The sequence below is a fragment of the Acomys minous genome (assembly GCF_964271855.1).
Source record: "Acomys minous genome assembly, chromosome: 1".
NCBI classification, from domain to species: Eukaryota; Metazoa; Chordata; class Mammalia; order Rodentia; family Muridae; genus Acomys; species Acomys minous.
The window spans coordinates 38,610,213-38,662,623 of record NC_140483.1 but is presented as its reverse complement, the minus strand read 5'-3'; the positions used below and the strand labels follow the sequence as shown (position 1 = coordinate 38,662,623).

General features: G+C 45.3%; 1 long non-coding RNA gene across 3 annotated transcripts; it reads left to right on the top strand.

The window, feature by feature from the left end:
- The first annotated feature begins 14,207 nt into the window (after positions 1-14,207).
- On the top strand, positions 14,208-41,471 carry LOC311593859. Of its 3 annotated transcripts, none has more exons than XR_014777843.1 (4): positions 14,208-14,394; positions 33,662-33,786; positions 35,663-35,757; positions 41,352-41,471. It is a non-coding gene; the product is annotated as an uncharacterized lncRNA (long non-coding RNA). The 3 variants fall into 3 exon arrangements; XR_014777844.1 differs by lacking the exon at positions 14,208-14,394 and adding an exon at positions 32,753-32,953; XR_014777845.1 differs by lacking the exon at positions 14,208-14,394 and adding an exon at positions 33,338-33,412.
- The last annotated feature ends 10,940 nt before the right edge of the window (positions 41,472-52,411 follow it).

Below are 52,411 nucleotides of genomic sequence, written 5' to 3'. Positions count from 1 at the left end.
TTGCTTCTCTCCCTTTATAAACAAATGTGCATCTGTGTTCAGGTGATCTCAAAGGCCAAATGCTCAGACCTTCCTGCGCCTGGAGTTATATGCGGTTGTAAACCATCTGATGTGGGTGCTGGGAACTGAACTATCGTCCTCTGCAAGAGGAGCATGTGTTCCTAATTGATGAGCCAGACCTCTAGCTCTCTGCCTTTGTTTTAATAGCAAAGCCAACTCTCCAGTTCCCGCTTTCCTGTTTTTAATGACATATTAAAGGAGATACAAGCCAGCAGATTAAAAAAAAAAATAATGATTTTAACTGTCATAATGTGGGATAAGTACTTAGCAAGGATGAGGAAGGATGAATTTATATAGGAATGTATACAGGGGTGGGGTGGGGTGGGGTCGGGTGGGGTGGGGTGGGGAACAGTACAGTAAGACTTGTCACTGCCTGGAATTTAGGATCCATTGAGGGCTTGGTACATAACCTGTGGATAAAGGAGAATTCTTGTATCTGTCTTGCAGTAAATAATGGAGGGAATTGATGAGGCTAGTTCTGATGCCATTTTTTTTTTTTTTTTTTTTGGTAAAGATTTTGTAGTTGTTTGTTTGTTTTAAAAGGTGGATAAATGTAAAACACTTTCTTGGGATGGTCAGGTGATAAAATTCATGTACACAGATTTTTTTTAGTAGTCTGGCCTGGCAATAAAAAAAAAATGGGTATTTAGAGCTATCATGTCTCTTAGACTTTTAACTAAACACAGAACACAATAACTCTCTATTGCATTGGTTTTTTGTTATCTGGTGTTCTCTCCACCCCCACCCCCACCCCCGTTGAGACAGTGTTTCTCTGTATAGCTCTGGCTGTCCTGGAACTCACTCTGTAGAAAAGGGCTAGTCTGGAACTCACAGAGATCCACCCTGCTTCTGCCTCCTAAGTGCTGGGATTAAAGGCATGTGCCACCACGCCTGGATTTCTATTGTGTTTTTTTTAAGGAAGTTGCTGGATGATGCTAGACTCTTTTGCTAAGACAGATAGATGCACGCGGCTTGTGAATGAGAAGCTCAAGGTTTCCTATAGCAACCAAGGAGCCTCTGGCTAATGACATCACAGGGAGGAGAGCATGCCTCTCTCTAGGATAGGCAGTCCACTAGAATTTGTGTCTAATGGAGGCTGCAAATTTCACCCCAGAGAGACCAATATGGATATTTCAGTATTCCTGCCTGAGAGAAACCTCCACAGAATGTGGGTGTACAGTCTAGTTCTAAGAAGCCTGGCTTCTTCCTAGGCCCCAGCCACAAATAAACGCCCCGGAAGCTGGAAGCATCAGCCCCTATAAAGAGTTCTGTATGTTGACCAACAGATCTTAGATCTATGTCAGTTACCTTAGTTTTGCCGAGTCAATATCAGGTTCTTTTCCTGGTTAGTGCTGTGTGCATGCGCACTTGGACTGACTGCTTAAAGCTGTGACCTGGTATTTGTAGAAACTGTCCCTCCCTGCTGATTTTAGCAGGGAAGACAGAATGCAGATTTTGCAGTTCCACCCAGGGGGCCTGCCTGAAATTCTTCTACAGCTCAGTTCACATACCCAACGAATGGGAAGGATTTATTCTCCCCATTAGCTAGACTCAAAAAAGAGATTTTTTAAAGGATATTCTTGATTGACCGATTGCCTGATTGTGTTAATTAGAGGGTTCAGATTCAGAGACCGTTGTTCTTATGGGATGCACTGGGTACTTTCTCACTGCTGGGACTGAACATCTGACGTAAGCAACTTGAAGGGGGAGGAGTTTCTTTTGGTTCAGTCCATCTTGCTGGGGAAGCATCGGGTGGATGCAGCTCCTGGCCATGGTGGTCATGGCATGCTGCTTGCTCCTAACTTAGTAGATGAGGAAACACAGGAAGGGGAATATTAGCTGGACTTCTCCTCTTTCCAATTGTTTATTTAGACTGTGACTCCAATCTATGAGATGGAGACCTTCACGTTATGTATGGGTTTTCCCCACTTGGTTAATCACCGTGGATGTACCCAAAGGCAAACTTCAGGAATAGCCCAGATGTTTCTTTTTTTTCTTATTTTATTTATTATTATGTATACAGCGCTCTGCCTGAATATACACCTGCCGGCCAGAAGAAGGCATCAGATCACATTATAGATGGTTGTGAGCCACCATGTGGTTGCTGGGAATTGAACTCAGGACCTCTGGAGGAGTAGTCAGTGCCCTTAACCTCTGAGCCATCTCTCCAGCCCCTAGATGTTTCTTAATCCAATGACACTGACAATTGAAATTAACCGCTGTTGGGATCTTTTACAATATAAGTTACACCAGGCAGGTACTCAATTAAAAAAAAAAAACAAAAAAGTCTCCGGCCACCCCATCACTTTTTGATGAAACTAAAGTTTTTTGCTTAACCCTTTGCGCTTGTGCGCTCCGGCCATACCATGAATCTAGTCATTCTACCTGCTGTACTTGACTGTCACCATCTTTCCTACAAAAAGGCCTCAACCAGCGGCGATCCCTGCTGTTCAGAACGCCCCACACCTGGATAATCCTTGTCTTTGTGGTCAGCTTAGGTTAAGTCCCTTGCTAACCCTTTTCTACCCGTAGTTAGATTCTCTGTGTGCTCTCACACGCATTTCATTTTTCCCTTGCAGCCTTTATCACTGTGTCACTGGTTTTCATTGTGACACCTGCCTTGAGTAATTAGAGTTTACCAGTGGATGGCAAATTTCCGGAAGTCAGAGGCCTGCTGTGCTCAGAGCTCAGTGCCCATGTGGCAGGAATTCAGTAGAGTGACCGAGCAGAGCGAGGTTTATAGCCGCAGGTTATTAGTTCCTGTGATTGTGACTGTCCCACAAGGCACTGTGCTCAGAATGTTCATCACCTTCTTTGCACAGAGGGAAAGTCATAGCTGGCTTTCTTTCCTAACTAGCTTGCCTTCTATTACGCCATTCAGGCCGGGTGAGGAACCCACTTTTTACCATGGGAGGAAGGGGTGCTGACTCTCTGCAGAGATTGGACATGAGAGAGCCAGCATGAGGTCTGCGTCACCTCAGCTAGAGGATACCCTGGGGTGTTCTGGAAGGCTAGGGAGGGAAGCCAGGGCCTGTCAAGGACCTTCATCTCTCAGGAACTATCCAACCCATGAACAACTAACAGCAGCCTAGTGGCCACTCCTGTCTTTGGACAACTGCAGGCCGGTGGCTGAGTCCTGCTTAGACTCTCCAGGCCTGGAGACCTCCCTAGGGAGTAGAATTGTGAGAGGAAGAAGAAATCAAATGGTGCAGAAAGCTGGTAATGGAATTGCTTTTCACACCAGTGGGGGAATAAACAAAACAAAACAATTTAAAGCTATGATCTTCCTGTTTGTTTACAAGCTCTGAATTTCATAAAGAATAGATGCTATTTTACTTGTGCATCGACTGATCTAGAAGAAAAGAAACTGTGTGCTTGCAGGAAGATTCCAAGAAGGGTCTGGTCTGCTTTGAAAGCTCAGGACCAGAGTGTGAAGAGATGGGTTTGGGTCCAAGGCTTAGGTCTGCTGAATCCAGCTCCTTCCCGTTGCTGGAGTCTTCAGTTTCCTCACTGTGAAAGGCTGGATAGGATGACAACTCAGATGCCAGCTATTGAGTGCATTATTCTAAAGGAAACAAATTACAAAGTAGGAGGGGCAAGAAGGAAGGGATGCTGGCTGTTACTATCAGAAGGTGAAAGTACCAAGCAGGGTTAGTTATAAGTGATAGAAAACCCTGAAGGTGACAGACTTGTATTTTCCTCTCAAGTGAAGATGTAAAATTTGGCTGTCTATGACTCGAATGGAGTGCCAGGAGTAGGAACTCCTGTCTGAGTACTCTGCTTAGCATGGTGTCTTCCCCCCCCAACACCCCCAATCTGAAATGATGGGTCACTGCTTGACAGCGATAGCGAGAACTTAGCCTCATTGCCAGCCCATCTGGGGAAAGACATCTGTCACACACAGTTTTTAGATGGCTCCAAAGTTCTCTTTTTGCAGAGAAAGAGGAGGGCAGATGTTAGAGGATATATATATATATATATAGGCCCTGCGGGAGTGGGACTCCCAAGAAGTGCTGATTAGGGGGAGGCACCACATCGTAGCGCCGGCTCCCAGTCCTGAAGATAGAACGGTGGTCATTAAGTCTGCTTGTTCCAAAACTTAGCTCAAGTACAATAGAGCAATCAGCTTCCTCGGCATCTCAGGGAAAGAGAGGCTTTAGTTTGGTATGAAAAGGGAAAGGCTTGGTTACCAAGAAGAGAAAAGGCAAACTCTTAGGATTCCGTACAGATGTACGGGGGCAAGATGTGACAGAAGATGCTAGGAAGCAATGACGCCTCACAAATGAGCGGAGAGGACCCGGAACAAAGACCATCTAAGTAAGATGGAGAAGAAAGGAAGGAGATCAGAGCAGCACCTCAGTGACCTACATGACAACACTTTGCTTGCCTGTGTGTGGCCTCTGCCTTGATTCCTCACACCATCATTTCTAGGTGAGGGTTCTGGTCATCTATAGGAGACGAGAGAAGCAGAAGACACTAAAAGAACAAGGGGCGAAGGCCCAGGATTATAGTCCAAAAAAACCAAACTGAACCAGCCAACCAACAACCAACCAACCAAACAAACAAACAAAAACAGCTGGCATCCCGGCCCTCCTTCGCCACCTTCTGTCAGCTGTGAAGATGGCAGAAGAGCTGGTGTTCTGGGAAGGGTAAGAGGCTGCAAAGGAGGAATGTGGCAGGACAGTGCAGCTGCCCACTGTGGCAAAGCTTCATATCTGCCCGTTCTAAGACGGGCACCTAAAGCAGGAAGCCACCAAAGCCACTTGAGAGTTCTGCCTTTACCTAGGCAACTATTTCTCCAGACCATGTCACATCCTCTCTCTCTCTCTCTCTCTCTCTCTCTCTCTCTCTCTCTCTCTCTCTCTCTCTCACACACACACACACACACCTTTATCACTCCAGAGAACAAAAAGCAGAGGCAAAACAAACCAACCCCACCAAACCAACAGAGGAAGAAGGCATCAGCTGTGTGAGGTGCTCTAACAGCTCAATCCAATGAAGTTGGTTTCTGTCATTGCATCAAATGAGTCAAGGGATGGGGAGACTGGGGCGTGGTAGGCTTTGCCCTCTTCTATCTCATGGCTGCCATCGCTACCCTGATCCTCAGCCTTCAGCATGTGGGAGAAAGAGCATGGGAGAGGAGACCTTTTATCACAGGCCAGAAATGGCAGGAGTCATCTCTACTTATACTCCATTGATTTGAACTCATGTTCAATTTCAAAGAGGGCAAAGTGTGGACTGTCTGTTTGCTCAGGAAAGAGGAATGAAGCTTTGATCATCCTATGGTTTGTGGTCATAGTGGACACAGGAGGGCAGATGGAACATTCTTTAGTGATCTGTATCCAGTGACGGTGGCAGTACAAAATTAACTTTGCCCGAGAGTCTGGAGATGCAGCTCAGTGGGTAGAGAGCATGTTTGGCACACACAAGACCTCTGGTCAGATCACCAATGCCATGTAAATGGAGCGTGTGGTACATGCCTGTAACCCTGCTTGTAAAATGGCGCCTGGACAATCAGAACTTCGCATCATCCTTGACTGCATATTGAGTTCAAGGCCAACAACCTGGAATGGAGGCTCTGATAAAACCAAAAACACTCATCTTTCTCCAAGAAGATTTTCTGACTACAGATTAGAGGAGAAAACCAAGGTTTCCATGGTTACTTTCCCTACTGGGCAGCTCATTTCCCCTGTTCTTTTTCCGATCTGATGTGGAGATCAGATCCAGCTACGTCCCACAGCTAATGTGTTTAGTGCGCATGACACTAGGGTGCAGTAGCTGCTTTTCTGCTGCTGTGACAAAACAACGTGACATGAAGGAACTTACAGAAGGAAGGGTTGGTTTGGGCAGAAAGCTACGGCAGTAAGGGGTAGGTACGGAGCAGAGCCGGAAGTGGGGAGCTCATTTCTTGAACCTCCTATGTGAAGCGGGGAGAGTAAACCGGAAGTGGTTTGAGGCTTTTAATCTCCAAGTCCATCCCCTCCCCGTCACGTGTCATACTTCCTTTAGCAAGGCTACCTCACCTAAACCTTTCTTCAACGGTGCCAGCAAATGACTAGAACAAACTTAAGAAAATGTCTAAATAAATCATGTCCAAAGATACTTGAACAAATTTTACATGGTTCTGCCGAGGAGCTATTGCTCCAATATCTTCTGTGTTGAGTACTTTGCTTTCATCGTAGAAGGGAGACCAAGTTACCAATTTATTAATTAAATATATTTAATGCACTCTCTACATCAGTCACTAGAATACAATGTGACACAAATTTTGTCCTCTGCAAACGCTAAGAAAACAAACGACCCATTTAAAAATTGGGCAAAGAATTAAAGAGTATTCTGGAAAGAAAAAAAAATACAAATGTCTACAATGTATTTTTGTTATTGTTGTTGTTTAACACCCTTAGTCATCAGGAAAATGCAAATTAAAACTGCTCTGATATTTCCTTGTATTCCAGCCAGATTGACTAAGATTTTTAAAAATTACAACAAATGCTAGCATGGATGTGGGGAAATGGAAACACTTATTTACTGTTGCTAGGAATACAAACTGATGTGGCCACAATGGGGGAAAATGGGCCTGCTTTTTAAAAATATACAAATAGATCTACCATATGAACCAGCTATAGCAGTTCTGGGCATAGTCCCAACACACTGTATCCTAGTGCTAATGTATTTGCTCACCCATGATCATTGTTGCTGTATTCACAATAGCCAGGAAATGGAAATAACCTAGATGTCCATCAATGGCCTAGTGAGTAATGAAAATGTGGTACATATACATGATGGAATACTATTCAGCTGTAAAGAAAAATTAAATTATGAAATTTGCAGGTGGATGGATAAAGCTAGAAAGAATCATTCTGAGTGAGGTAACCCAGACCAAGAAAGACAACTGCCACAAGTGTTCTCTGATATGTGGGTGGTAGGTTTGAATCTTTTTGGTTTTTGAGACAGGGTTTCTCTATTTTGCATTGGCTGTCCTGGACTCGCTTTGTAGACCAGGCTGGCCTTGAACTCACAGAGATCTGCCTGCCTCTGTCTCCCCTAGTGCTGGGATTTCAGGCGTGCATCACTGTGCCCAGCTAATTTGAATCTTCATATTCTTTTGTTTAAATTGGAGTACCCATAGAAGGCAGGAAATTATTAGGGAGCCATGAGTGTGTGTGTGTGTGTGTGTGTGTGTGTGTGTGTGTGTGTGTTCAAGTTAAGGGGATAGAATGTAAATGACATGAAGAGGGGAGAGGAAGAGTTTAATGCGGTAGGGAACTGGAGAGCAGGGTAGAGGAGACTGTGTGTGTGTGTGTGTGTGTGTGTGTCTGTGTGTGTGTGTGTGTGTGTGTGTGTGTGTGTGTCTGTGTGTGTGTGTGTGTGTGTGTGTGTGTGTGTGGTAACTAACACTAAAGACCTTTGATGAAAACCTCCTATTGCAGAAGTTTCCTAAGATGTGTACAACACACACACACACACACACACACACACACACACACACATATATATATGGGACATTTGATTTAAAAAAAAAACCTCTATAATGGAAGGACAACATTTCCTCCAGACATCGTAAACTATCAAATAAAAATTCAGTGCCAGGTATAAGTTACCTTTTTTGACTTGTTTGTTAGAGGGGTACTATAGATTCCCCAAACATCACAGCTTGGTGACCCTTCAGAACTCGATGGTAAGACCCTATTGCCAAAGACACCACCTATTAGGACATGGATAAATCAAGGCGATGCTAATCTGGAATTTTCATCCTTGTCGACTTTCTTTAATAGTGCGAATGGTACTAAACATGCTACTAGTGGAGAGAAACGATCAGCAGTTTTATTCAGTGAATGACAACTGGCTCGGAAAGATAGGCACATGAGTGCAGTAATGGCATGAATGTTATGAGAACAAACAGCCACTTGTTGATTAGACTTAACGCCTGACCCACAAAATGGAACTCATGCCTCATACTGCTAACTGGTAAGACCAGTGACTAGCTAGGCCATAGCCTTAGGGAATAATCTAATATGCTTTCAATCTGTTATATAGACATAGTAACAAGTTGTTCCATATATATATATACTAGTATATAGTATATATAAGTATGCATCTGTGTGTCTGTGTATGCTTGTACACTTGAGTACTATGTGTCAGCTTACTGGTGATTCAGCTGGCCTGCCTTCAGGGGCCTTCAGGGTACCACCAACATCTTATGGCATCACCTGCTGCAGCCAAGTGTGCCTGCTGCTGCTGAATATAAGGACCACCAGTTATCTCCAGTTCCCTCTGTCCCTGTCTGTTCAGCTTCCCTCCGTTCCCACATTCTCTTTCTCTCTCTTCTCATTGTTTCTCTCTCCCTTTCTTTCTCTCTCCTCTCTCTGCCCTCATGCCTCACTCTCTGACCCTAACCTTTCTCTAGACCCACACCCCTCCCTTTGCACAATAAGTCTCTTTTATACCAGGTCTGTTGTATGGTGTGTAATTTCTCAGGGGGTGTACCTTGACACGGGCCACCATGGTAGCCCCGCTGGCTCGTTATACAACACCATGTCCAACAAGGCCCAGAGAGAGCATTAGATCCCCTGGAGCTGAAGTTACTGATGGTTTGGGGCCCCCTGACATGGGTGTTAGGAAACAAACTTGCATCCTCTGGAAAATCAACATATGCTCTTAACTGGGAGCCATCTTTCTAGTTCTTATCTTTTTACCCATAGAGAAGTATATCTTTCAATACTTATTAGAGAAGCTTTTTCCTTCAGTCGATGCAATTAATAAAGATACCTGCAGGGCTGGAGAGATGGCTCAGAGGTTAAAAGCACTGGCTGCTCTTCCAAAGGTCCTGAGTTCAATTCCCAGCAACCACATGGTAGCTCACAACCATCTATAATGAGATCTGGTGTCCTCTTCTGGGCATACATGCAGGCAAAACACTGTGTATATATGATAAGCAAATAAATCTTTATTTAAAAAAATAAAGATACCTGCATTTGGTCAATACGCAAAGAACAAGATTGTAGAGTTTTTACCTCTAAATAGGACAGCTGTATCACATCCCCTTTCCCCAAGGCTCAGAGGTCATCAAGGGAAGTGTGTGTAGAAAAGCTAAGAGCTGAATGTAGTGGCCATTTGTAGAGAGGCATGACACGGCGGCCTCTCTGCTGCTTTGACTGTGTGCACACGACCCACATGAGACCAAACCAGCCAAAATTCTAGTGTGGGGAGGGGAGGGGCCTATGACGTCCCACCCTTATGTGTGGAACCAACTGATGACAGCTAGGGACTGCAAAGTCTATTCTCCTCGGGGATTTAGCCTCTGACAGGCTAGCTTGCTCGAGCAGATGCTGCTACATCTCTTCATGTGTAGGCGGCACCAAGTGGGCTGGGTAGGAAGATGTGAGAGAAGCTCTGTGTTGGCGGGAAAGGGGAACGGACTTGATCGGAATGCATTACCTGTGTGTATAAAGTCTGTTTGGGTTTTGTTTTTGTTTTTGTTTGTTTTGGTTTTGCTTTTAGACAGGGCTTCTCTGTGGGGCTCCAGCTGTCCTGGAACTCAATCTATATGAACTGGGCTAGCATTTAACTCAGAGATCCACCTGCCTTTGCCTCCAGAATGCTGGGATTGAAAGTATGCAGCACCAAACCTGGCACACATTCTTAAACAATTAAAAACAAACCTCCAAACCAAAACCCCCAAAACTTGGCCTCAATCTTAAGAATCTTGTTGTGGGGGGGGCTGGAGAGATGGCTCAGAGGTTTAGAGCACTGTCTGTTCTCCCAAAGGTCCTGAGTTCAATTCCCAGCAACCCATATGATGGCTCACGACCATCTATAGTGAGATCTGGTGCCCTCTTCTGGCCTGCAGGCACACATGCAGGCAGAATACTCTGTAAATAAAAAAATATTTTAAAAAAGAATCTTGTTGTGTTTCAAAGTTTTCATTATATTATTTATTTGCGTGTGTGTGTGTGTGTGTGTGTGTGTGTGTGTGTGTGTGTGTGTGCAAGCACACCTGTGCCACAGTTTGCATGTGGTAATCAGAGGACAATTTTTGAGAAACAGTTCTCTATTTCCATCATGTGGTCCCTGTGGACCACATTCATGTTGTCAGGCTTGGTGGCAAGTGCCCTTATTGGCTGAGCCATCTTGCCTGGCCCGACTCACAGCACTGACTACATTTCTTAGTTGTGTTTGTTAAACAGGGCTGCATACTTTACTTCTCCTGATGGCGCCATGCTCTGTTGTACAGGTTGCCAATGGATCTGGAATAATAGCAAATGCAATCCTGTAGTCGTCCCCTTCCCCCCGCCCCCTTCTCCCAGGCTTGGCCACAGTGTGAATCCTCTCTAGATTTCCTGAGGTGAGAACAATCCCCAGTGTGCTAGTGTGGAGCACTGTATGACGCTGAGGTTACGGGAGCTATGGTCTCATAAAGGGACTGACGTCACTGTGAAAAGGGGTTTGTACAAGTGGGCTCTCTCTGCTTCTTTCCCTCCATGCAAAGAACAGTGCTCTTATCCTATGGACAGTATTGTATGCGAGTTTCCACACTGGCAGCAAAGACTGGATCTCTAGATACCAGACCTGCTAGTATCTTGAGCTTGTACTTCCAGATCTCCAGAATGATAAGCAATACTTTACCATTCCATATAAATTTAAAACAGACTACAACAAACCTCAGTCCACTAATTATGCCTAGAAGTCATCCCTAGTTCCCCTGGAGCATTTGCAAACTGCCCCACACAATGTTTTTCTAAGCCTGCTTCTCCCCAGGGAACATTCTGGACTCAGTTATTTGCTCGGTTGCAGAACTGTGTCTCCTCTGCCTTTCCATTTTAGGCCTCTAAATGCTGTGCCCGGGTTCATTTCGGAATCTGTAATTGGATCGTTCGGGGCTGAGCCTGCTGTGCGGTATCTCATCACTCTTGTCCATATTCATCTTCAAGGGGAAAAAAAACAAAAAAACCCAGAAGCTAGAACTCAGTGTTCATTGCAAAACTTGCCTGTGCTCCTTATTTCATAAACATTGCAGGGTTGCGCCTGAACACTGGCCATGCCCTCAAAGACACCTCCCACTTTGTGTAGCCAACTCAAGATATATTTGTGCCTAGAAATGAGGACGATTTTGAAATTGTTCTGGACTGTATTCTAAAAAGGTCACGTAAAGACCTTCAAGATCATCCTCCCTGACTCCTCCCACCCCACCCTCAATCACACATGGTCTGTCTCTCACTTACTAAGAACCGCATCCCAGCTCGATGCATCAAACTCTGTTGTAGTGCTGTCATTACGAGACTGGAAAGCAAAAGTCATCTTTGAAACGCCTTTATTTCAGCATGCAGGCAAAGCTCATTATATCTGTAAAAATCTGCTCATTTTTTTCCTACTGGTTTCCCCCTGTTTTAACCAGTCCTGGGGCATCTTAATGAGAGTATGAACCAGTGGGAACCCTAGCCAGTGACTGAGGCTCCCTTGGTACCTGATGTGTCTTATCCCACTAAGGATGCCACCTCACCCCACATGCGGTTCCTGTCTAACTAGCTCCCATTGTCTCTATGCTGTGTGTGAGGCACAGCTAGGTCAGTCATATGCCTAAAGCCCCCACAATGGCAAGTTGCACATGTCTGACTCAAAACCAAGGCTTTCTACTGCCCCATCCAACTAATTTTCTCATCTGACAGTTAGATTCAATAAAGCGTATGACTTTGGAGAAGCCAGCCAACCTTCTCTGAGCCCAGTTCCTTCCAAATTGAAGAAGCTGGGTTCGGTGGAGGCCTGAGAGTTTTACCTCCGACGTTCCTGTTAGTCCCCTTGTTCCAGGATTAGCTCTCTCCCAAGGAGAGGGCTGCATCAACCTCCAGCAACAGACCCAACCTCGACCACATACAGAGTTACCTGCTCTGAATGTGGAGGGCTATAATTTTGTTTTAATCCTTCTGACAAGAGGATAAGGTTCGGATAATTACATTGTTCTGTAGCTGAGAAGTTCAGAAGGCAAAGCCCGAGTCACACAGCAAATAAGAAACCACCAGGAAGGTTCTGCTTCTCAAGCCCATGTGTTTGGGAGGGAAGGGTGGAAGGCAGCTGCTGTCAGAAATGGTCAAAGCCGGTTATATGAAAACATGACGTCTCATCGGCACAATCAGCTTTCATGGTTTTATGCGTTAGCTTAAAATAAGTGCAATTAATAACAAAAATCAGAAACCAAGAGGGGAAAAAAATTAAGAGCCAGACAAATCTGTGGATGTGAAAAGGTGGTCAGAGGTGGTCAGCTGAGACGACAGCAGTTTGGAAGGCACAGGTGAGTAAGGCAAGCTGGCTTTGCAGAGGATCAGATAGACGTGGGTTTGGATAACACTTTGGCGTATTCCAGTCTAGCCTTGTATCCTCAGTAATAAAAAGGGTGACCAGAACCTTGTAGGGTGGCACCGAGTATCGTCAAATGTAGGCGTAGTTCTTCGAGCACACCAAAGAGACAGAAGGGAGTGGCGTGACGCTATTGCCGTGAAGACTCACGCAAACGTCATCCGTTTTCACGCTGTTCTGCTTGTCCAAAAACTAGGGTGTGACCATTTGGTGAGTCAAAGCTAACAATAATCACTGGACACTGAATCTCTGCAATAAAAAAACAGTCCCCAAGGCAGCCAGAACGCAGCATTCGGAGTCTAAGCGGAGGAGTCATATAGCTGTTTACGTACGGAAATCTGAAACCCGCCTTTTCCCTGCTCCAAAGTGAGATGTAGCTATTGCCTGAGTTTGGCTATTCTGTTGGGAAATGAAGGAATGAAAACTCGAGACCAGTAAAAAGGGAAGATAAATCAGCCCCAGCCAAGAATATCATCCGAGAAGCAGGGAAGGCTTTGAAAAGTGGGAGGGACATGCAGGATGATTGACAGGCCCATTGTCCAGCAGGTGGGTCCCATGCTCTGACTGAAGGCTTTGTGCAGGAATTGTTCCCAGTAGCACACTGTTTAGTGACCAGTCGTGCCGCACGAAGATGATAAAGTCTTGAGTCACTTAAAACACAGAATATAAAATACAGCTATACAGAATATCATGCTTAGATGGGAAAGAGAAGTTATGCGTGCTGTCTGAGCTACAAAGCCCTCAGTTATCCCAGGCAGGAGGACACTCTTGAGAAGAACCTTCCAGAGCTTTGCTCTGTGAGTCAGCACGCGCTTCCTCATACTTTGACTAAGCCCCTCTGATCATTACTTAGGCTCATCTGCTGCCTTCCGAAATGGAAGAGGAGAAAATGGGTAGGGGTGGAGCAGCAGCAAGGCAGGGAGGGGGACCTCAGGAATGCTAGCATCATTAGTCAGTGGCTTGATCCTGTGAAGTCAAATGGAGAAATGAACGGAAGGGCTCTGTCTGTCTGTGCAGCTCCGTCTGTCGTTTTAGGAGGCAGGAGCGGAGCTTAAAGAGTGGACAGCATTAGTCAAGGGCCTGGCTCAGCCTGAGTCAGCACCCCCTTGCCTCACCCTTTGCACGCCCATGTGATCTGGGGTTTTTGGGGAGGGTGCAAAGGGAGATGCTCTTCACTATCTGACCTTTGAACGGTTAGGGCATCTGAGTAATGGTGTTCAAGCCCCACTGGAAGTGGGTGTGTGTGTGTGTGTATCCAATGGGTGTTGTGAATCCACCCTGCTGATTCAGGATGTGCACAAAGGCTATCATTCCCAGCCTCCCCACCTCAGGCCTCCTGTGTCTATTTCAAAGCTCTTGAGGTAGCCTGATCTGATTTCTGTCCATCCTGTCCCCTCCTTGTTTACTGGAACATCGGGTCACTGCAGTACAGCTGGAATGTGAGCTTCGGGCGGGCAGTCCAGTGATGCCGAAGCGGGCCCTGCAAAGGCTTCATGTCATTGTGCTGTTTTCCCTTCCCTCACGCTGAGTTTTCTTGGAAGTTCCGAGCCAGGCTCAGCGTGTATCCCCCAGAGACGCATTCCACAGTCCCAGCTGCTTGCAACTCAGCAAGTCTCCTCTTTCAAAAGCCCCCGTGGGTGGCGCGTGGCTGCTGCAGCGTTAGTGACGAAAATGCCCGCAGCACAGAGGCAGAAAGGGAGTGAAACAAACGCTGGATGATTTCAAAAATAGGGACAGCCAACATTTTTGTTATGGCTTGTGACTGTTCGTTCTCACATACAGTGGTGCAGCTGAGGAGAACGAGGTGCCTTGAGCTGTTGCTCAGTAGAGGGGACCTGAGGTGGCTTTGCTGCTCCTTTCTTCCTGAGCACCAAGCTCATGAGATGCCCCACCACCGGAACCCTGGGCATCTATGACAGCCCGACTTCCCCTTTCCCCTCAGCCTCCCGGATCTCTTACTCTCCCCACCCACTCTTCTTTCAGGTACAATGACTTCATTCCTTCTATACTATAGGAGATAAACAGGGTGGGGTGGCAGGGGTGGGGGAGGGGGTGGAGGTAAGAGAGGAAGACCCAGACATCAACTACTTAAACATAATATTTAAGGACTGGGAGATGGCTCAGTTGATAAAGTGCTTGCTTATGGGTTCTCATGTAGCTCAGGCTGGACTCAGGCTTACCATGTAGCTGAGGATGACCCAGAACCTCTGATATTCCTTCATCTACATTTCTCTACCTTCCCATGCTGGGATTACAGTTTTACGCTCGCCTAGAGACTGAATCCCAGGGCTTTAGGCACGCTAGGTAGACACTACAAACTGGGCAAACCCCCACCCCAACCCCTGCCCCCCCCCCTCTCGCACCCCCACCACTGCTGTGATTTGTTCTTGCTACCGAATGCTATATGGATAATTTAAGTTTGAGCCCAGTTCTCAGAATGTGGCCCTCTGACCTGCAGTATCAGAACTCCCTCGGGCTTACTGAACGCAGAACTCTTGAAGCAAATCATAGAAATCTGAATTTTTAACAAGCCCACAAAAATCCGAGAAGCCTTGGACTAGAGGAATGTTCGTGGAGTTGGGGTTAGTGGGGCGAGTCTGCCTTCTCTGGTGTGTTCTTTCAGGTACGTGGTCTAGTTCACAGACCTTGCCTCTCAGTCTGGGGCAAGAGTGAGCCAGAGCATAGGAAGGACCAGGGGTGGCAGCAGCCATATCTGACGCGGGTGAGGTATCTCCCTCCTCCTGCCAGTCTCTGGCTAGGGCCGTACAACTGCCTGGCCTCCACATTGTGCCCAGCACCACTGCAAGAAGAGCACCCAGGCACATAACACCTGTTCTGACTCAGGCATTCTGTGGCTGGTCTGCCTTAGGCAATGGGGAATAGATTAAAAATGGAGCTTTCCTATCCTTTTAATCTTTTGCTCTTTTTGGGTTAGATACACCTCCTTGGCAACTCTTGCCGCTTTTTTGAGCCTTGCGAGACTTTTTTTTTCTTTTTTTTTCCTTTACATTAATTTATTCGTATTACATCCCAATTGTTATCCCATCTCTTGTATCCTCCCATTCCTCACTCCCTCCCGCTTTCCCCCTACTCCCCTCCCCTATGACTGTGACTGAGGAGGACCTCCTCACCCTGTATATGCTCATAGGGTATCAGATCTCTTCTTGGTAGCCTGCTATCCTTCCTCTGAGTGCAGCCAGGCCTCCCCATCCAGGGGGCGTGGTCAAATACGGGGCGAGACTCAAAATGAGCTCCCGAGATTATGGAGAGGGTGTGTGAATTTATACTTGCCAGAGTCCGTTTTTGTTTTTGACGGCAAGCCACACGTGGCTATCGAGCAATTGAAATGGCAGTTAGGACTCAAGTGCGAGGGACAGGTGCCCAGCAGAACACGAGCACTCAAGTGAGTAACTCACAGAGACAGGCAGCTGACTTAGCCTTTGGAACTAGAGCAACTAGGGTTGACGCTGCACCCTGCGAGTAACACCATTTCTGAACTTCTTCCCTCCTCTCCGCTCTTTCCTTTCCTTCCATCCCCTTCCATTTTCCTCCCTCCTTTCCTCATTTCCCCTTTTAGCGTCTTTCTTTCTTCCCCTTTCCTCCTTCCTCTCCCTCCCCTTCTCTTTCTTCTCCCCTCCCCCTTCCCTTTCTTTCTCCCTCTCTCCCCAATCCCTTCCTCTGTTTTTCCCCCCCCCCCTCTGTGCTGAGGATTGAACCTAGGGCCTTTACCGTATCAGCCAGCACCAATCACTGAGCTTCCATCACTAACTCATCTATAAAATGGGATTATCTCAGATTTTAACTCAAAGGGGTTTTGTCCATTAAGAAAATGATTGTAGAAAACTTAATTCAACTTCAGGCTGCTAATAACTATCCAATAAATTGTGTTTGTTTGTTTGTTTGTTTGTTCAGACAAGTTCTCGCTGTATAGTACTGTCTAGCCTGGAATTTATTATGTAGACCAGGCTGGCCTTGAACTCAGAGTGATCCACAGAGGGTTCTGGAGTTTTGAGTTTAAAGTTGTGCACCACACCAGGCCATTAAACCTTCTTAAGTAAAAGGAGATTTTTAAGGTGTTGGAAAAATGGTTCAGTGGTTAAGAGCACTTCTTGTTCTTTTAGAGGTCTCAGTTTCTGGGTTTGGTTCCCAGCACCCACGCAGGCAACGTATAGCTCCTTGGAACTACACTTACATGGGATACAGTGCCTTCTTCTGGCTTCCAAAGGAATCAGGCACATATGCAGTACACTTAACACACACACATGCAATGCACTCTTAACACACACACACACACATGCAAAACACTCATACACTCATACATAAAACGATAAGTCTTTGAAAAACAACAGCGCAGAGAGAAGAGGTTGTTGCTAGATGGTGTTAGGTCTGTGTGGGAAGTCTGATTCTGAGAGTCTGTAGTATTTAGATTAGCTTTTCATCTCTAAGGACTACCTACAAAAACTGAGTGCTCACACCTTCTCCCCCTTCTCCAACTGGAAGCCCATGGATGGCTCTAGGCTTTCTCCAGCACCATGTTGCTCCCAGTAAAAGACGAGGACGGCGACTGGACTGGCTTGTTAGACCTACAAAACTTGAACGCTTATGTGGCATAGACCATGCATAGAGTCTGGGAGTAAAAAAGGACAGCACACTTCCTGAGTGGCCAAACGGTCTCTTACTGTCATTCATGGAGGTGAGGGAAGTTGTGGGAGTTGCTAGCCATGGACTGAGACTATCCACATGCCTTTGAAGAGGAGTTGTAGTGATTACATTTAAGTGCCAGCACTAACATGATGTTAGATTTTTCTTGCTGTTGGTTTATTGAGACAGAGTCTCACTATGTAGCCCTGGCTTTCCTGGAGCTCACTCTATAGACCAGGCTGGCCTTGAACTCACAGAGATCCACCTGCCTCTGCCTCCCAGGTGCTGGGATGAAAGCTGTGTGCCATCATGCCTGGTGATGTTAGATTCTTATTCTTTTTCAGAGAAGGCAGGTCTCTAGAGAAGGCAGGTCACTCACTAAACTTATAAGAAAACAGGGTAAATTTGAAAATGTGGGCAATCCCAAACCTAGAGAAAAAGGAGGTGGTAGTGCTGGTGCTGGTGCTGATGGTTGTGGTACTAATGCTGGTGATGGTAGTGTTGGTGGTGATACTAGTGCTGCTGGTGCTGGTGCTGCTGGTAGTGATACTAGTGATGGTGGTGGCCCTGGTGCTGGTGATGATGGTGGTGGTACTCACGATGGTGGTGCTAGTGCTGCTGCTGGTGGTGGTGGAAGATACTGTCACATCCTAAAAGCATATCTACAGGTATGAATTATCTGAACTCCTGGAGTGCTGACACTGATTAAACCTGTAACAGCTTATTCAGTAACCCCAGCAGCAGGAGCAGTAACAACAAATCCTTGCTTCAATGGCTACTGTTCAAAACAGCTACAAGTGCAGCAACCTTTTGCTCAGAGGGCTGCCCCCTGGACTGGGTGTTCCAGGTACATGCTCTAGGTGGTTTCCAAGCTTGAGAAGAAAACCAAAAGGTAGAAGTGGCATCCTTGGGCGAGGACAGGTTTACACAGCCTTCCACCTCTCTCTTTGAGTGGTGCTACCTCATTCATCATCACCAATGTCGTCATCGCTCTTGTCGTCATCGTTGTCAAAACAGATGCCCTTTGTTCGACTCTTCCTGAATGCAGGAGCCTCTCCTTTTCATAGGTGAGCTCATTTGATTCTCTTGACAGGCACGAGGGAAGGACTATTATTAAACCATTTCTAAGGATGAGGAAGCTGAATCTCACAGATAACAAATCACTTGCTGAGAGGTAGCAGCCCTGGCTGATGGCCTTAGACAAAGCAGGAAGGGAGCCCTAGACACAAAAGTCTTGACCCTAGGTCAACTCCAAAGACTCTTTTTATAAGAGATATTTCATAATACCAGATGAAGGTCACAAATTATGTAACTCCTGAAATTACAGTGTTAGAAAAAGAATATTTTATCACAAAGAAACATGAAGTACATTTAAAAAAAATAAAGACTGTGTATTTTGTAAGTAAACACTCAAGCACATGAGGTTGTTTGATACAGAATTATCAATAAAGGACTAAAAAATGTCTGAGCAGGCACAGCACTTGTTGTACAAGTAACAAAGACCTGAATCTGCATCCTCAGAACTCATGTAAAAGCTGGGCAACATCACACATGTCTACCTACTGTGAGATGTGAGGCAGAGGCAGGAGAATCTTTAGACGCTCTCAGGCCAGCTAGGCTGCCAGCACAGTGGGGAACAACAAAGGAGAGACCCTGTCTCAAACCCACTGGAAAGTGAAGACCAACACCTGAGGTTGTGCTTTGACCTTCACATACTCTCTGTGGTATGCTTCCTGAACTCACACACATGCATGAATATCCATATATGTTTCATACACACACACACACACACACACACACACACACACACATGAACTACCAATAAAAGTTGTATTTGCCAATGTAATTTACTCAAATACTGCAAATGGAACTAACATCAGTGATGTGACTATCTAAACAGGTGGGCCACTCCCAAACAGAGCAAAACATGTGTGTTGTTTACAGTCTAAGAAAATTTAGTGTATATGGACTGACTCATATAACATGCTTTGTGTTTATGAGCAAGGTGGATTTAAGTCCTAACTCAAAATGAATTAATAGGCAAATGTGTTACTATCCGACTGGACATTCAAAGGGCAAGGTGCATTTTCATTGTGAGGGAACTGACTAATGCTGGAACAGCATTAAATCTAGACATACCCCATATCCCTGCCACAAAAAAGCAAGTGACACCTCTGCCTCAGTGACTGAACAGCAGAGATACTTTGTCCCTTAAGAAAGTCTCTTAATGTCAGGCATTATGGCTCACATCTGTAATCCCAGCACTCAGAGAGACAGAGACAGGTGAATCTCTGTGAGTTCGAGGCCAGCCTGGTCTACAAAGTGAGTCTAGGACAGCCAAGGGCTACACAGAGAAACCTTGTCTCGAAAAGAAAAACCAAAACAATAACAACAATAACAACACCAGAACCCCTGAAAAACTAATGTTTCTTAACTTAATCTTAGGACAGAGTTTCTCATTCTTGGCCCCACATTACAATAACATGAGGGACCTTATCTCTAATGCTAGTTTGATGCCATCTATGGAGACTCTGATGTGATTGGTTAGGGCCATAGCCTATTGCTAAGGTTTCATGTGGTTTTGTCTCCTCCTCCTTTTCCTCTTCTCAGACAGGATCTCATTTGGCCCAGGCTGATCTCCAACTTGTTTTATGGGTGGTGCTGGTCTTGCCCTCCCAATCCTCCTGCCTCTACCCTCTGAGTGCTGGAATTGCAGACATGCACCTGCTGCCAGGGCCAGCTCTGTGCTGCTAATCTTTATTGTGAACCTAAGATGTTTATATTCTTGTTTCAATCCACTATAATAGAGAATCCAATTAAGTGCCTGAACTAATATCAAGCTAGCAGGGAGTTGGCACATGCAGGGAAGTAAACATTTAGAATCTATCAACCAGTCAATGCCATTTTAAATAGAGTAACTTTGACTTTTGTTCACTTGTTTGCTTTTTTTTTTTTTTCTGAGGTGAGTCTATTTATACAGTACAGTTGTCTACAACTTTCTACGTTGTCTCAAACTTTCAATTCTCCTGCTTTAGCCTATTGAGTGTTGGAATTACAAGTGTTAGCCACCCTGGCGGGCTAGATTTTAATTTTGATGAAGTTCCTTCTATGGTTTATCTTTTCAGAAGCAGTTGTACAAGCCAGGCTCAGGAAGATTTCCTCCCATGCTTTTTTTGAGAAGTTTTGTTTTGTTTTGGTGTTTGTTTGTTTGTTTGGTTTTTTTGGTTTTTTGAGACAGGATTTCTCTGTGTAGCCTTGACTGTCCTGGACTCGCTTTGTAGACAGGCTGGACTCGAACTCATAGAGATCTGCCTACTTCTGCCTCCTGGGAGCTGGGATTACTGGCATGTATCACCATTTCCTGTTTTGTTTTGTTTTTTTTTTTAGAAGTTCTGATAGTGATAACTTTTACTTTTAGGTCTGTTTTTCATTTAATTGTCTTTTTAAGAATAGAATTAGTCAGGACGGCCACAGCTACATAGAGAAACCCTGTCTCGAAAAACAACAAACAAAAAAGCAGAATTATTATAATTTTTTTATTTTAAGTCACGTGTTGGGAGGGATGGGAGGATACACGCATGTTCAGGTGCCTGCAGTGGCCAGAAGAGAGCAACAGTGAAGCTCCTGACACGGTGCTAGGAGTCAAAGCGACGAGCACGCTCAACTACCGAGCCATAGCTCCAGCCTCAGTGTAAAGATTCTAAAAACATCACCACATGCTTTATAGATGCCCGTGGAACAGTAGAAGAATATGGCATGATGTCTTCTTCCTTGAAACATTCTCTCAAAGTTGTTCTCCCATCAAAACCTCTTACGACGTTGCCATCTTTCTCATTTGACTCATTCTCCTGAGAGCCGTCCCTCCAATTCCCCCAAGTCTACTTTTTCTAAGATAAGACAAAAAGAAACCCATAAAACCCCCAAACCACCCTGGCTGTGGAATGTCTTTGTTTCAGAATAACTGTCCAGAAAACAGGGTAATGCTCAACCCTTTCCAGTCTCTACCAGCCCTGACCAGATAAAGCCCTGACCACCATGCTCACAGACAATCCCTACATTGTTTACAAAATAATCTTCAACACAGGGACCCAGGGAACAGACCCCCAACAGGAAGGTGAGGCCCGAGCTGGATGCTGTAATTACAGAGGACATCTGGGCTAAAGTCTAGCCGCTCTGACCTCACACTGAATGTCCTATGGCCCCGACACTGGCTGTGGAGCTTCGGTAGGAGGCTAGAGGAGACAGATGCTAGGCAGAGGACCCTGTCCTCTGATTTCATGCAGCTCCAAAAGACTTGATTTCAGAGCAGAAACAGAAAAGAACTTTGTATGTACCCACAGGTTTAATTGCGAAGTTTATGGCATATTCCCACCCCCTTTGACATCCTGGGAAGGACAAGAGGAAGCAGAGAATGGACTTTGTTCAATCTTGATTAGATATGGGGAAGAATGCCTCTCACAGTTAGGCTCAGGCCCTTTACTGTTTGTGTCACAATTGTCCTGGCAGGAAAGTCTCTCCTGCTCCCTGCCTGACCCTTCTTAACTCAATCTTTTATACAAATCCAGTCTACCCAGGCATTTTCTGTGTGATTCTCTTTCTTGCCTTAAATTTCTGTCATTTTAACAGAGAGAGAGAGAGAGAGAGAGAGAGAGAGAGAGAGAGAGAGAGAGAAAGAGAGAACACAGAAGCAGAGAGAGAACCCATTAGCAAGTTCCATTTCAATGGGAAAAAATCAGAGACATATTGACTACATTTTTCTTTCTATGCTTTGCCACCATGGCCACTGCCGCCGCTGCTTCCTCCTCCTCTTCCTCCTTCTCCTCCTCCTCCTCCTCCTCCTCCACATTTTCCTCTTTTCAGACAGAATTTCAATTAGCCCAGGATGGTCTGCAACTTGTCTTATAGCCATTGCTAGCCTTGAATTCCTGATCCCTCTGCCTCGACCTCCTGAGTGCTGGGATTGCAGACATGAACTTATTACCAGGGGAACCAACTACAGTCATCTGAGATGAGGAAAACTCAACTTAGAACATCCATAAGGTTGGGCTATAAGCAAGCTTGTAGGGCATTTTCTTAATTAGTGATTGACAAGGGGAGATGTCAGTCCTGGGTTGTATAAGAAAACAGGTTGAGCAAGCAAATAAGCACCACTTTTCCATGGCCTCTGCATCAGCTCCTACCTCCAGGTTCCTGCCCTGACTGAGTTCCTGTTCTGACTTCTTTGTGATGAAGAGTAATGTGGAACTGTAGGCCAAATAAACCCTTTTCTCAAGTTTCTTTTGGTCATGGTGTTTTGTCGCAGCAACAGTAACCCTAATTAGGACACAGTGTATCAAATGAATGCACCTAAGATCCTCTCTGATTGAGTCCTGACAATGCTGTCCTCCATGTCTGGCTAGATTTCTAGCGATGTGCCTAAAATTGGCTCCCTGGAGGAATACTCTCAAGCTGTGGTTCAAACAGAATGTAACGGGGAGGTAGCAAGAAGTTTGGCAAACCTTTGAAAGCCAAAGTGCGAAGTGTGAGCTTGCATTTATGGGACTCCATACAATAGACTGAGCCACACAGGTGAAGCTTCACTTGTTCCTGATTGCTTTTAAGGTGCACACTGTTCTTTTCAATTGAGTTGTATGTGCTCTGGGAGCAGCTGAAATCCCACCTAGCATTGACTGTGTTTCTTCTCTACACCTGTTCCAGGATATAGGAAGTTACCAAAAACCCTATCAGTTGGTAGCTTTGAATGTCCTACTAAGGAAGAGGTACTGGCCTTTAGAAAGAGGCTTTGTGAAAAACCTTACAAAAGCAGAGAGATATGGGTTTTCATTTTAATATAGCGTCTGAGATTGCTTATACAAAATGGCTAGGTCTCTTGATTTTCCCCTTTACTCCACTAGGAGGCAGCATCATGCCTGTTGCGCTCAAGGACAGGGGTCCTTTAAATAAATACTTAATACACATGTAAGTAAGTATATGTCCCCACAGTGTGAACGCACACCTTAATCTCTGACCTTAATTGATTGGGAATATGTTGCTGGGGTCTTCTGGCCAAAAGCTCAAGGCAGAAGGTTCTGGAACACACCACTCTAACCTCTAATTATCCCCCAAGGAATTGCTTCATGTGCCAATGAAAACTGAAGCATCCTTGAGAACTGATTTCACAAGCAGCAATCGAAGAGTTCAAAGATCGTAAAACTCCACAGTAGAGGAGTGTGCAGAGGGTGGCGTGTTGTGTTTTTCATGGAATTTTATGCAACCTTGAGTCCCTAGGGAGTTTTTGCAAGCAGCTCAGGGTGTGCTGGGCCTCTTGTTGTGGCTTGTTTTTGACTTCAAGATTGTTGCAGCAGTGTGGTTCTTGTGCTCATGTCAATAGCTTAAAGACTCAGGACGACAGAAAGGCAATGCCCCAGAAAGCTGTCACAGCATGCCTTAGGCATGCTTTTCTAAAAGGCCCAGATTTTCTGCATCTGCTGGTCTCATCTGATTTTTGTCAATTTGCATATTGTACATTGTCTGGGCATTTTAGGTTGTCCTGGGAAGTATTTGTCCATTCAACAGAACTTCCAAAAGCTTGCTACATCAGAGAAATTCAGGTTATGGGTGAGTCACAAGAGGAACAGCCAAAGCCAAGGGCATGGGCAGCCTCCCTCAGAGACAGCTCCTGCCACGGCTAAGCTTGGCCTTCCAGTGTGCTTTGAGAGGTGACTAGTGTCAAGTTGAAGATTAGAAGATTGTGTGTATGTGTGTGTGCGCGTGCGCACGCGCAGACATAGAGGAAAGACTTAGAAGGGAATCCAGCTCTTTCCTCTGAGCTTTGCTCACTTTATTGCAATATCTGTTCTATTTCAGACACCTGGAGCTGAGCCCATGGTGCTTTGGGAGGTAGGCCTGTATACTGGTATGGGTCATTGTCCTACCATACTGCTTGATTTGTTGTTCAGTGGCACTTCTGGACAATAAAGTGAGTTACGTGACTTTTGTTCCCAGGGCATAAACAAAGTTCTGCTTACGTTATGCCATGTCTATGAAGTGTATGAAAGTATCCCATATAAGTGATATGCATCTTAATTTAGATCACTTTGCTATGGTCTGAATCTCTAATGTCGATTATAGGCTCAAGTGCTTCGCCACTTGAGCTCCAGTTCCGGGAGGCTATAGAGCCCTCGGCAGCTGTGGCCTCACCATCAGAAGTCAGTATATCCTTGTGACACTTACAGGTCTATCTATTTCTGGTTCCAGCCTGCACTCTTTGCTTCCTGGTGAGCCACCTCACCTTTCTGCTAACATGGACTAAGCCACACCCACCACTGCACCTTTCTACCACAATGGGCTGTCCCTTCTGAGACTTCTCTTCCTGTGAGCTGTTTCTATTAGGCATTTTTGTCACAGCCACAGGGAAAAATAACTAGTACATGCGTCATTTCACAAAGATGCATGCAATCATCTGAATCTTTGAAAAAACTATGCCAGTAGGGCTTGCTCCACACATTGTTGCCACAAACCTTAAGTTTATAAATAACACAGCATCTATAAAGCAAACTAAAGTAACGTAAAAGAAAACACAGGTGTGGGTATATATACTGAAGATGGCCTCCAAGCCAACAAGGGTCACAATTGTGCTGGACTGTGCTTTAGCCACTGGTTCTCAAAAAAGTAAAGAATAGTTTGACTGCTCTGGGGGCAGGTAACTGCCCTCTGATTGGACTAGATTGCAGATACAACTGGGTGTTTTTTTTTTCTCTTTTATTAATTAATTAATTTATGCACTTTACATTCCAGTCATGGCTCCCTCCTCCCTCTCCTCCCAGACTCACTCTCCTTGCCCCTTTCCCCCTCCCCTGGTTCTCAGAAAAGGGAGCCCCCTCCTACCCACCCACTCCAGCTCAAGTCACATCAAGACTGAGTTCATCTCCTTTCCATGTGGCCTGGCAAGTGGTGTCCTGTCAGGGAGAAATGATTGAAAAGCAGGCAACAGAATCCATGTTGGAGACAGCCCACGTTCCCTTTACTAAGAGACCCACATGAAGCCTGAGCTGCCGATCAGCTACACTCATCTAGAGGGCCTAAGTCCAGTCCATACAAAGTCCTTGGTTGGTGCTTCAGACCCCACAAACACCTCTGGGCCCTGGTGAGTTGGCTCTGTTGGTCTTCTTGGAGCTCTAGTCACTTCTGGGTCCTTTGATCCCCATCCCCCCACAGTTTTCTGCTAGACACCCTGTGCTCTGCCCAATGTTTGACTATGAGTCTCAGCACAGCGGGTGTTTCTTAATAGACCTCTAATCTAATGAGATAGATGTAGTTCTCATTTGTTCAATTATGTATTAAGGATTGTTGAATAATTCCCCCTGGAAAATCAACCAAGAGACTTTGACTCCAGATTTGGATAGAGACACAAACACCCTTGTGATGCAAAGATCTCAGCACCATACCTTTATTCTTCTGTTCAGAATGCTCTGGAAAGCCTCCTCTCCACCAAGCACTATTCTAAATGCAGCAATCTTAAGTTACCAAGGAGGACAGATGTGAGTCTCTCTGTGAAGTGTGCCCGTTCTCTGTGAGACCTCAGACAAGGCTCAGTTTTCCAGGACTTCTTCCTCTTCTCGCTTGTGCAGCCCTGCTCTGCTCACGGAAGGCCAGCCACTCACTGCTCATGTTTTGCTCACATTCCAGGACTTTAAGGAACAAGCTGTTCATGCTTCTTTGGCTCCAGTCTCTGTGTTCTGGTGCCATTAGTTACGATACAAACTCAGAGAGTCTATTTTATAGAACTGAATTCAATTCTGTTTTCAAATTATCTGAGATGCTGATGCTGCCCATCTCCTTTCCATCGGGAAAGCAAGCGGGGTGTGCAAGGACAGCTTGCTAAGGGTCCCTGGGGTAAGACCCAACCCATTATTTCACCATTTCCTCACAGCACACAGAGATGGGTGGAGGAGAACAGGAAAGGGGAGACTGGTTCTTTCCCGAATGATTGTTTAGACCCCCACACCCCACTTCAAGAGAACCACGCTCCACCCATTAAGGAAGCAGCTCTCAGAGGCATTCCAGGGACAGCGCCAACTGCTGACATAATGAATGGCCCATACCAGGAAGGACAGGGCCAGTTGCTACCGTAATGGATGGTCCACACACCAGGAAGTGGAATTTGCCAACAACCAGGATGTCCGTGATGGGAAGTGGTAATTATCAGAACTCAACACGGAGGAATAGGATCTGACCCATCCCAGCATGATGCTTTGTGCAGCATCTGCTCTGGGCTGCTTACATGAATGCCGAGGGACTGTGAGAACACATGAAGGAATGATCAACAAGTTCTTGCTTCCTCCTCCAAGAAACTCTTCGAGGCATCACCAATTCACGTTCCTGCTATACAGCAAGGATGAGGGATTTAGTGAGGCTTCCCTAGTCTGGAAACATTATGCTAGTCAAGAAGGCTGGGCTGTTTTTAGGTATAGGCCAGACAGGAGAGTGACTGTAAAGGATGTCTTCCCAAAGCCTGTCACATGGTCTCCAGTGCTGCTTCTCTGCACGGCTAGTCCTGAGCTTGTGGTCCTGCCCAAAACAGGGATTGGCAATATATGGATAAAGGATTAATGGCTGCCCAGTCCTACAACACTGAAGTCTGTGACAATGGGAAACCAGCCTGGCCCTTTTCAATTTGCCACCCACAGGATGGAGATGGAGTCATCAATAGCACCCTCTCAAAGGGTCACGATGACAATTAAGTTTCATTTACATATGCTGCACATAAAATGCCTCATGGGGAGTGAGTGCTGGATAAATGGCAGCTAGCAGTGTGAGCAGCTCAAGGCACAGCACTTACTTCATCGCACTCCTTAGCTGGTTCTGATTGACAGCAATGGGGTTGAGCTTGGAGAAAGTAGAGCAAAGAGTCAGGTTGTAGATTCCTTCTGAGCCTGTGGTCAGATTTCAGCTCAACCCCTTTTGTGGGCCTAGTCGAGTATCCAAGGGAAAGCAACGTAGGCTTCTTTTTCAGTGTAGAGAACAGACATGTACTTTGTAGAGATACCCCAAGGTTTGTGGAAAACCCTGCAGTGATGGTGCCAAGGGATGTACTTCTAGATGAACATCATAAAGAGCTCTAGGACTGTAGAAATATTAATTCCCTCCCCCAGCTTTTTAAAAGCAATAATTGCTTAATAAAGTTTATATGCCTATGATATATGGTGAGATATACATGATTAAATCAAGTCATATGACACATGCACATGTTACTTCATTGTGGAGAGAACATTCATGTTAGCAGTTCTCAAGTATCCTCTACTTTAGTTACTCGCCATGCTGCACACTAGATATCTAGGACTTAATCATTGTGCCAAGCTGAAACTTTGTGATCTTTGGCTAACATCCTTTGCCTGATTGATACCTTGTAGCCACCACTCTATTCCTGACTTCCGTGAGTTCAGCATTTTAGATTTTGTGTATGAGTAAGATCATGTGTGACGATTGTCTCCATGCTTGGCTTCTTTCACTCAGCACAGTGACATTTACATTTCAAATTGTAAAGTCTTACTCTTTCCTGCTGAATAGTATTACATTGTGGAAACTTATCTCATTTTTCTTACCCACTCATCTGTTAGTGAACACTTACATTACTTTTACATATTAGTTGTTGTGAATAATGCAGATTTCACCGGGCTGTTCTTTATCTTAAGTGAGAGGAAGGCAAGAGGAAATGTTGCCTAACAGCTACTAGAGTATGTCTTGTGAGAAAAGAACAAATTCTGGAAGCAAATTAGCCTCCCTCCAAGAAGGTAGGGAACATAATTGCCAGAAAAGAGTTAATTACCTTTGTTAAAATATAAACAAATATAAAATAAAATATTGAAGGGAATGCAGTAGTTTTGACAAATGATTGTGCTTAAAAACTACTACCATAATCAAGGTGTTACACATTTTATTACCCCCAAAAGTTTCCTGGTAGTTCTTTATTATAGGTAACCTCTCCCTATCTGTTTTCTGCCATGATAGGGTAATTTTTTTTCTATTGGAGAAATTATTAGAATGATATCACCTCCTATGTACTCTTCTAAATGGTATTTTTCCCATCCATGTTGTTCCATGTACCCATTGATTGCTTATTTTCATGGCTGAATAATATTCTATTGTCTATTTATAGTTTAAAGGTTTTTTATTTTATTCTGTTTTAAATTTTTTTATTGTATTTCTTTTTTATATATACATTTATATTATTACACATAAATAAAATAAGCTACATACAGCAAGAACAACCACAAAATAGGAATTACATAAACGTTACATTCATAGTGTTTTGGCTATTTGTATTTGGCAACCTTGAAGAAAACATCTTTCTTATCTTGGTGAGTCTAAAATTCTGAATGTAAATCAATATCTCTCATATCTCATCTCTATCGACTTAAAACATCTATCTAGACCTAAAAACATCTTTGTTTGTTTGTTTGTTTTTTGAGACAGAGTCTCTCTGTGTTAGCCTTGGCTGTCCTGGACTTGCTTTGTAGACCAGGCTGGCCTCAAACTCACAGCGATCCACCTACCTGCCTCTGCCTCCCGAGTACTAGGATTAAAGGTGTGTGCCACCACGCCTGGCTAGACCTAAAAACATCTAAGCTTAATTGTAAGACTATACTATCTGGTCTTCAACCCCATCAGAAATTTGAAAAGGAATAAAATTTAATTACCTGAATAAATCGGAAGTGCAGGCGAGCAGCTTCCAAAATGAAAAAATGACAGAGACAATTTGCTGCCTGCACAGTCACCCCAAACTCTCTATAGCATTGGAGCATCATCTTTGGCGTTCTGGCCCAAAATATGTGACAGACATATTTGTGAGGCAGGAACTGAGAACCTGCCTACCCTGTCTTGGCAGAGTTTGGCCATTGACTCTGCCTGCATCCAAGCTTGCCCATTTTTAAACAGAATTCTGTCTATGGTAGACATGAGGACATTTTGTCCAGTGGCTTGTTTGTCGCATTTGAAGTTTAACAGATAGATGAGACCTTATAGATATATAAGGTAAAATAGTTTGATAGGATCTTCAAAAGCCTTCAGAGACCTAAAGACTATGGCATTTAAAGATGGTTTTATTATTTTAAAGATTGATTAACTCCTCAGATAGGTTAACTCCTGGCAACACCCAGCCTACCTCAAAGAAGATGATGAGCATCAAAGAACCTCCTTATGGAGATGGCTTCTCCTTGATCGATCTGTTTTACAGACAAGGCAACTGAGGCCCACGAAGATTAATCCCTCACTGTAGTCACACAGGTGTCGTCAGTCCTGGGATGCTAACTTCCTGTGTCATGGTATGGTTTTGCTCTCTCTTCCAACATATTGCTTTTTTTTTTCCTCTGTGGGGAACATTTATTTTTCTAAAACTGAAGTATATTAACCATGCGAAATGAGTGCTCTTTCTCCTCAGGCTGCTGTCAAATTATGAACATAAGAACCCAGGGTTCTTTCAGTGCCAGAGGACTTGGGCACTACTTCTGTCTCCAGGATGTGGGAAGCAACTGATTGATCAGTATGTTGAGCGAGATGCCGAGAATGTGCGGTAACATCCTTGGAAGCTGTTAGCTTCAGAGTGAACTCCAGAGTAGCCTTGATAGGTTGTGAGAATCTACGCTCGTGCGCACGCACGCACGCACAGATGTACACATGCACACAAGTGTACTCAGACATGGAGAACAGTGAGTTACACACTGGCACTGGCAGCCACGCCACAGGAGAGACAAAGCTGCTGCAAATCAGGTTTCACATGTAAACCAGGACGCTACTTTTCAGAGTTTTACTCTGGAATAGACTATGAAAAAGAATGGGGGAAAAGTAATGTCTTCCCTCAAAAATGTGTTTCCATTTGCTTGCCCCTCAAATAGTTCCATCCAGTGCTGTGGGCCCCGAGGACCGTGTAATGCTTTTTAGCGTTCCTGGAACATCTGAATGCTGTAGGGGAAGCGGGGAGAGTGAGTCGCAGCTGGCAGGGCTGGGAGGTGTATTAGTCAGGGTTCTCTCTACAGGAACAGAACAGATAGAACGAGTCTATATTTATTAAGAGGGGATTTATTAGAGTGGCTTACAGGATGTGGTCCAGCTTGTCCAACAGTGGCTGTCTGCCAACAGAAAGGGCAAGAGTCAGGTAGTTGTTCAGACCATCCCTATTTTTTTAAAAAAAAAGTTGTCACCTGGCTTCTAAACAATGTGTTAGTTCTTCATTTTAGTATTTTATTTCGTCCACTGACTTCCACTAGCAGAAGCTCCAGACCTCCGATCTGGCTGTGTTTTGAGACAGTGCCTTTGAAATGGTAGTGAAGTTCATGTGAGGTCATGGGAGTGGGACCACCATCTGACAAAACCGGTAGGAAGAGGAAAAGGAGCCAGAGTTTCCCCTGAGCGGTGCTAAGGACAGGCTCCTTAGGACAGGCTCCTTAGCATATGACGAGAACCCTCCCAGACACCAAAGCAGCCACCAGGACCCCGAGCTGGAGTTCCTACCCTCCAGATCTCAGAGATAACAAAACTTTTGTTGTGAGGACATGCTGTGGGATTTTGTTATGGTGCTAATATGACTTTCCATTGTGAAAAGAACTTAGCTTCTTTCTACAACCTACACACACACACACACACACACACACACACACACACACACACACATACACACACACACACAACCCCTCAGCTCATCATTTTCTTCTGATTCTAATACTTCTTACCTAGTGACTCCTCCTGACTTGTTTTCTAGTTTGTTCTTAGAGACTTAGGTGTAAAGTGTTTAATTTAAAAAATAAAGCCAGGTGTTGGCGCTCATTACAATTGTCTTAGGGCTCAGTCTGCTGAGGCAGAAAGATCAAGTTTGAGGCCAGCCTGGGTTATGTAATGAGCACTAGGCTACCCTTGAGCTGCAGTGAGGCCTTTCCACAGAGTTCGGTAGCATTCTTCTGGTGCATCTCTGCCCTCACATCTGGCCTGTATGCTCCTGCTTTGCTCATTCACTGAGAGACAGCCATGGCGCAGCTCTCGTGCCATCTCCTTCCTGCCCTGGAAGGCTTCACAGGGATCGCTCCACTTCTTTACCTGTGATGTTTTTAGCGCCTGGACTTGGCTGATGGATGAACTGATCTGTTGGACTTTAGATTGCATTTCTAATGCCATGACTTTGGGCTAAGGCACAGCATCTTGGTCCAGGATATAGTGTATAGCAGGGTTCCCAGCAGCCCACCCTTTGCGTTCTGTAGTAGCCATAAGAATTCTAAATGCACTTAGGTATCTATCTATCTATCATCTAACTATCACCTACCTATCTATCTATTCTATCTGTCTGTCTGTCTGTCTGTCTGTCTATCTATCTGAATTATATTCCAGTGAGGATGCCAGTTATCTTCTCAAGAGAAAAAGTGAAATGTTCCACACTTTATTAATAACCTTAACTTTGGACAATCAGCAAGGAATAGTTTTACAGAATATTATTTTGCTTGTCCTTTTGTTACATGGATCCAAATAATTTTCTATTGAATGAGTTCAGGAAAAGTTTATTTAGTATATCTGACATTCCAGATGTTACTCAGTAGATGAAAGTGACAGCTGGCACTTATACTGTGCCTTCTGTACCCTGCATGCTTGTGTAAGCTAACTTTAATTCTGATAATAGTCATAGAGAGCACTCTTGCTATGACTCTCATTTTACAAATGACAGAAGAGACAGTAAGTGACCTGCTTAGTCTAGCTCAATGGGATGATTTTGCTCCTTTTCTTGGCGACTTTTGGCAATAGCTAGAGCCAGTTTTACTTCTGACCAGTCAAAGTCCTGGGTTATAAAGTAATGAGGATGGTGCCAAATGCCCTACAAATCACATCGCAAACAACCACCCAGCCCAAACTATCAGCAATGATGCTCCCAGTCAGTGTGTAGAATTCCTCTCTGACAACGCTTTTTTCTTTCTTTCTTTCTTTCTTTCTTTCTTTCTTTCTTTCTTTCTTTCTTTCTTTCGGGGGAAGGGGTTTCAAGACAGGGGTTTCAAGGCTCTATAGCCTTGGCTGTCCTGGACTTGCTTAGTAGACCAGGCTGACATCCAACTCACAGCAATCTGCCTACCTCTGCCTCCCAGAGTGCTGGGACTACAGGCATGTGCTACCACACCCAGCTTCTTCTGACAACTCTTATTGGATCACCCACAAACACCTGGTATACGCTGACCTAACCAGGGTAGAGACGAGGGCTGTGGAAACGGCTATTTTCACTCCTTACTTCCTGTTGGGGTAAACAGGACGTGTGTAGCCTGCTGTGGGTAGTATGAAAGTACACTGAAGAGAAGGAGCCTTCCCATGAAGCCGGGACTGGGGACGGCAGAAGGAAAGGCACAGAGACCTGTGTCCTTGGGAACATAACTGGGTTTCACTGAACCGTAACTTTCCCGGCATCTAACCTGTCCTTTGACTTGAGGTTACGTAAGGCAACACGCCCATGTTACTTAAGGCTGCTGGAGGAGCAGCTGTGGGTTCCGGGCAGCTGGAACTACCATCGCCAACTTGTGCTGCCAATCACAGGAGGTTTCTTGGAAAATTCAACCAAGCCTGGACCACGTGATAAGTTGGCTTTTCAGAACTTGACTTCACCACTCTGGCTAAACCTTGACTAGGGAGATTAGGAGATTCTGTCCTCAGCTTGGCTCTCCCGCTCTGATGAATGCTCACAAAGTGGAGACTGTGATCAGTGAGCTGGTAGTCAGAGGACGATCCTGTCTGCTAGTGAAGAAGAAGGGGAGGCTGGGGAGGCGATTTCAGTGCGCTTGGAAACATGGAATATTCCCTGAAAGGATCAGTGCCGGCTCAGGAACCTCATGACCAAGTTCTCAGCACAAAGATTTATTTGCCTGAGAGGGACAAAAAGGGAAGGGAATAAGAGACAAAGGCAGGAGATAGAGAATGGGGAGAAGGGGAAGGGAACGAGGGGTGGGGGAAAGGGTATTTGCCCCAGAGGGGGACAAAGGACTGCCTCTGGATAGAGAGGAGACAGACCTGGCCCATAGACAAATGGCAGTTTATAAAGGTACAAGGGCAAACCCATCTTAGGATGAGGTGCTTACTTTTAATTGAGCATCTTAACTATGTGAGCCAAAGGGGGCTTTTGACTGCTGGACTTCAATACTCTGCTAGTTGGACCTTGGTAGCCAGCCAAGGATAAGAAGCGGCCAAATAAAGGAATAGACCTTGGGGGCTAGCTTTGGGAATGTAATGTAACACTTTTGAGCAAGGCAAAGGGAATGGAGAGGAGGGCGAAGCCTGCCAGAGCCACGTTTTCAAGCTGGCTAAAGTCCCTTCCTTATATGCACATGGGCCAAACACAAACAAGCAAACTGTTGGCCTCCAGGTAAGGCTAGCCTGTCTGCAGGATGTAGGAAGTAGAGTGAAGGGAATGTCCCCCATGCGACTCAGACATTTGAATACTTGGTCCTGGGTTGGTAGTCTCCCCTGGGGAGGCTTTAGGAGATGTGGACTCCCTGGAGGAAGTGTCTATCACCCTGCCCCCACCCCCCCACCCCCGACCCCAGGGCCGACTTTGAGGATCCAAAAGCCATGTGATGTTGCCAGTGTACTCTCTCTGCTTTCTTGTTTGCAGTTCAGGATGTGAGCTCTCAGCTTCTGCCCCACCTGTCATGGCCGCCTGCTGCCAGGCTTCCCCACCACCACTGTGCTGCACTCTCACTTTCTGGACCTGTAAGCCCCAAATAAGTCCTGCCTTCTGTAAGTTGCCTTGGGTCATGGTGTTTGATCATAGCACTAGAAAAGTAACAAATATATAGAGTTATTTGAAGGAGATGATCTTGGAAATAGACTGTCCTCAGCTATGCCATGTGACTTGGGGTGTGTTGAGAGAATTGGAGGTGGGGGAGTGATATTTAAATTTTGCCCCAGCCAAAGTTGTCTTTTAGTGAAAAAAAAATGGTGGCATCCATACAGCACCCCATGGATCCCAGTGGTGGCCACTTCCATTTTTATTCTGGAAACAACAGTCTTGTTGTTACCCAAATAGCTGTATGAGGTAGAAGGCAGCCCACACCTTAGACTCATCTGTGAGAGATGAGGAGTGGAGGATGGGAAACCTTGCCCTAAAGGGTTGAGGATGCCTGAGGTAAGCCCGCTGAATGATTCTCTTCACAGCCACATCACATTAGGGAGTGTCCTGGAGTCTGCACGGACAGGCATTGTTTTGTTTTGAAAGTGAATTCTTAGTTTGGATTCTGAACCCTGGAAAATGTAATTATTTCAACATGAGCTACCGAGAGAAAGCGGTGTTTGGATGATGCGTGGGACTTGGCCACTGTAATGTGTGGGCTTCCCATTGTGACCTCAGCAGTTAGCAGTACCCTTCATCCTGGCTTTGACCACGAACAGCTGTAAGTCCAGGTTCCACGAGGGCACCGTCCTTCAGACCTCTGTGACATAGGCAAAGAAAACAACAAGCATGAAAGCAGATGGCTGGTCCCAACTATTTATTTCCCAGCTTCCTGGATAACAGATCAAGAAAAAAGTGAGTTAACTCTGAGACCACTAGAAGCCAGGCAGGCTCTGGAACGTACAAGTTAGGTCATGTGTGAGCACAAACATCTCCTGATGTTTCTCTCTTTAAAGTGGTCACAAATCCTCAGACCCCTCCCCTTGCAGAAATGTCTACCAGGGTCAGAGTTTCCTGTTTTTGCCTCTTCTCCTAATTGGCCAAATGAGGTTTGATTCGATGACTCCTTGCAGTGGCTTTCAAGAAGGGCAAGCTTTGCTGACTTCCAGGCTCATCCTTCTGTGAGGAGCAGCCACGTGATCTAAGCTTTGCCCACAGCTTGAGGCTCTTCCACTTGTGTTTCCCAATCCCTTACTGTGTTGTCACATTCAGGCCTTTCCCATCTGAGGCTGGGAGAAATAATTTTTTTTTTTTTAGATAAAAGATATATATTATTTGTTATAACTTATTCACATTACATTCTGGTAGTTATCCCCTCACTCTTACTTTCCTGTTTCTACCCTCTCTTCCTCTTTTGCCCTATTCCCCTCCCCTAGACCTCTGATGGGGGGCAGGGCTTCCAACCCCACTGTCTGGCCACAGCCTATCAGGTCTCATCAGGATAGCCTGCATCCCCTTCCTCTGTGTGTCTGCAAGGCCGTCCTGCTAAAGGGCAGTGATCAAATCGTGGGCACCAGAGTGCATGTCAGAGGTTCAGCTGCAGTGGCCCCTCCCCCCCACCAGGTGGATCATCAGTTGTCCATCGCCTACATCTGAACAGGAAAGTCTAGGTTCTCTGCATGCAATGTCCTCGGTTGGTGCATCAGTTTGTGCAGGCCCCACTGTGTCCAGATCTGCCGACCTTGATGGTCTTCCGTGGAGCTCCTGACCCCTCCTGGTTCGTCCTTCCCCCTACTCTTCCAGACAACTCTCAGTGCTTTGACCAGAGTCCAGCATAGAGTCCCAGTATCTGTCTCAATCACCCACTGGGTAGATAGTCTCTCTGAGGACATCTATGTTGGGCTAATATCTACTTATAAGTGAGTATATACCATGCATGTCTTTCTGGGTCTGGGTTACCTCACTCAGGATGATCTTTTCTACTTCTATCTACCTGCCTTGCAGGACTCTATATCTGAGGACAATCTCCTGGAATGAACTATTTGGGTTTTAACCAAGTGACTGGGCATCGGAAACAATACATCATTTAAAACTTCAAGGTAAGCCATATTAGGGGGTCTTGGAACACATTTAATGGACATTAAAAAAAAAAAGATAGTCTCACTGTATAGCTCTGGCTGACCTGGAGCTCACTACATAGGCCAGGTTGGCCTTGAACTCACAGAGGTCTAGAGACCCACCCATTTCTGCCTCTGTGGTGCTATGATAAAAGATGTACACCACCACACTCAACCTCTAACTACTATTTTAAGGGCTGAACTGGAGTGAGAAGAGAAGGTAAAATAGTAGAGGTGCATATATACATGATAGGGAAAAGCCTCTCTGAGTGAAATGTCAGCTGTTGCTTCAGGTCTATGCATTCATCAACATGAAGGCACATATGGTGTCACGGTCTAAATCCCTTTTTCTTTTTGTGAACCACACTTGGAATAATGTGAGAAGGGTGTGGTGGCACACATTTGTGATCCCAGCGCTTAGTAGGTCAAGGTGAGAAGATTCCAGGTTCCTCAGCAGGCTGTCTTAAATAAACAATAGCAAAAAGCTACTAAGATGTAAAATTGGAACTCCAAGAGTCATTATCTTTAAGACTATCTTTGAGAAATGGCAGGCATGTCGGTTTTTGAGATAAGCAGACAGAAATGCTTGTGCTGCAGCATAAACCTACGAGTCGGAAAGCTCCTCTGTCTCTTAGAAAGTAACTCTGAATGGTACCCAGGAAAAGGCACGGTTGTTTAGTCACCTCCCTTTCCTTTGGTTCTTCCCACATCTTCTGGGATTCTTCAAGGAGAGCTGTATTCCAAGAGTGTGAAATAAAGCCAACTGGAAAATCAAAGCAGATGCCCCAAAGCTCTGATGAAAAATATTTACCATAAAGTCTGTTTATATGGGTAGGAGGGCCAGCAGCCCTTGTGGCATCAGAGCAGAGCACCCAGTGCAGAGAGGAAGCAGAAACATCACCCAATCGCTTTGCATCCATTTCCTGGATATTTTAGATTTCTTTCTTTCTTTCTTTCTTTCTTTCTTTCTTTCTTTCTTTCTTTGCACAAAACATCAAGATTACCATTTGGACCATTTTACTAATTAAAAGCAGCCTAAGTGCAGAAAGCAGACGTGCAGTCTTCCCTGAACTTTTATACACGTCTTGGTTTATTTGAAGAGCATGAAGTTGATAGAGCCAGAGGCCTGCTAAGAAAAGAGTACGGCTTGGCTGGGACAGCTGCCAGGGATGGCAGAGCGTCAGGATGGGACACTAGTCTCTCAGGACGCCCCGAATAGAGCTGCCTGGCAGCCCCAGAGACTAGAAGAGGAAGTACTAGACTCAGACAAGCCCAATACTTTAGGAAAAGTGTAAGTGGTATCAGAGTTGTCTGGAGGTCCAGGAAACAAAGGAAGACTGTCTGGCCATTACCAAATCCAGGCAGCAGCAGTACCTGATTGTTCTTTGGCAGCTCTTACTGGGGTGTGCTTAAGAGTAAAACTTCAGTGGTGCCCTTCAAACACAAGCTGGAAATCTCCACTTCTGAAGGGACTCACTGGATAGAAGACACCAACAAATAAGTGTCTGACAAAGAGCAAGTGGCAGCTGCAATGGAGGACCCTAACCTACTGGGAAATGTCAATGGGTGTGCCCTTGAGCCTGGCTGATATGTGTCTTAAGAGCCATTGACCTATAATTGTTTGATGTTCTTAAATCTTTTGTCATTGATTAGAGTAACCAATATCAGATAAGGGTTGGGGTCAAAGGCTTTCACCCCACACAGAGATTGCCCCATTTCAACTAGTTCTCATGAGGGTGAGCGGGCAAGATCACCAAACATGACTTCATACCCAGTGTGGGAGGCATTAAGAGATGACAACAACCAATGACCCCACTGTGAGTCAAACATGATGTGTTCTCCATTGTTTGTTGTCAGCCTAGAAGAAGGAAGAGAGCTGGAACCTCCTCCTTATGAACATTGTGGTGCTAGTCAAGAGAAACTGAAGGATTTGAGATGTATATATCTTTGGGGATGGAAAAGACCCTTCCTCCAATAAGAGGGCAGTCCGGTGTGACTGCCACCCAGCTGGAGTCCTAGTCATGTCCTCTTAAAAGTCTGTTTATCCTGTAGTCTTGGCTGTATTCAAATCTAGGTAAGCCCTAATAACAGTGTTGTCCTACTGTTCATCATCTGCTGTATTTGAACAAGAAACATCCCCCATAAGCAAGTATGTTAAATACTGACCTCCAGCTGGTTTTGCTGTCTTGGAAGCTTCTGGAAAGTTTAGGAAATGGGGCCTATCTGTAGGACTGGCAATATCATTTCCCAGGCTCCTTACCCCCTTTATCTGTTTCCTGACTGTCTTGTTTTTTGTTTGTTTGTTTGTTTGTTTTTGTTTTTGTTTTCCTGTCGCTGTAATAAAATGTCCCAACAAAAGTAACTCAAGAGAGAAAAAGCTTATTTTAGTTCACAGTTCAAGTAGACTGTTACAAGAGGGAAGTTAAGGCAGTAGGAGCTTGAAGCAACTAGCTACGCCACGACCATAGTTGAAGAGAAGAGCGTGATGGATATCCACAGATGCTCAGTTCACTTTCCCCACTTCTGCAATTCAGGATTGCAGGGCACCACCACCACCACAGCCAGGGAGTGGTGCCACCTACAGTGGGCAGGCCCTCCCATTTCAGTCAATGCAATCAAGATAATCTTCCACATTCATGTGCTGAAGCCCTTCCCGTGAGATTCTGGATTCTGTCAGGTTGATAACTAACTATCACAGTCACCTTTGGGGCATGAGCACCCTGCCCCATCATACCCTCCTTGCTCTGGGGAATCAAACACTCTGAAACTGTGACCTCAGACAAGTCTTTCTCCCTTTAAGTTGTTTTCTTGGGTATTTTGGTCACCGGGGAAGAAGCAGATACAGCATCTGTCTGAACCTGTGTGAACTAGGGTGCTGCTGAAATAAGCAGATTTTATATATCCACTCAAGGCTTCAGGACAATGGATCTTGGCGATGGGGCCAGGAAACGGCAGGCATCCCCAGAACACTGGACCTTCTCTCTTGCACAGCCAGCCACTGAAAGGGTAGAGGGACTCAAGCCAGCTCATATCTGGGAGAAGGGCCATTAAGTGGCTTGGGAACAGTATGGAACAGGGTAGTATGCCTCCCAGACACGAAGAATGATGACTAGGGAAGGGCCAGGAAAGACAAGCGACCAGCAGTATTTGTCTCAGTCTAGGAGAGTCTTGGACAAATGTCAGGACTGGAAAGAGAGATAGACTCAAAAACCAAAACCCAAATCCTGTAGCCTAGTTATAGATTTTCCTGAGGCCCCACTGGCTTTCACTTCTCATACTCTATGAAAACCATGCTCCTTCTTCACGTTCCTGAATACTCTTTTCCATCTTCACCCCCATCCGAACACCTATTACCCAACCTACATTTCTTCCTAGTGTAGCCTGGACCCAAATGGAAAGTTTGTTAGAAGAAATAGAAGAGAATGCGGAGCTGCAGGGGAAACTGTTGGTTGCCACGGGAACCATCCTGCCTCTGGGTCTGAATGGCTCTCTGTTCGCTGACGTCCATTCTTCAGGGCAGGCCCTGGCACCAACAGAGACTGGGCACTGTATCCTCTGTGTCTCCCGTTTCCGGCATCCGGCCGGGTGGCATGCACCCCAACAGGTCTCCTGGTAGCAGGCAGGGCGTACAGGATTGAATGTTTCCTCCTGACCTCTTGTCCCGTTGCTGCTGCCCTGCCCAGCTGGGAAGCGAAGGGAAGCAGAGGGTGTTTCCCAGCTGTTTGAAGAGAGAGTTCTTGTTTTCCACTTGCATTTTTTTCTTTTTCTTCTCCTGTCATCCAAACATGAACCATTGGCTGCTTGCCTGTCTCCTGCTGGCCAGCAGTCCTTGCTGGTCTCAAGTCTTGAATTTCTATTTATACTCTAAGAACTGAAGAATTTGTTTTCACCCAGCTTGGTACCCTGGGTGAGCTGCTGTCTGCACTATATCCTCATAAATTTTGCTGCAGGGGCTGACTAGAATGCTTGAAATGACCGTGGCCTGAATGATTCAGGGACACATTAGACAGAGTTGGCCTAGACAGGCAGGGTTTATTAGACTAAGTTGGGAATGGCCAAGGCCTCCAGGTGGCCAGCTCACACTGGGTATGGACTATGTGTGGCCGTGTTGCAGGCCACCATTTCTCACACCAGTTCTCCCAACTGCCAAGTGACCTTACACACTGGATATCCCTTTATCTTCACACTTTTTACTCTGGCTTGGTGAGGCATGTATGTACTGGTCCTAGTTTTTCTTTCTAGAATCACATTATGCTGTCATTGTCATCTTTTCTCAATTACCTGACTCTGGAAACATCAGTCTGTTTTCTGCTTCAAGGTCTTTGCAGATCCAGGTTCCCCTCTCTGAAGCAGTCTTCCTGGTTTGAGTGTACCCCATTGGCTGTCATGTGCTAGGAGACTTAGTCCTCAGAGTGGCATTGTTAGAGGGTGTAGCTTCCAGAGGCAAAGCCTACTTGAAGGTCTTCTTTTCAGGTCACAGAGAGCTTGAGGTGGTCATCACTCAACCTCTTGAACTCTAAGAGGGTTTTCAGAAAAGAAGTAAACGTGGCCCTCTCCTGTCCCTGTCTTGTGGATGGAGATGCAATCTTGCTCCTTTAAGCACTCTTGCCTTTGGTTCAGCCCCAGAGTGGCCTTCCCCATGCAGCATTGTCTGTACTGTCAGGACAGTGAACCTCTACCGCTTAGCAACCCCAAGACCTTTCCTTTGTAAAGTCAGTCCTCTTGACTATTTTATGATAGTAACAGTCCGCTCTCTTTCCAGCTTTTTTCACATGGTTAGGGCCTTCTTATCCTTCAGATCCTAAGGCTGACTCTTTAGTGAGGAGTCTGGAATGTTCCATCAGCACTCCTCTTTGCTCTCACTCCCAGAACTCTTCCCAGCACATCACACTGTAATTACTTGTTTCTGCTTGTCCACTGCTTCCTAACTAAAGCATAGGGGCTCATGAACCAGGAACTTTTTCTGTTTCCACAAACTCTGCCCTTTCAGGGTCTGGTCATAGTGTCTGAAGCGTTGGCTTCTCACTGCACACTTACTGAATAAGTGAAAGATGGGCTAATTTCTGCTCGTAGTTTCCCCTTCCATCCTGAAGTTGGTTGCCTCTTTGTATAAAGCCTTCTTGACCACTTTACCCACAGTTCCCCTCCATGGCCTAAGTTAGGCATCCACTCTGAATTCTCTTTCACCATAGCCAATCTTTGCATGCCACATTATGATGACAGATTCCATGTTCTTTCTCCTTTTTGTCAATCCTGGAAGTAAAACCCAGGCCACAAGCATGTCAAGTAAGTGTGCTACCACCTGGCTCCAAACATTCTTATCCTAAACTAGATGATGGTGAGATATACACGGGTAGGGTCAGCTTTTACTTCTGTGCCCCAGGATCTAGAACAAGACTTGGTACATGGAGATTTTTTTTGTCTTGTACAATGCTGGTTAGGCGAACCAGGGAAAAATTATCAGATGACATTTTGGAGATGCATGAAATTCATTATGCAGCAACTAACTATGAAAAAGAGATAGGGGTGGCCTAGAGTGATTTCTCGGTGTTTGAGAGCACTTACTTCTCTTCCAGAGGACCTGGCTTGGTTCCTTGCACCCACATGGTGGCTCACAACTGCCTGAAACTCCAGCTCTGAGAGATGGGACTCCTTGGCACCTACATGCAAGTAGGTGTGCATACATGCACACGGGATTAAAAAGGTAAATCTTTTGAGTCAGAGAGATGGCTCAGCCATTTAAAGTTAAGGCTCATAACCAGAAATGAGACTGCAGTAAGTTTTAAGTTCCCAGGTTTCTTTATTCTTGATTTTGTCTGACAGAATTCTAGCAGTGGCTGGAGAGATGGGTCAGCAGATAAGAGGATGCACGGCTCGTGCAGAGGATCTGAGTTCGGTTCCTATTAGGTGGCTCACAACTCCAGGTCTAGGGGACCAACGCCCTCTTCTGCCCTCTGTGGGCACCTATACTCATCTACATATACTCACATGTAGATACACACAAGTATGCATAATTTAAAATGAAATAAAACAGCTTGTTTCCTTGAAGGTTTTTAAGATAGTATTTTATTTATTCTTTAAGAATTTCAGAGCCGGGCGTAGTGGCGCACGCCTTTAATCCCAGCACTCGGGAGGCGGAGGCAGGCGGATCGCTGTGAGTTCGAGGCCAGCCTGGTCTACAAAGCGAGTCCAGGACAGCCAAGGCTACACAGAGAAACCCTGTCTCAAAAAACAAAAAAAAAAAAAAAAAAAAAAAGAATTTTATATAATGTATTTAGATTTTATTTACCTCTCATCTTCCCCCTAACTCCTCCAAGATTCACCTCACCTCCATGCACACCCAAATTTGCAGCCACTTAAGAAATATCTTATTAAATCCAATTTGTGCTACCTGTATATTTCTGACTGTGAGGCTGTCCACTACAGCTATACACTACTGACTACATGGTCTATCTACCCATGATATAGAAGCTGAACTATAGAACCTTTCATTTCCAAGTTTCGTTTGGTCATCGCATTTTATTACAGCAATAGAAACACTAAGACAGAAATTGATACTAGATCCAGGAGATATTGCCATGGCAACGCCGTGGGAGGGTTGCACTTGCATTTGAACCTAAGGCTGGAAGAGTCATGGAGGGCTCAGCTCAGGGGGCTTTTCTGTGGGAGCTCAGAAGATAAGCAGGCTGAGAGCAATGCACACTACAGAGGCCTGGCTTGTGAATTTCAGAGAGAAACGGAGATACTAACAGGGATGCTTCTGTGGTATTTTGTATTAAGAATATGCGCTTCAGGCGAGGTGGCGCTAGAGTGGTTGTGATTAACAAGAAACCCAAACCACTGAGGAGAAATCTTTGCTTCGCCGGGACAATGGATACCATCAGCCGGGGCTAAAAAATATCAGCTGTGATTAAAAGACAGCTTCACTGAGGCCCAGAGAGAGCCAAGGCTGTGCCTGGTGCTGGCGGCTGAACTTATTAATGTGTACAAGCCTTCCAGGTGGTACTTGTTTTGAAAACATGAAGGGGTCAGTGCCGTAGGATTATCACAGGATGGCAGCTGGTGTGAGGTGAGCCAGCTTGACCCTACGAGACCAGCTGTGTGTGCTACGAATGGCAGAGACAGAGAAGTAGGACTGCTTAGGTCCTCTGCTGGAGCCCAGAAGATCATGAGTCCCAGACATCTGAGGCTGAACTTTCACACTGTTCCACTTTGGCTTGGCTTTGATTGTGACTGTGCCCTAGTTCCCCCCTCTTGGTATAAGAAAATACAGCATATTTCTTATCTTATAGGAGTCTACAGTTAGCACATTTTGGAATCTGAGGGATACTCTGGATATTTTAAAGAGCCTGAACTTTTAAAGTGTTTGAATTTGTAATGACTGCAGGGCTATTAAAAGTTGGAATGTTTTATATAGTGATAGAGATATTTATATGAGATCTTGGGGGATAGACAAGAAAAGAAAGTTTATGGTTAAATAGTTATGTGTTTATGTGTCAGGTTGACACAGGGTCAGTTGTGTTAGTCTTATGTCTGTTTGACACAAGCTGAAGTCATTTGGGAAGAGGGGCTATCAATGGATCAAATGCCTCCATAAGATTTGTATGCAGAACATTTTTCTGATTAATGTGTAACGTGGGTGGGCCAAGATCACTGCGGGCAGTCCCAGTCCTAGGCAGGTGGTCCTGGATAGCACAAGAAAGCTGGCTGAGCAAGCCATGGGGAGAAAGCTAGTAAACAACATTCCTGCATGGCTTCTGCCTCAGTTCCTGCCCTGACACCCCAAAGTGGACTGTGACCCAGGATGTGTAAGCCAAACAATCCCTTTCCTTCCAAACTTGCTTGTTGTTATAATGATTTATCACAGCAACAGAAACCCTCAGACAGTCACTAAGAGAAGTAAAATTAGAAAAAACCACAAGTGGGTTGAAATTAAATAACAGAACCCTAAACAACCAATGGTTCAAAGAAGAATTCAAAACATAAATTAGAAAATATTTAGATGTGAATGAGGGTGAAAACATAATACCAAAAGCTTATGGAATATAGTGAAAAACAGTGCTAAGGGGGAGATTTACGGTGTAATTCATATATGTGAAAAAAACAAGAAGGGTTGGTATGGGATGTGCATCTTTCATCCCAGCACTCAGGGAGATGGCGTAGAGCAAGGAGGTCAGCACCAAGCTTGAATACATAAACTATGCACAAGCAAACAAACAAACAAACAAAAAACAGACAAGAAAACAGGGGTTAGTGACATGGCTCTGTGAATAAAGGCACTTGCCACCCACCAAGTCTGACCATCTGATTTCTATCCTTGTAACCCACTTGGTGGAAGGTGAGAACCAACTTCCAAAAGTTGTCCTCTGACCCCCACATGCACACTATGACATACATACAATAAATACATGTAACAAAATTAAAATAAACACACAAATAACATATTATGCTGGTGAAATGAGCCAGTCACACACACACACACACACACACACACACACACACACACACACACACACATAAATAGTACATGACTCCATGTACATGTGCAGCTTAAGCGGTTACAATCACAGGCACAGAAAGTAGGATGATAGATGCCAAGGGCAGGTTGGAGAAAATAGAAATTACCGTTTTGTCTGATTTATGAGATAAAAGAGCTGTGGAAATTACCATAGCACAACACAGTGAATGTATTTAATAGCATTAACCTCTACACTAAAATGGTTTTACAAAAACAATTTTTCTTATGAATTTTATAGTAAAATAATTTAAAAAGGAATTTACAATAAAAATAGTAAACAAAATAAACAATTTTCAAGAGTGCTTAGGTATTTTGGGGGGAAGGCACATTTAGATTTTGACAATATGCTTATCACTTGATTAATAGTACAGTTGTGCTACTTTAAAATAGTTGTTCTTACTGCAGTATGGCATCCTAGGTTATATCCTCTAGAGAGGCATTGGAATCCAAATAAAGTGTCATTTGATTAATAGAAATACATGGGTTAGCTTCTCCAAATGTATCAAGAGAAGGTGGGATACTATTGTGAGAAACAAAACAAAACAAAACAAAACAGACCAAAACCAAGGGCTAAAGAAACAACTCAGTGAGCAAGAGTACCGGTTGCTCTTACAGAGGTCCAGGTCTCTATTCCTAGCACCCACTGGATGGCTCATACTGTCTGTAACTCCAGTTCTGGGGGATCTGATACCCTCTTCCAGCCTCCATGGGCACTGCACACCAGGTAAGGACATGTGTGGTGCGTGGACATACACAAAGGCAAGACACCCGTATATTCATAAGATAAAAATAAAGGGGATGTAAAAAAAATCTGAGGGAACACTTAAGGAAGTGACTTGAGAGCATGCCCTGGCTCCAGAGTGGGAAGCTGTACCGAATAAATACAACCAAATTGCTAACACGTTGAGGAAGTACTATCAGAAATTGATAACTCGTGAAGAGATCTGTCAAAGAGATTTGGGGGGGAGTTCTCTCCCTCTATCCAAAGGCTTGGTCACATTTTCCAAATTATTTGAAAGAGAGAGTCATTAATAAATGTTATCTTTATTTTGCCCAACGGTAACTTACAGGAACTGGAAGGGTTGGGCCAGGACAATGGGCAGACAGATGAAAATAGGCCTTTGATGAAATGAACTCCTCAGAGATTAAAGTCCTGGAAAGATTTTCTGGAAAGATTTTCTGAATTCAAACCTGAGTGAGGCTTCCCTTCAGTCATCTGTTCGCCCAGAGGGAGCAACAGAAGGCCAACTGACCGACAAAACTCAGTACAGAGTCAGGAGGCGAGCCCAGAAGGATAGAACACAAAGAAAGGACTTTAAAAGAGCCAGGAAAACTCATCACCAGACAAAACCATAGTTCGGCAAAACCGACAAATAACAGGTACTCACACTTAGTTAAGGATCAGATCTGAACTTTGAGCAGGTTGTATCTTAGACTTCTAAAGCCGGCCAAGAACATCTTTGGAGGTGGGGCTGGGTACCATTTCCATTCTGCCTTGCCTGGTATCTTGAAGCCTAGCGATGTTCTGTGTTGCCCCAAACCCTTGTTTCAGTCCTGCCTACCTTTCCCTTTGCTGTGACATCTTCGTCTGTAATCTATGTTGTTTTTCACCCTTCCCTTCAAACCTCTACCAGTGGTTCTCAACACTCCTAGTGCTGTGACCATGTGATACAGTTCCTCATGTTGTGGGGACCCCAACCATAAAATTGTTTCCTTGCTACTTCATAACTGTAATTTTGCTACTGTTACGAATTGTAATGCAAACATCTGATATTCAGGAAAGCTGATATGTGACCCAGAGGTTGCAAACCTCTGCATCTCATTTCTCCTTGTTTTTCAGTCAATGTTATCCAAGCCAGCTTTCTCTGTGGACTCCAGGGGCAGATGCATATAAACTTTTGCTACAATTAACCAAAAATTATATGTTTGAAACTGTGGAGAGAGAGAGGGGAGAGAGAGAGAGAGAGAGAGAGAGAGAGAGAGAGAGAGAGAGAGAGAGAGAGAGTCTCATGTATAATCTTGTATTAATTGCATGTTGACAAAGTTTTTTTTAATAAAATATGAATTAGGCTAAACCATATTACTTCATCCACCTCTGTTCTGCTTTTGAAATGCAACTATTAGAGATTATCGCTTATATATGTGGCCGCTCTCCTGTTCTTTTGGGGGCAGTAAGAAGCAATGCATTAAGCTTTGCTGAGTGAATGCAGAGGGCTTCCGAAGCATAGCTCTGCAAGCTAAAAGTCTTCCTCCCAAATCTCAAACCTGCCTGGGTATTCCTGTCCTGATGCTCTTGTGCAGCAAGGCTACGAGGTTTCCATCTGAGCACTTAGGTTAGGATGAGAGGATTCAGTAAGAAGCAGGGTGTGTCTAGGGCCTGTGCTGGTCCTCTGCCTCCCAGACAGCAAGCACCGTTCTTCTCTGCCAGGCTTTGATGCTGACGTCTTCCTCCCTTACTACTTGTGGTTCTTTGAATGAGAGTGGCTCCCGAAAGCTCATATGTTTGAATATATGGGAATATATTGGTTGCAGGAAGTAGAACCATTTGAAAGGATTACAAGGATTTAGGAGGTGTGGCCTTGTTGGAGGAAGTATGTCACTTGGGGTAAGCTTTGAGGTTTCAAAAGCCCCCCAGGATCATGATGTAGCTCTCAGCTACTGTACTAGTATCATGCATGCTGCCATGCTCTCACCATGATAGGTTAATTGTCTGAAATGGTAAGCAAGCCCCCAATGACATGCTTTTAACTTACGAGTTGCCGTGATCACAGTGTCTTCTCACTACAATGGAACATTACTTCTATTTTTTTTCCCTTCTGTGGCGCCACCACGGTACCGAGTTGAGGGCGAGGGACTGCAGATTTAACTCATGCACACACACACACACACACACACAATAACACAGCGGGTCCTTCCTGCTAAGAGAGCAGCAGCCGCGGCTGTGGTTTATTATTCTCGTCTTTTTCCCAGAGTTCCAAAGAGCCTTCTTATAGGCAGCAAAACAGGAATCCTCCTCCCAGGTGAAATCCCTCAAGAGGTGATTGCACACAGGAGGAAAAGTCTCGAGGAAGGGAGGGGTGCGTTCTCAGAGCAGTAAACACGACTAGCTAGCCAAGATAAACACAGACATGGAAGCTGCTAGAAACAGGACATGAAACAGCAAGACAGGCAGGCAGCCCAGTCGGGCCTGGTTCCTACACCCTCAAACTTACTGATCCTGGAGCTGCTGGTCAAAATCCGCAATGGGCTTGTTAAGGTACAGAGAGCAAGGTTCATCCCCAGAAATACTGACTTGGTCCCAGCAGCCGTCTGGTAAGTGGCTCGTTTACACATCTGTGTATGCTTTCCGTGGTTCCTTGGATGGCCTTGTGGTCCTGGGCTAAACTACAATGTGGTAGGAAATGGGCAGAGGATAAAATGAACTGAAGTCCTCCTTTTGAGGCTCGGTGGTCTTGAGGAAAGTGTGCACATCCCTATGCAGCCCTGTGGTGCGATGCAGCAGTAACTCCTAGCCCATCCTGATTTCCTGTTCTTGTCTCCTCAGGTCTTTCTAGAAGGGGTAATTTTGAGCATGGAGGGCACTTCCCAGGCCTTGCAGCATCTTGTGATTGTGCCATTCAGTATTCTGTACACCAGCTGCATGCAGACATACACTTTGCCTGAAATCATGTTAGAGCAGTCCCAGTGTGCGTACACGGGATAAAAATGTAGCCAACATCATCACAAACGCTGTCACGGTTTGCAGTCCTGCTCTGCAGTTATGAGTTAGGAATCTGTCCCGCCCAGCAGGACCAGTAATTACGGGGTCGCGAGGGGAGCCATACCTGAAAAGATGGGACGAGAAAGAAGGAGACGAGACCAAGTAGAACTCCTATCAAGGTCTGTTTATTGAATCAAAAGCAAAAGCTTATATGGGGTGGAAGCAGGAGCCAAGCAGTAGGGGGTCTGAGAATGCCTCCAGGTGATCTCAGCAGGGGAACATCCTGTGGTTCATCTTGAAACAATTCCTATCTTACTTTAGCTAACTATCTCTTGGAAAGTCCCGAGCCAACCCGGCTAAACAACATCTGCAGAGGTCGAAAGGAGGAGGTTATGCAGAGGTCGAAAGGAGGAGGTTATGCAGAGGCTGAAATGAGGAAGTTATGCAGAGGCTGAAATAAGGAAGTTATGCAGAGGCTGAAATGAGGAAGTTTAGCTTTGGAATGGGGCATCAGAATTTTGCCTCAGCCAGTAGATTCTTTTAGCCTTGAATGACCCTGGGCTGGCTCCGGACATCTGCCCCTTCTTTATTAAATAGAAGCAGAGAGAGGGGGGGGGGGAGTAGAGGCCTGACCCTCCTGAAGATGGGCGTTGCGTTAAGAGGTCACTGCATGGCCATTTTTTCAGGTCACACATGTCCCCAACCTCCCAGACGCGTTTGCGGAGGACAGGAAAAGGATAGTAACATCCTTTATGCGCGTCAGCCTGTATGCAGTCAGGCGTGCTCCTCAGGAACCTACCGAGGTGTCTGGCATGGTTCCCTGCAGTGCTTAGCCTCGCACCCTCTCAAGTGAACAATCGACTCAAGCCCTTAGGTCTCAGCTTGTTGAAGTCGAGGCCACTTTTAGCCGCATTATCAAGGACGGCACAGTCTTCTGCCTCGGGGTCAGGTGGTGGAGCCTGTGGTAATGAACTTCCACATGGGTGGGTCCCTGTATGGCAGAGTCTATTTGGCGTTTGACAAAGTCAGTAATCTTTCTGAAAGCCCACGGTCCAAAAGATATTAGTAACAAGAACCCTATAAGAGGTCCCAGCAACGAAGGGAGGAGGGTAGTCAGAAGAGGGGAAGCAGAAAACCAGTTTTTATACCAGGATTCAGCTCTATCTCGCTCCCGCTTGCGATTTTCTAGACTTTCTCTGACCTTCCTCATGCTATCTTCTACGATCCCAGTTTTATCGGTATAGAAACAGCATTCTTCTTTGAGTGCTGCGCATAATCCCCCTTGTTGTAAAAACAGCAAATCTAGCCCTCTCCTATTCTGCAGTACCACTTCTGCAAGGGAGGAAAGCGAATCCTTTAAAGCTGCCATAGCAACCTGTATTTCAGCAATATCCTTATCTATGGCTGCACTAAGCTGGTGATAGTTTTGATTGGAGATCACTAAAGATGAAATGCCCGTCCCGGCTCCGACAGCCCCAAGCCCCAGTAGAACCGCGATGGTTGCGGCTGTAATGGGCTCGCGTTTGACTCTGGATGGTGTACCCGGAGGAGTCCAGAAGTTGAGAAATTCATCTGTAGAATAAACTGTTAATCGAGGAAGTAGCTGAACAAGCACACAGTAATCATATTGTTGTAGGAAAGGCTGTACCACGATAAATGGGGTTAGGCCAGTGGAACATGCCAAATATGTATCATTTGGGGCTACCAGGTAGGTGGAGCCACCACTGACCTCAAGGGTCTGATTACACAGAGGAGAAATAACAGAGGGCAAACGCATCCTGGGTCCCCTGATGCAGAGCCCCAGGCCTGAGACTTGGGCCAGGGTCATGCCTTCCCTGGCCTCTGGGTTCCAGCGAACCAGGGAGGAGTCGTTAGTAGCAGTAAGATTGTCACGGATAGCAACACCCTCATAAAAGGGTGGGGAAGCATGATAACATAACCAACAATCATCTGCAAGGTCGGGACGAACAGCGTGCAGGGCAGACCAGGATTCATTAACCATGGTCAGGATAATATTAACAGAAGGTGAGGGACCGGGAGGTACGGTAGGTTGAAACAGGGTGGTATGGGGTGTACCAGTGGCTGTTGGGTGGCGTGAATCAGACCACAGGTTCTGTAAGACCTGATTTGGGCCAATGGCCACCGGTTTTGAATTGGGAATGGTCTTGAGTAGTTTAATTTTAAAAGTAAGGCCAGGATCATATCCAATTGTATATAACCTAAGTCCCCACTCTAGGCCTCGATTCTCCCATGTGGCTTTCTTTCCTTTGTCAGTGAAGGTAATCACAAGGGGGTTGCACCAATTACTACAGTCACGTGTGCCAGAGGGGTCAACTGTCTCTGGGAGATCCTTTCTTTTAACAGTTATATAATCCCAAGAAGATGAAGGTTTCCAATAGGTATCTCCCGTAGTCTCACATCCCCAAGCGGCACAGTAAAAGTCACTAGAGAAGCCACATTTGTGACCAAGGGAGCGATCTCTGTGTCCCCCGGGACACACATAAATGGGTATTTCTCCCAAAAAGTACCTGGGCACTTGTCCATCACATCCTGCTTGGACACCCTCAGGCCGAAGATCCAGTGGCTTATCTTGGGGCATAATGGGAGGGGGTTCCCCAGGCCTCGCTGGCTCCCAAGGCCAGCATACATAAGTCCACTTCCAAAGTAGGCCACGGTGTTTGATGAGTGATAGAGGAAGAGGAGTTAACGATGTCCCTTTCCCCAAATAAGGATAGGGTCGGGACCCTGCCACCGGGAGGTGAATGGATCTTTCCATAAGGCTTGAGCATAAGTCTGAGAGGTTGTACCATGCCATAAGCGATCCGCTGCTGATCTGTGATTTTTGTCTAGGGTAAGGAAATTTAAGACAAAAAGTGCATGGCACAGAAGGGTTTTGTTATTGCCCAATGTGGGGAAGAGTGTTCCCCCTGTACCTTGTAATTTCAGCAGCATATTTTTAAGCGTTTGGTGAGCTCGCTCGACAATTCCCTGTCCCTGCGGGTTGTAGGGAATGCCAGTAATATGTTTAATGTTTAATTGGGCACAAAATTGTTTAAAATTGGCGCTGGTATATCCAGGTCCATTGTCTGTTTTGATAGTTCTAGGCTGTCCCATGACAGAGAGGCAGGTCAGTACATGGTTGATGACATTTTTAGTGGCCTCTCCTGTTTGAAGGGAGGCATAAAGAAAGCCACTATACGTATCAATGGTAACATGGACATATTTTTGTTTTCCAAAAGAGGCAACATGGGTAACGTCCATTTGCCACAATTCGCCTGGGACCAGTCCTCGAGGGTTGACCCCGAAGTGGGCTTTGGGGAGAAAAGTCAAACAACTCTTGCAATTACGAACTATCTGTCTAGCCTGTTCTCTGGTAATTTTGAACCGCAACCTAAGGGTGTGGGCATTAAGATGGTGGAGCTCGTGGGCCTGTTGGGCTTGGGAAATTAGATCAGAGGGATAATCTTGAACCTGAATAGACCCGACCATCTGGGTGGCGGCATCGACTAACCGGTTTCCCTGGGCAAGAGGTCCAGGGAGTCCAGAATGAGCCCTAATATGCCCAACAAAAAAGGGTTTGGTGCGCCGATGGATAAGGCTTTGTAATGCCGCAAATAATGGGGCAGCATTAGTGGTAGGTTTTATGTGAGGCACTGTTTCTAGCAAGGGGACCGAACAGGCAATGTAGGCGCTGTCGGTATATAGGTTAAAGGAATGGTCTGGGAGGGCTATAAATACCTGTATTATAGCATATAACTCAACTAGCTGTGCCGAAAGAAAAGGGGAAGACACACGAGTGGTTACTCCATCAATGGAATAAGCTGCTATACCATTAGAAGATCCATCCGTAAAAACTAAACTAGCCTGGGAGATAGGGGACAATTTCGTCCTTTTAGGGAAAATAATAGGCATTTTGTAAAGGAATTGAAGCAACCTATCGGGGGGATAATGGTTATCGATTTTGCCTTGAAAATCTATGCAATTAATGGCCCAGATATCAGAATTGATAAATAGCCAATTAATCTGAGCTGGGGTATAGGGGAGGATCAAAATGTCGGGGTCTTTTCCAAAGGTAAGCGGCCATCCTTTATGAGCTAGGCCACCAGAGATGGGTAGGTGGCAAGAACCTTAGACGATTCCGAAGGGAGGTGTACCCAATAAAGGGGGGCGCCCTGCCAAAACACCCCCGTGGGTGTAAAAGGGGTGGGAAGGACAATGAATTGTAAGAGTTTAGTAGGGTCAAAAAAGGAGATAGTTTGGTTGTTAATGGCAGACTCAACGCAAGCTAGGGCAGCCTGTAATTTAGGGGGTGTCAGGGGCCACTGGTCTACCCAGACAGGGGCATCACTTCTCCAAGAGATCTTATCTGCCTGGGGTGCAGGGGATACAGTGAAAAACAATCCTTAAGTCTAATATAA